The sequence below is a fragment of the Thamnophis sirtalis genome, unplaced genomic scaffold, assembly GCF_051295495.1.
Source record: "Thamnophis sirtalis isolate CommonGarterSnake01/CBP01778 unplaced genomic scaffold, rThaSir2_p1.2 scaffold_6, whole genome shotgun sequence".
NCBI lineage: Eukaryota > Metazoa > Chordata > Lepidosauria > Squamata > Natricidae > Thamnophis > Thamnophis sirtalis.
In genome coordinates, this window is record NW_028261386.1 from 5,442,112 (window position 1) to 5,503,059 (window position 60,948).

A 60,948-nucleotide genomic window follows, 5' to 3' on the forward strand; every position below is an offset into this window, starting at 1 on the left:
GGAGGGGGAGTAGAATGTCTAACTCCTTAGCATCAGAGCGTGTTAATATAATACAGTATAAGAAATACTAATGATCTGATGGTCACTTTGAAAATTCCTTTCTTAGCGAGCACCTAAAAGCCAAGAGGAACATATATGCCAAATTTCAAGTTTGTAGGCTTTACAGTTCTGGAGATTTTGTGATGAGTGAGTGGTATTTGGCTTTTTATATATATAGCTTATCATCATTGTCAATCTAGATCCATAAATCATATTGGCAGCAGCAGTTCTCCCTGTCCCTAGAATTGTATGACCCTGATAATTATACTAATAGCATAATTCCAGTGGTGGGTTTCAAATTTTTTTAGAACCTCTTCTGTAGGTGTGGCCTGCTTTGTGGGAGTGGCTTGCCGGCCATGTGACTGGGTGGGAGTGGTTTGCCAGCCATGTGACCAAGTGGGAGTGGTTTGGCAGTCATGTGACTGCATGGGCGTGGCCAACTTGTAAAATGTGGTGAAACTCACTTAACAACGCTCTTGCTTAGCAACCAAAATATTGGCTCAGAAACTCTGGCATTTGAAGCACGCAAGTCTTAAAGCTGTCATGTTACAAGACCCTTGCACCCCTAACCCTTTAGAAAAAAAACCCAGGGGTGTTCAAATTTGACAGCTTTAAGACTTGTGGACTTCAACTCCCAGAATTCCTCCTCCAGTCATGTTGGCTCAGGAACTCTGGTATTGAAACACGCAAGTCTTAAAGCTGTCAAGTTACAAGACCCTTGCACCCCTAACCCTTTAGAAAAAAAACCCAGGGGTGTTCAAACTTGACAGCTTTAAGACTTGTGGACTTCAACTCCCAGAATTCCTCTGGGAGTTGGTGTGGGGAGGGAGCTGGAACCGGTTCTAAACAGCACTATAGATTTGTGGAATCTCTTCTATAGAAGAGGTTAGAACTGGCAGGAACCCACCCCTGCACGCTTCTCTTCCTCATACATTAGGAAACCTGGTAGTTTTAAAAACATTATGTCAGAGACGGAAGCACTACCAGTAGTTTAACAAGACCTGCAGATTCTGGCATGACGTGGCAGACTGAGAATTCAGCCGGGAAAGCCACAACAAAGAGTTATAGCTGTTTTTGAGATATCAAAACCTATAAAATCCATGCTGCTTATATGATTGAGGAGGCCAATACATAGATTAAATAAACGTGCTTCCAAATGGTTAATTGGTCTACCTTTTTTTTCTGCATAATTTCATATCCTGGGTTAAGCTGTAGCATCTTAAACCACACTAACTAATCCAGTACAGGTAGTCCTCGATTTACAACAGTTCCTTTAGTGACCGTTCAAAGTTACAACAGCATTGAAAAAAAGGGACTTGTGACCATTTTTCAGAGTTACAACCGTTGTAGCATTCCCAGGATCGTGTGATCAAGATTCAGGTGCTTTCTCTGAATCGGAATCACGATTCTGATTCACAAGCCAGGTTCACTTCACAGCCAGGTTACTAACGAATTGACTGCAGTGGTTCGTTTAACAACTGTGGCAAGGAAAGTTGTAAAGTGGGGCAAAACTCACGTAACAAATGTCTCACTTAACAACAATTTTTTTTAGGCTCCATTGTGGTTGTAAGTCGAGGATGACCTGTATTTTGAGTTTACCCAAAAGGCCAAAATAAATGTATCTTACTGCATTGTGTCTATACATCTGTGTTCTGACTCCCCTCGTCCCACACCAAAACATTCCAAGCCAAAGATACTTTACAGAATTTATTCACAGACAGACAGGTCCTTGGCAGCAAACTGGCACAGATAAGCCGGGGCAGCAATCAAGCCTGCCAAGCTCACAATACTGTTCATCAAACATTAGTTAATGCATTGACTTCTGCAAAAAGGGCATATGCACAAGCCGTCCTTTTATAGTCTGGAGAGGAGCCTAATGACCACCAGCTGAGTGCAATTACCTTCTGTAACTGCACAACTGTTCCTGATGCCTATTACCTCTTCGGTGCCGGGCATCCAGGAACAACTCACTGTTGGCGTCCGGATCACTCTCCCTTGTCTCCTCCCCACTGGTCCAAGGCTCAGGCGCCTCCTGGTGGCCAACCAGCCTCTCTGCGCCCTGCTTGGGGTCGGAACCCTGTCCAGGGTCCTCCACGAGTCCACATCCTCCAGAGCTGACTCAGAGCGCCCCTCACTATCGGAGTCTGTTTGCAGCTCCAACGGCTCCTGCTGGTCCACAACACATTTGTATGGAAATACTTTCCCATAGAATTTTTAATTTCCAATTTTCAGAATTTAACATTTAGTTTCTATGTTCCTGAAGAAAGAGTGGCAGGCTACTCTGGGCATGCTGGGTTTCTGAACACAGTTGGAATTGTGGTCTTCTTTTCCTTCCAAATGCTTACTTTGGTTTTTCCTTATTATGTTGAATTGATTTTAATCAATTGACATGAATTATTCCAATCACAGAGCTCTTAACTTTGTCTTTTCATGTTTACGGTTGTGTTATTCTATTATGCATGGCCAATATGAGGAAAAAGCCTTTGCACTTATGTTGTGATGTGACACGCAAGGACGGAAGGAAAGTTTGTTGGTGACATCATGAAGTATACAGTATCTTGTCACTGCTGCAGCATTGGCATTTATTCCTCAATCCTGCAGCCTAGATTTGTACAGGCAGTTCTTGACTTATAACCACAATTGGGACCAGAATTTCTGTGGTTAAGCAAGGCGGTGGTTAAGGGAGTCATGCCCAGTTTTATGATTCTTTTTGCCATGGTTGCTAAGAAAATCACTGCAGTTGTTAAGTTGTTAAGAATCTAGCTCTTGTTAACTGAATCTGGCTTCCCCCCCCAATAGACTTTGGTTGTGAGAAGATGGCTGTGAAGGTCGCAAAGGTCACATCATCCAGGATGCTGCAACTGATCATAAAGACAGGTCCTCAACTTACAACGGTTCATTCAGTGACCATTCAGTGACCTATAAGATCGCACAGATTGGGCCTCCTTAGGGTACCGTCGACCGGACAATGCCGGTTGGCAACTACCTGAGGGAGGTCTTCCTCTGTAGCTGCTCCAGCCCTGTGGAACGATCTTCCTGTACAGATCCGGACCCTTCCCACTCTCTCGGCCTTCCGTAAAGCCATTAAAACCTGGCTGTTCCGGCAGGCCTGGGGCTGTTGACCCCAAAATATGATCCACTTAGAATGGAGTGCATGATGTGTTTTTTTTTAATCTATTTTTTCTTTCCTCTTCTCCTTTTTTGATTTACTGTATTGTATTTACAGGATTGGGCGGCATACAAATGTTATTAAAACTTAAACTTAAAACTTAAACATTCAAAGTTACGATGACACTGAAAAAAGCGACTTCTGACCATTTTTCACACTTATGACCTTTGCAGCATCCCCAGCAGGGGTGGGTTTCAACCAGTTCGCGGCGGTCCCCGTGAACCGGTTGGTCAGCGAACCCGGAAGTAAGTAATTTCCGGGAACGGCGAAGGGCCCGCCCACCCGCCCCCGCACTCCTTAACGGTCTTTGAAGGCTTCTGCGCTTCCATGCAGGCGCATGGCACATACAGCGCCTGTGCGATTCTCCGTGAGCAGCTGGAGCATCGCGCAGGCACTAAGACGCATGCGTGAACTGCGCGCGTGCACAAGGACGACGATGCCCCCGTTCCAACCGAACCGGTTGGAACGGGATTAGCAACCCACCCCTGATCCCCAGGATCACCTGATTTACATTTAGTGCTTGACAACTGGTCCATATTTATGACGGTTGCAGTGTCCCAAAGACACGTGATCCCCTTTTGCGACTTTCTGACAAGCAAAAGTCTTGGGGAAGCCAGATTCTCTTAACAACCGGGTGACTAACTCATCAACTGCAGTGATTCATTTAACAAATGTGGCAAGAAAAATCATACAACGGGGCAAAACCCACTTAACAAACTTCTCACTTAGCAACATAAATCCTGGTCTTAATTGTTCCTGTACATACTGGTTGCCAAGCGCCAAAATTTCGATCAAATGACCATGAAGATACCATGCCAGTTGTGCGAGGACTGGTTGTGAGTCACTTCTTTCAGTGCCACTGTAACTTCAAACGGTCACTAAACGGATGGTCGTAAGTTGAGGCCTACCCTGTTTCCCCGAAAATAAGGCCTCCCTGGGTAATAAGCCCAATCAGGCTTCTGAGCGCATGGGCTCAAATAAGCCCTCCCCGAAAATATTGCAACATAGCAGGAGCCATGAGGTGACCACGCTTACCCCCTCCTGCACCTCAAAAATAATAAGATCTCCCTGAAAATAAGGCCAAGCTCTTATTTCGGGGGTCAAAAGAAAATAAGGTCTTGTCTTATTTTTAGAAAGCACTTGTATTTTGTTCTCTGGCTGTGAAACCACCGCAACGACTTTTACAAACAGAAAAAGACATGGCACGATAAATAAACTAGATTCTGTCCATGGTGGTTGGGAGAGGGATGTAGATGTTATTGTTGTTGTTGTTGTTGTTAGTTGGGATAGATAGATGATAGATAGATAGATAGATAGATAGATAGATAGATAGATGATAGATAGATGATAGATAGATAGATAGATAGATAGATAGATAGATAGATGATAGATAGATAGATAGATAGATAGATAGATAGATAGATAGATAGATAGATAGATAGATAGATAGATAGATAGATAGATGTTGTTAGTTACAAAGCCCTGTCCAGCCCGTCGCAACCCCATGGACAACATTCCTCCAGGCCTTCCTATCCTCTACCATCTTCTGGAGTTCATTTAAGCTCACACCGACTGCTTCGGTGACTCCATCCAGCCACCTCATTCTCTGTCATCCCCTTCTTCTTTTGCCTTCCATTGTTCCCAGCATGAGGCTCTTCTCCAAGGAGTCCTTCCTTCTCATTAGGCGGCCAAAGTCTTTGAGTCTCCTCTTCAGGATCTGGCCTTCTGAAGAGCAGTCAGGGTTGATCTCCTCTAGGACTGACCGGTTGGATGGCCTTGCAGTCCAAGGGACTTGCAGGAGTCTTCTCCAGCACCAGAGTTCAAAGGCCTCCATCCTTTGGAACTCAGCCTTCCTTATGGTCCAACTTTCACAGCCATTCCTTGCAACTGGGAAAACCAGAGCCTTGACTATAGGCACTTTTGTTGGCAGGGGGATGTCTCTGCTTTTTAGTAGGCTGTCTAGCTTTGCCATAGCTTTCCTCCCCAGGAGCAAGTTTCTTTTAATTTCCTGGCTGCACAATTCTTAGATTGTTTAAAAGTTTTACCCTGCAGTTTGCCTGGCCTGCCAACAAAGCCGTGGATAATTTTTGTGGACCAGCGCAGCCTGTTTGTCTGGTATGTGGCAGCTTGGATTGGAAAGCCCCGTCATGGTGCAGCATCTGCTGTTTGCTCCCCGCATGCCACCAACAGTGGCTGCCGAGGAAGGTTTCTGGTTTCCAATGGAATTCTAGCCATCCGCACTAATCTTTTGAGCGGCTTTGATGTTCCTGTGAATCCGAGCCTTTGTCCTCTTCCAGGGGCCTCTTTCTTGCAAGGGATCCTTCTTGGCTTTCAATCTTTTATGGCAAGAGAGTCCTTTCTGTAGAAAGCTCCAAACCGGAGCGCCCCTCCCCATTTGTTACCTTCTCTTCCTCGTTTCTTTTTTTTCTGGCGTGCGGAAGCAGACGCGTGCAGCCGTTGCAAGAGAAAGAAAAGCAGCCTTGGTGGAAAAATGATGATTATTATTATTTGCACCCAACACCCTCCCCGTCGATCCCTGTATCAGGATCCAAATAATTAACCTCCCAAACTATCCAAAACAGTTAATTGGCAAAAAAGGGACAAAGGGCAGACAAAACCAGAAAGAGAGAGAAAGATGAACAAAAGGCAAGGATTTCTATTTAGCAGTTAGACTTATATACCGCTTCATAGGGCTTTCAGCCCTCTCTAAGCGGTTTACAGAGTCAGCATATTGCCCCCAACAACAATCCAGGTCCTCATTTTACCCACCTCGGAAGGATGGAAGGCTGAGTCAACCTTGAGCGGGTGAGATTTGAACAGCCGAACTGCAGTCAGCTGAAGTAGCTTGCAGTGCTGCATTTAACCACTGCTCCTAAATATTTCCTAAATATCTCTATCAAAAGCACACAGAACTTTCCAGTCCTTGGAAAGAATCCTGTGATTGATTAGCCCCAAAAGGAGGGGCCTTTGCTTCTTCCACACTTAACCCTTTTATGTGCATAATGGCAGCTGAACAGAGATGGAAAGTAGGACACCAGGTGATCCTTCCTCTATCCTGGACGAAGGAAACCACTTGTGCCTGGGATGACGTATTCAATATTCCTCTTCTCTTCAGCTTAGTACACCAAATTATGCACTATGATGAATTATGCCACTTGCATCACTGGATGCTCTAAATCCCAATGCCTCCCATGGCCTCAGGAAATAATGCATATTGCACCATTTCCTTCATAGGGCTGTGGGAAGAAACGTCCTTCTGGGTTCAGCTCCAAGTGGGGGAAAAGACACTGGAAACATGGAGGCTGCTTGGAGAGATGGTTTAATGGTGGACAGGATTTGATTGATTTGATTTGATTTGATTATATTTATATGCCGCCCTTTTCCCCCGAAGGGGACTCAGGGCGGCTCACAATTCAAATCAGGGAAGGGGGTACAGACAGAAAATAAAAAAGACGAAACATAACAATACATAATTTAAAAACACACAGCAGTCATACCATTTGAGACGGTGGGCAACAGCTCTTTAGCCCCAGGCCTGTCGGAACAGCCAGGTTTTAAGGGCTTTGCGGAAGGCCTGGAGGGTGGTGAGGGTTCGAATCTCCACGGGGAGCTCGTTCCAGAGGGTCGGAGCAGCCACAGAGAAGGCTCTCCTCCGGGTAGTCGCCAGTCGACACTGGCCGGCGGATGGAATTCGGAGGAGGCCTAGTCTGTGGGATCTAATCGGTCTATTGGAGGTAATTGGCAGGATCACATGGCTTGAGCTCTTGAACAGGAAAGGGGGATCACATGCTTCCAGATGTTGGGTGAAGAAGAAAAGGAGAGTGAGATCCTGAAAGTCCCTGGTTGTATGCCCTCTCTGGCCTTTGATCTTGAATTCTGATTGGTTGTCAGACTCCCATGGGGCCATGCAGAGGCAACTCTCTAGGCTGTGCTTTGAGTCCAAGTTTGGTTGAGCATTGCTTCTTCCCAGGTGCCCTGTGGTGAGATGGGTAAAGGGCTAATACTATCATGTCTTAATCCCATCACCCTGGAGCAGAGGGGGATATCTTTGTTATGTAGAATAGACTGACTCAGGCCTATTGAAAAAGGTGGGGGCTATTAGGAGTGAGTCTGTTTCCTGTCTAAAAACATGTTTCTCCATTTTTTATCCAGGGAAATGTAATAGTCTGCCTTTTCAATATTTCCTAGGATATTTCATTCTTCTAGGAGAGGGCTGGGTGCTGACTTCCTACAAGGTGCTTCCATTTTATTTCCCCTTTTTCTTTCGTGTCTTTTGAACCATGCAGCTCAAAGGCTGCATGCTTCATACCAGGTCTGCCTTTCTTCGGATGTGCAGTTCTGATACTTCCCACAGTATTCCCCAGATAATTTGGTTAGGATGAGTTCTTTTATTACGAAGTCTAGCAGTAGTTTGTACTGCCTAAATTTCCTGCGTGCTGGTTCATCAGCATAGGATTTATACAATCCTTGGTTGTATAAACAGAGGCACAGGATAAAAATTGTGCGAGGTATTAGAACCGCTTTATAAAGCCTTAGCAAGGCCACACCCTGCAATACTGCATCCAGCTTTGGTTACCCCATTGCGAAAAAGATGTTGAGAGTTTGGAAAATAGCAATAGCAATAGCAGTTAGACTTATATACCGCTTCATAGGGCTTTACAGCCCCCTCTAAGCGGTTTACAGAGTCAGCATATCGCCCCCAACAACAATCCGGGTCCTCATTTTACCCACCTCGGAAGGATGGAAGGCTGAGTCAACCCTGAGCCGGTGAGATTTGAACAGCCGAACTGCTGAACTGCAGTCAGCTGAAGTAGCCTGCAGTGCTGCATTTAACCACTGCGCCACCTCGGAGTTCGGAGAAGAGCAACTAAGATGATCAAAGGGCCTGGAGACAAAAATATATGAAGAATGGTTGCAGGATTTGGGTTTGGCTAGTCTAAAGAAAAGAAGGACTAAGGGTGGTAGCAGTACCCCAGTATTTGAGGGGCTGCCACAAAGAAGGAGGAATCAATGCGCTCTACATGGGGCAGCCCTTGAAGAGCATTCTGAGACTTCAACTTGTCCAGAATGCAGCCGCGCGAGTGATTGTGGGTGTACCTCGATACACCCACGTTACACCTATCCTCCGCGAGCTGCACTGGCTTCCAATCGGTCTCCGGATACGCTTCAAGGTGCTAGTTATTACTTATAAAGCCCTTCATGGTATTGGACCTGGGTACTTGAGAGACCGCCTGCTGCCAATTACCTCCCACAGACCCATTAGATCCCACAGGGTCGGCCTCCTCCGGGTTCCATCCACCAGCCAATGCCATCTGGCTACGACCCGGGGGAGGGCCTTCTCTGTTGCAGCGCCAGCCCTTTGGAACGAACTCCCCGCGGAGATTCGGACTCTCATCTCTCTCCAGGCCTTCCAAAAAGCCGTTAAAACCTGGCTGTGTCGGCAGGCCTGGGGGTGATGAGTTCCCTTCCCCTCTTGATTGTGTGTCTGTTGGCTATTTTAAATGCTTGTATTTGTAGTTCTTGTGTTTCCCTTCCACTTTTGGGTTTGTGAGCCGCCCTGAGTCCCGCTGGGAATGGGGCGGCATATAAATAAAATGAAACCTGAAACCTTGAGGAGTTGTAGGTGCTTCATCACTGGGTTTTTAAGAAAAGACTGGACAACCACCTATCTGAAATGGTGTAGGGTCTCCTGCTTGAGCAGGGGGTTGGACTAGAAGACCTCCAAGGTTCCTTCCAGCTCTATTCTGATTGATAGCCTCTGTAGATGACGGGGCTATGATGCTTTGTTTCTTGCTGTACCAGACAATGGGTGCTACACCTCCAAAAAGAAGACGTATCTTGTAGTTTTTCTATCAGATTTATCTCCAGCCCAATCAAAATCTGCATGTCAATTTGGGATGATCTGCTATTGAAAGTTTTGAAGTAAAGTGTAGAGATGTGTTTAAATGTCTGCCTAATCTTTTTATTCCTGTCTGCAAGTAGACCTCAAGTTACAACCACCATTCAGGCCAGAATTTCCTTTGCTAAGAAAGGTTAGTTGTTAAGTGAGTCCTGGCCAATTTCACCACTTTTTTTAGCTGTGGTTGTTAAGCAAATCACTGCGACTGTTAAGTGACTTTGGCTTTCACCCGTTGACTTTGCATGTCAGAAGCCAGCTGAGAAGGGTGCAAATGATGATGACATGATCTTCACACACAACAACTGCAACCATCGTAAATATGTGTAAAATTGCCAAGCACCTGAATTTTGATCATTTGATCGTGGGAACACTGCAATGGCCAAAAGTATGGGATGTAAGCAGTGGTGGGTTTCAAAAATTGTTCAAACCTACTGGGTGTGGCCTCCTTTGTGGGAGTGGCTTGCCGCCCATGTGACCGGATATGAAATTATGAATTAGTACTTAGGTCGGTCCAAGTAGCTATTCAGAAACTCTGGCATTGAAGCATGCAAGTCTTAAAGCTGTCAAGTTACAAGATCCTTACACTCCTAACCCTTTAGAAAAAAAACTAGGGTTCTTCAAACCTGACAGCTTTAAGACTTGTGGACTTCAGCTCCCAGAATTCCTCCTCCAGTCACGTTGGCTCAGGAACTCTGGCATTGAAGCATGCAAGTCTTAAAGCTGTCAAGTTACAAGATCCTTGCACCCCTAACCCTTTAGCAGTGGTGGGTTTCAAAAATTTTTGGAACCTCTGCTGTAGGTGTGGCCTCCTTTCCGGGTCCACTGGTGGAACCTCTTCTAACCGGTCCGGTAGATTTGACGAACCGGTTCGACCAAATAGGTGCGAACTGGTAGGAACCCACCTCTGGATGTAAGTGACCGTTTTTAATGTCATTGTAACTTTGAATGGTTGTTAAACGAATGGTTGTAAGTTGAAGACTACCTGTAGTCCTATTTCACTAGTTACCATATTTTTGGGAGTATAAGATGCACTCCCCCCACTAAAAGTGCGTGAAAATTTTGGTGCGTCTTATACAGCAAATGTTGCGGCCGTGTGGGGGAGGAGGATTGGCGCAGCACCAACCAGCTGTTCTAGAATGGGCTGCAGCAAACGAGTGGCAGAGAATGGGCTGTGGCAAATAGGCCGCAGTAGCCAATGGGCTATGGCAAACAGGCTGCAGTGGCGTCAAATGTGTAGAGCGAACGGGCGGTGGCGGTGGCAAATGGGTGGTGGTGAGCAGGTGGCGGTGAACGGGCCAGATGAATACCGGATGGATGCTGGGAGGCAGAGGCAGATTTTTTTTCTCGTTTTCCTCCCCAAAAAGTTAGGTGCGTCTTATAGTCCAGAGCGTCTTATACTTCGAAAAATACAGGTATGTATTTACTCCCAGATGCAGTGTCTATAGTAGGTTTTCTCACAGCTATTCTCATTGCTTGCTAATTTGGTTTCCTCTTTGGTTCTGGTATCTACCTTCCATCGGTGGAAGCGTAGTGCTCACTTACTGACTGCAATTGGGACCATCAACTCAGTCACTAAATGATGCAGTTTCAAAGTGAAACATCACATAACCATGCCTGACTTATGACATCAGTTCCAGTTGTGGTTATTAAACAAACCTCTGCAGGTTGCTAATCACTGCTAATTGTTACTTCTTGCCAGCTTCCTCGTTGACTTTGTTTGTCGAATGTTGGCTGGCAAGGTCGCAGATGATGATCCCATAAACATGGGGCATTGTTATTGTTGTAAATGTATGCTGATTGCCAAAAGCTTGAATGTCTAGTTTAATGAAAAGAAGGACTAGGGGAGACATGATAGCAGTCTTCCAATATTTGATGGGCTGAAACAAAGAAGAGGGAGTCAAGCTATTCTCCAAAGCACCAGAGGGCAGGGCCAGAAGCACGTCAAGGAGAAATTCAACCTAGAACTAGGGAGAAATTTCCTGATAGTGAGAACAATCAGTGGAAGAACTTGTCCCCAGAAGTTGTGAATGCTCCAACCCTGGAAGTTTTAAAGAGATTGGACAACCGGTTGTCTGAAATGGTATAAAGTTTCCTGCCTGAGCAGGGGGTTGGACTAGAAGACCTCCAAGGTCCCTTCCAATTCTGTTATTCTGTATTCCAATCATGTAACTGTGGGGATGCTATGATGGCTGTAAATTCAGACTGGTAGTAAACCTCCTTTTTTCAGCACTGTAGAAACTTTGAATGATCACTAAATAGGTCGATAAGTGAGGGTTAGCTACACCTGAGTCCTTTGCAGTGGTGGGTTCCAGATCCCGTTGCAACTTGTATGGTTGCAACGGGGCCCGGCATCCTCCACATGAACGTGTGTATCATGTGTGCACATGCATCTTAACATCCAGCGATGCCTCCAGCTGCTCGGCGTAGCATCATGCAGGCGCTGTATGCGCCATGCATGTGTCCATGTGTGTGGAAGCGCCGAGGAGTTTAGTCAGGTAAGGAGCGTGGGCAGGCGGGTGGCCCCTCCGGAGCACCGTACCGGAACGGTACCCAGTGCTCCAAGCAGGCTCCGGTATGCCCGTACAGGGACGTACCACCTGCAACCCACCCCTGGTCCTTTGCCTCACTGAGACCTAGAAACATGTTTAGGTCTGCTGTCTTTTGATTAAGTAAATAAAGTCCACTTTGGTCCTTTTTATTTCAGTTCTAAGAGAGTAGATAAGAAATCCAGAAAGGGTTTTTAATTTAAATTCTTCATTCTTTTGTATTCTGCACATAAATTATCAACACAATATATATCTTCTATTTTTAATTCATGTTTATAAGCATAGTTCAGCATTTCCCTGTTTGTCCATGTTTTTCAATCTTTGGTTTATCAGACGACGCTTTGGCTGCTTGTTTTAGACCATATATGGATTTTTGCAGTTTTGCACATCAGTTCTCCTCTTTCAAATAACCATGCAGAAAAGCTCCCTTAATATTTAAGAGCTTCACATGCAGTGTTCTAAATGTGGCTGCATTTGGTAGCATTCTGATGCTTCCATGCTTAACGATAGCTGCAAAAACCTTGGTATGATATTTGCCATATTTTTGTGTAGTCTCTTGCTTATAAACTTTGGCATTGCATGAACTTTTGGCTTTGTTTTGAAAACCCCACCAAACTCCCACGTTGGCTATCCTGTCCTTTGGTAGCTCTATTAGAATCCGTGGTTCACGTTCAAAGATTCTGTTTCTTTCCATGCAACTTCTATCCGCTTCTGTGTTTCTGTTGATGGCACTTCCTGTACAGGCAGTGGTGGGATTCAGCCGGTTCACACTTATCCGGGAGAACCAGTTGTTAACTTTCTAAGCAGTTCGGAGAACCGGTTGTTGGAAGAAATCTCATTTTGTTTTTCTCCACTTTACAGGGCTAATCCTGTAAGGAAGGCAGGAAGGAAACATTCTGGTGTTGTTCCTAGCCTAATCTTTATTGCCCTGATTACAGAAACTGCCTCTCCAGTTAACCCTTATTACATTGTAACAGCTAAGGCGAAGCGGCCATCGACATGAGTGACAATGAGTTGGCCACCCCCACCCAGACACATGACCACCGAGCCACGCCTACCCAACTGGTCATTAGAGCAGAGAACTGGTTAAATTATTTGAATCCCACCACTGTGTACAGATCCTCAGCTTATAACTTGTCGCTTAGCAGCCATTCAAAGTTATGGTGGACTTTCCGAAGGTACTTATCATCCAGATTCAAAATTCTGATGGTGACCCTCGGAGGTGGGTTCCTTCCTACCTGTGGTGCAGGAGGCCGACTAGGCCACTCCTGTCACAGCCACGCCCACCCAGCAACCGGACAGAGAACCCCTTGCTAAAATTTTTGAAGCCCACCCCTGCCTAGAAGATCCTGTCCAACTCTGTTAATCTAATCTAATCGTGAGTAAAAATAAAGAAAAAAAGAGTATTGTGGCATGGCATTAAAATTTTAAGCTATTGCAAATCAACTTCTTTTTTTAGCCACCTAATTTGGACTCTTCAGGGGGTGTTTAGGGCTGCTGCAGCATTTGGAATTAGTTGTGTACTGGATGGGTCTCATGCAGAGAAGAGCTATGAGCAGTGAGGATGTTGGCTTTGCGGATGAGATCCCTCTGGGTACTGCCCCAGTAATCCAGCAGGGGGTGAAACTTTAGTCTGCTCATGTCAGCCCTTTATGGCAGTTGGTCAAGAAACACTTCCCCAGGACTACTGGAACTCTATCTTATTGTTTATAGAGTATATAACAATTCAGCAATTCTCAAATAGTTTGGGCTCAGGACTCCTTTATGGGTCTTAAAAATGACTGAGGACCTCAAATAGCTTTGGTTTACAGGTGAAACTCAAAAAATTAGAATATCTTGCAAAAGTTCATTTATTTCAGTAATGCAACTTAAAAGGTGAAATTCATATATGAGATAGACTCACGACATGCAAAGCAAGATAGTTCAAGCCATGATTTGTCATAATTGTGAGGATTATGGCTTACAGCTAATGAAAACCCCAAATCCATAGTCTCAGAAAATTAGAATATTGTGAAAAGGTGCAATATTCTAGGCTCAAAGTGTCCCACTCTAATCAGCTAATTAAGCCATAACACTTGCAAAGGGTTCCTGAGCCTTTAAATGGTCTCTCAGGCTGGTTCAGTAGGAATCACAATCATGGGAAAGACTGCTGACCTGACAGTTGTGCAGAGAACCATCATTGATACCCTCCATACAGAGGGAAAGCCTCAAAAGGTAATTGCAAAAGAAGTGGGATGTTCCCAAAGTGCTGTATCAAAGCACATTAATAGAAAGTTATGTGGAAGGGAAAAGTGTGGAAGAAAAAGGTGCACAAGAAGCAGGGATGACTGCAGCCTGGAGAGGATTGTCAGGAAAAGGCCATACAAAAGTGTTGGGGACTTTCACAAGGAGTGGACTGAGGCTGGAGTCAGTGCATCCAGAGCCACCACACACAGATGGATCCTGGACATGGGCTTCAAATGCCGTATTCCTCTTGTCAAGACGCTCCTGAACAACAAACAATGTCAGAAGCATCTTACCTGAGCTAAAAAAAAAACAGACCTGGTCTGTTGCTTAGTGATCCAAAGTCCTCTTTTCTGATGAAAGCAACTTTTGCATCTCATTTGGAAACCAAGGATCCAGAATATGGAGGAAGAATGGAGAGTCGCACACTGCAAGATGCTTGAAGTCCAGTGTGAAGTTTCCATAGTCTGTGTTGATTTGGGGAGCCATGTCATCTGCTGGTGTTGGTTCACTGTGCTTCATTAAGTCCAGGCGTCTACCAGGAGATTTTGGAGCACTTCATGCTTCTTTCCGCAGACGAGCTTTATGGGGATACTGACTTCATTTTCCAGCAGGACTTGGCACCTGCCCACACTGCCAAAAGCACCAAAACCTGGTTCAATGACCATGGGATTACTGTGCGTGATTGGCCAGCAAACTCGCCTGACCTGAATCCCATAGAGAATCTATGGGGCATTGCCAAGAGAAAGATGAGACATGAGACCGAACAATGCAGACAAGCTAAAGGCCTCTATTGAAGCATTCTGGTCTTCCATAACACCTCAGCAGTGCCACAGGCTGATAACTTCCATGCCATGCCGCATTGAGGCAGTAATTGCTGCAAAAGGGGCCCAAACCAAGTACTGAGTACATACGCATGGTTATACTTTTCAGAGGTCCAATATTGTTCTATGTACAATCCTTGTTTTATTGATTGCATGTAATATTCTAATTTTCTGAGATTGTGGATTTGGGGTTTTCATGAGCTGTAAGCCATAATCATCACAATTATGACATAATCACGGCTTGAACTATCTTGCTTTGCATGTAATGAGTCTATCTCATAAATTAGTTTCACCTTTTAAGTTGCATTACTGAAATAAATGAACTTTTGCACGATATTCTAATTTTTTGAGTTTCACCTGTAATCTTTAATCTTTTGAAATTAAAACTAAGTTTTTTAAAATATACACATAACAGACCCATCCATCCACTCTATCTATCTATCTATCTATCTATCTATCTATCTATCTATCTATCTATCTATCTATCTATCTATCTATCTATCATCTACCTACCTACCTACCTACCTACCTACCTACCTACCTACCTACCTACCTACTGGAGAAGACTCCTGCAAGTCCCTTGGACTGCAAGGCGATCAAACCGGTCAGTCCTAGAGGAGATCAACCCTGACTGCTCTTTAGAAGGCCAGATCCTGAAGAGGAAACTCACAAACTTTGGCCACCTACTGAGAAGAAAGGACTCACTGGAGAAGAGCCGAATGCTGGGAAAGATTGATGACAGCAAAAGAAGGGGATGACAGAGAATGAGGTGGCTGGAGGGAGTCACCTAAGCAGAAAGCGTGAGCTTAAATGGACTCTAGAGCAGTGTTTTTCAACCACTGTGCCGTGGCACACTAGTGTGCCGTGACATAGTGTAAGGTGTGCCGTGGGAAAATTACTTTATATATAGTCAATATAGGCACAGAGTTAAATTTTTTTAACATTTTCTAATGGTGGTGTGCGTCATGATTTTTTTCATGAAAAAAGTGTGCCTTTGCACAAAAATGGTTGAAAAACACTGCTCTAGAGAATGGTAAAGGACAGGAAGACCTGGAGGAACGTTGTCCATGGGGTTGCGATAGGCTGGACAGGACTTTGTAACTAACAACATCTATCTATCTATCTATCTATCTATCTATCTATCTATCTATCTATCTATCTATCTATCCCATCCATCTCTCTCTCTCTCTCTCTCTCTCTCTCTCTCTCTCTCTCTCTCTCTCTCTCTCTCTCTCTCTATCTCTCTATCTATCTATCTATCTATCTATCTATCCCATCTATCTATTCCATCCGTCCATCCATCTATCTAGTTTTCCCAAGAAATTGCATTTTCCGGGTGGAAATTTCTCATTTTCCTAGGTCCCCAACTTACTGCTATTTCAAAAGGACTGGAGACTTAGCTCTTGGCCCTAGTCCTTTGGCCAGCATAATTAAAGCTCCATCTCCTTTTCTTTCTTTTTCTTTGTTCCCATTTTGGTTTGTTATCTTGGTCATCTTTATTTTGTTCTAATGTTTTAACAACTTCTAAACTGTCCAGAGTTGCTGGGAGGCAAATAAATAAACTAATTATCTTCTTCAAGGCTATCTCTGTACTCCTCCCTTCTGGCTGAGGGATGCACATTTACTTTCCTAACTACTGTTACGGGTTGCAGGAAATTATTTGGAGAGCACATGTGACCTGCAGGCTGCATGTTTGAAAGCCTTGCGTTAAGCTGGGATAATATTACGGCAATATGGTTTATTTCCTTGGGTGTAGCATTGTTATATAAACATTACTTGTCCTTTGTTAATCCTGGAGTTTAGCAAGTTATTTAAATCTAGACATAGGCTTGCCATGTAAAAAGCTGCAAAATAAAGAGAGAAGCTATACTTTTGAATAAAACCCTACATATGTTTAATATAACTTAATACAGCTACTGTTTACACTACCTTTCTTAGTACGCTGCTGGTAGAATTAAGCCAAACCTAGTTAATAAAACTAGGCCTTAAACAGGTGACTGTCACTAACTGATTTCAGTGGCACTTCTCAGATGTAAATCTCACAAGAAATACCAGTTTTGAAAGATGGGATTAAAACAAAACAGCATTCAACCATCTGAAGCAGGTGGTGGATGAAAATCAAATCACATTTTTCCCCCTTGGGGCATCTCCCAAGGCCAAAGAAAGAAAGAAAAACAGTGATTTTTAGGAAAGAAAAGAAAGCCATAGTCTGTGTTCCTGATTAACCTAAATGGAGCTGTATTTTTTTAAATGTAAATAAAAGCAATTTTTTGCAATAGGGAGCAGGTGGCATCACTACAAAAGAAGTTGCAAAGAAAACATGCTTAAGCCTCAACTTGTCAGAGAGCAAAGTACCACCTCTTCAACTGCAAATGCTCAAAATGTGACTTACGAAACAAGCATATTCTGCTGAGTCATCCTGGTAGGAGACAGAAACGCACACTGGGGAAGTCTTGGGCGCTGAATCATAAATCAGATTAACATCTCACCTTATTTCCGCCTTTTCAACGCAGCCTCACACCTCTGGGTTCACTTATCAATATTTCCTGTCTCGTTCCCTCCGCAAGGACTCCATCGAGGAAAGCACAACATGAGCCAAAGGGGAAAAGCCTGAAATGTATTGTCAGAGCTGAACGGCATTGGTTAAGTTTGGAGTGAAGGAAAGCATCATACAGTAGGGGGTGGGGGGGAGGGCATTTTCTAGGTCATGCAAATCTAATATTCTACCTAGCTGACTTTAACAGAATAAAAGAGTTGAAAGGGACTTTGGAGGTCTAGTTCAACCCCCTCCTCAAGCAGGAGACCCTGTACCATTCCAGACAAGTGTCTGTCTAGATCAGTGATGGTTAACTCTTTTGGTGCCGAATGCCCAAAGCGCATGCGCGCAAATGCATGTGCGCGTGCCCCAATCCCCAAAATGCAATGCGAGCGCCCCTAAGCATGCACCCGCCCCCACGTGCACGTTCCCTGTGCATTTGCCCCACAACCCTGGCCCCCGTTTTGGCTTCCAGATTGGTGCAGGAGGCTTTTCAGGCCCAAAATGGGGTGTGGGAGGGGGGGCTCGTGATCTCCAGTTTCTCCTCCCCTCCAGCGCGTCCTAGCTTCCTCCTGCATTCCTGCCTCCCGTGCCTTCCCCAATCTTTGCCGTTTCTCTCCCCAATGCACTAGGCTTCCTCCTGCATTGCTGCCACAGAGAGGCACCTGCAGAGGGTAAAGCCTGAGGAGATCGGGGAAGACACAGGCAGCAGAAATGCAGGAGGAAGCTAGGGTGCGCTGGGGGGGGGGTGGAACCTCTGAGATCGGAGACGGCCCCACCCCTGCCCCATGCGTGGGAGAGACCTAAAAACCAGCTGGCCAGTAGGAGGCATGCGCATATGCGTTGTGGCCTAGGCTGAGGTGACGGCTGGTGTGCCCGCAGAGAGGGCTCTGCATGCCACTCATGGCACGTGTGCCATAGGTTTGCCATCATGGGTCTAGGCTCTTAAAAGACTCCAGTGATGAAGCATCCAGAATCTCTGAAGGCAAGCCATTCCAGTTGTTAATTGTTCTCACCCTTAGTAAGTTTCTCCTTAATTTCAGGTTGCTTCTCTCCTTGATTAGTTTCCATCCATTGCTTCTTATTCTGCTTTCAGATGCTTTGGAAAATAGGTTCTTTGTGGCAGCCCCTCAAATATTGAAACACTGCTATCATTTCTCAAAGGGCATATATGCAATAGCCGCAAGTTCAACTCCCAATATTTACAGATAGAATTCCAGATTGAGTGTGTGTATAGAGGAGAATATTGAGAGTTCTAGCCAGTATATAGCAGCACCTAATTGTATTAACTTGGATGAATAGCCTGACTTGGCAAAAATATTATTTAAGTTGTATTTATTTCTATTCCCACCCGAGAGATAAAATTTTGATTTTCACTTGACAGTAGTGCTTGCAGAGGTGCAAAACCCCAGCACAAGATCCCCAATTCAGTCTTCAATCTTTCCATACAGTAGTGTTTCCCAACCTGGCATTTTAAAGATGCGTGGACTTCAATTCCCAGAATTCCCCAGGCAGTAAAGTTGAAATCCATGCATCTTAAAAATGCCAAGGTTGAGAAACACAGCCATACAGGATTAGAAAAAAAACCGTCTGACACTCTGAAGAGCTGTATATGTCAGCTGGACAGACTAAATGGACCGGAGGTCACTTATATTTGTAATATTAAAAAGGGGCCCTTATGAATACCCACACTGGGCAGAAATACAAGATCAGATAAAAGCGAAGCTCTTTTTCTGGAAACCTTGTATTGCTAATTGGAGCTTATAAAACGTAGGCTAGACCAGTCTCAGAGTATTGTTCAACTGTATGGAATCCGTACTATATATCTGACATCAGTACAATCGAGTGGGTTCAGAAGTACTTCACGAGAAAAGTCTTGCACTCTTCTATACACAATAGAATTCCTTATGCTACTAGGCTCAAAATTCTCAGTTTCGATAACTTAGAACTGTGTCGCTTGCAATCAGACTTTGGTATTGCATACAAAATTATAGGTAATAATGTTTTACCTGCAAATGACTTTTTCTGTTTTAATCGCAATAACACGTCCGCGAACAACCGCTTTAAACTCAATGTAAATCATTCTAAACTTGACTGTAAAAAATATGATTCCTGTAATAGAGTTGTCAAAGTCTGGAACACCCTCCCTGATTCTGTTGTCTCAGCTACAAATTTTCAGTTTCAGTCGCAAATTGACTTCCCTGAACCTTACTTCATACTTAAGTGGTCAGGAGAAGGAGCGTGCAAAAGTGCACTAACAAGCCTATCGTCCCTGTCATTGTATTTTTATTCTCTTATTCTTGTTGCTGCTTTTGTTTGATAAATTCAAATAAAAAAATAAATAAGTAAATCCAATTTTCATACAGGATATTGGGTCCTCAAGGTTTGCTGGAAAATTACACCTGTGTAAAAGGATGTTTTCCAAAACTACTTCCCTACCCCCAAAACGCTCCAAGCAAGGTGATCAAGATAATAATAGCAGTTCATTGATCTGACTAGTAACCTACTTTTCCTCTAAGATAGCAACAAGCAAACCTTTCTTGGCCTGAGGCCAAGGCTTTTAAGGAAATATTTTTACCTGTTAAGATCAGTTCACTCAAGGAGCTCATCCGGTCAGTTAAAAGCCCAATGGCTCTATTTACACAACAAACTAAGCTTGGTTAACATTTTTGCAGCATAAGTTAATTGAACACAAAGCATATTTACAAGAAATGTTTCATAGTGAAATGTACTGCATAAACTCAGCCTAACTCAACATTCATGGGGAGGGAAGAGGTATTGGGATGATGTTGCCAAATGGGTGGAAATGAATATTTCTAATCCTTTAGAGGGACAAGGAGGTGACATTTTCACAATTAAAATGATTAACAACAATTATAATAAAATCTAAATAGGATGCCAATAAAATTAGACATCTTGCTACCAAATGGTGGTGGTGGGATCTGAATTTGGGGGAGGCAGAGATTATGAGGCAGTTTGGAACCCATAAGAGCCGAGGTGGCGCAGTGGTTAAATGCAGCACTGCAAGCTACTTCAGCTGACTGCAGTTCTGCAGTTCTGCTGTTCAAATCTCACCGGCTCAGGGTTGACTCAGCCTTCCATCCTTCCAAGGTGGGTAAAATGAGGACCCAGATTGTTGTTGGGGGCAATATGCTGACTCTGTAAACCGCTTAGAGAGGGCTGAAAGCCCTATGAAGCGGTATATAAGTCTAACTGCTATTGCTATAAGTTGCTCCAGAGCAGAGCTGTCAAACTCCCAGTCCATGGGCCAGATGTGTCATGCACTGGCCATGCCCACACCTGGTTTGTGAAGAGGGAAAAAAATCCTGATCCGTACATGATGCCGCCATGATGACATGAGTTTGACATCCCTGCTCTAGAGGTTCAGGATGGTGTACATATCTTTAAGATATCTTTTATCCTCAAAGCAACTTACCTGTGAGAAATATAAACTGGTAAAAGTCCTTCAGGGAATATCTTAGTCTTAGGGCTCAGCCCCATTTTTGATTCCAGACAGAACAGCAAAGCTGAAAGATACCAAACCACCAAGGGGGCAGGAATCTTAATAGATGATAGTTTTTATATATTTGTGAACCACAAAGAAACCCAGTTCCCTTTGAAGTCCTGGAATAACTAATCACTCTGCCTGAAAACTCTGGAAAATTTCATCTGTAGAACTTCTGCTTAATGATTTGGGAAACAATGCAGTCATTTGTTGGCATCTTTAGCATGTAGTACTAATCTAGCTACTGCAATTTATTAGCTATAATCTATAGTTTAACCATGTTGAGAATTCCCAGATAATTTACTTAATAAGATATAGCTAAACCTACTATGAAAACCCCACAAAAGGGATTCTTGGTATTAGCTGGGAGGATTAAAGGAGTTTGTACAAAGATAAGAAATACATTAACTAAGTAAAGTTTACTAGTGGAATACTTACAGAATGTTCTCCCTCCCCAGACATTTCTATAACATCTACCATTCTGCACTTCTTGGAGGTTAAAACTGTTTTAACATGGTTTTGGTTCCAGCTGACTGCTATAGTTCCCTGCATTGGGCATATTGGGAAATTATTTTTGACTTTTGTAATAATTTCTTTGGCTTAGATATTGTTCTGATTTACTTTATTATTAGAGTTTGATTTTTGTGCCATTGATGTTGAGAGAAAGGAAGGAAGGAAGGGCTTTCTTTGGCAGGACAATGTGAAAAATGAACAATCAGGATATTCACAAGGGTCAAAAAAGTCAATATGGCAGCCAGTGTTACGTCACTTCAAAACCTATCCTTTTCACATGCCACGGGCCACTATATTTGCTTTTTGGAGTGCCCCATAGGCGGTCCTGACTGCAGCCTTTGAGCCTACATCTGCCTGGTCTAGTTTACATCTCTTTTGCCAGCCTAGCCTAGCCCTAAAGTTCTCATGGGTAATGAAGTCTGATTAATTTAGCAACTTTAAAGTGTCTAGAATACCTCAGAGTACATTGTAAGAGCTTTCTTCTGAAACTAACCTAATGGAAAACTTTTAATAGGGTGATTGATTTTCACTCCCTTGCTTTTACGAGCAGCCTGGAAAAACTGACATTTTGCTGAGTAGGGATGGGAAAAAAAAGCAATTGTAAATTGACAAGTAAGACTTCTAATTCTTGGTAAACCTGTTTTTCTCTGATTCACAAAGACTGTTTACCCTTTTAACCGCAAATGTAAATGTTCTGTACTTTCTGAAATCTAATTTTAAATAGCTTCTCTTAACTTAATACCCATTTTTTCCCAAGCAGGATAGATTTGTCTGCCTTTATATGCAGTAACAATTTCTGTTAATTGAATCATTATCTACAATTTCATTCATTGTAATTTCATTCATTTTAAATAAAAATTAGAAGCCTGCCTCTATATTGTGTCTCTATTTCCGCTGCCAAAACTTTACTTTCTTCATGCCAATTCTACTTTCACACCTATCAGCTTTTTCTCCCCAAGGGAAAACAAACCCAGATTTTTGACAAGATGAAAAAGGATTGAAGAAACCCAAGGAAAGCATAAGATAAAGGCTTGATAAGAAAGTCACAGAGATGCTCTGTTAAAAAACAGTCAGTTGATCAAAGCGCAGTTCTTTCATATTGAGCACTTCTGTGGGAGCACCGAAGTGTTCTTAATATGCTGGAGAATGTGAGAATTTTACTGAGTGTATAATTAAAGCATTCCCCTTTAGAACAAGTTGGCTTGTCTCATAAACGGCCTTTTCTTTCCCACTGCGTATTTCCCACTTCGATTGCATCTCAATTTCTGAATTTCAACCAGGTGGTGTCATGGATTTATTTATTTTTTTTACAACTACTTTGCTTTCTCGCCTGGGTTTTTGGGAGGATTGTTTTTATTTATTAGCTGTAGCATGTGTGGAAAATCTGGGAGGAGATGCAGAATGCCAGCCCCTCTGCTGTGCGCACATATGAGTACACCAAAAAGGTGTATCTGGCTGTGAAATTGTGGAAGCCGGGGGTGGGGTGTGACTTTGAAGCAGAAAACAGACAGCCCAGGGAATCGATAACCCTCCTCATCCCTCCTGTTTGGCATTCTGCAAGCTGCAGTGTGCAACCTTCAATTTCAGCTTATCATCACTGCAGTCAATTCCCTCCCTTCCTCCCTGCTTATTTTTCCAATAGAAAAAGGAGTACATCCCTAGTGGGTTACAGATTGCAGCTTAACAGGGTATCTCTTTATCCAAGCAGCTGTATCAGCATCTTCCGTCCTCTTTCCCTTCTTTTCCAGAGGTAAAGGAGAACACATCTGCGTGGTATGGCAGGTGAGGTGGGGGGTGGTGGAGAGGAGAAAGATATTTTCCAAACAACAAGCTGGACTGCAAGATAGAAAAATGACAGCTTGCAAAACTTTGGCTCTGCAGCTTCACAAACCATGCATTGATTAGCTTTTTAAAAAAAAATACATTTTCCCTCTTACCTTCGCTACACTGTGGCAGTATGAAAAATCCCATTGGGATACATAAATTTGTCTGGTGGAAAATCCTTCAAATAAGGGTTGTTGAAAGTACAGTTATTACAGCAGGGTGTGGAAAACATAGGGTCAGACTTAAGAATTCCTAAAAGATAGGGTGGTTTTGAAAGAATGGTTTCTGTGTTTCCCCTGTATATATTTTTTTATCAATAAAGATATTGGCACATCAAACATGACTCATGATGACTGATCCATGCCATTTCCCCCCCTCCATCCCATCATTTTATAACAAGTTGCCATTTGGAATTCCTTTTTGGTCTCCCATCCAAGTACTAACCTATACTGAGTGGTTAATTAGGCTGAATCTACTGCCCAGCCCTGCTTACTGCCTCGTGTTCACTACCAGTCAGCTTGGTTACAAAATTGGATCAATAGCTAAAAGCACTGAATTGATAATGCAAGTACCAATGGAAATACTACAGTTTAAATGTTCCGTGCTGAGAAGTTTGATCTTGCTCATGTAACCCAGAAAAAGTGGAAACTGTAAATATGACAATATCAAAACATGGGATTTAATTGACAGTGGCATGATTGAAGCTCTATTTGTTTTTGTATGTGCAATGCCATATGTGATGAATATAAAAATATGTGCAGCTTCAATCACAGCATTGTGGCCATCTTGACTTTTCTGAACATACCCCAAAGGCATTCCTGCAGAGAACCCTATAGAACATCCCTGACTAGTAAGTTCTTTTAAAAGCTGTTCTTAAGATGGCATCACCTATAATAGTTCAAATGGTAGAAAAAATAATTTTGGATTATCTTGGTTAATTTAAAAAGCCTTTACCAAAAAAAAGGAAGGAAGGAAAAGGCAAGCACCAGTACACCTATTTGTCAAAAACATGAACTCCCATGCATTTAACAATAAAAACATACAGACTCTTGTTAAATTGGATGGCAAGGTGGGGAGAGGGTTCCACATTGAAGGAGGTGGGATTATGATTGTGTAATTGTAGCCAAGATGTTGACTTTTTTGACACCACCATTGGAGTGGTCCTCACAATTTTATATACAGTGGTATCTCAGTACTCATTGTTAATTGGTTCCAGGAGGTATGATGAGTACCAAACCATTTTTCCCATAAGGGATATAAGCAATAGCACTTAGACTTATATACTGCTTTACAGCCCTCTCTAAGCGGTTTACAGAGTCAGAATATTGCCCCCAACAATTTGGGTCCTCATTTTAATCACCTGGGAAAAATGGAAGACCTTGAGTCACCTTGAGCCTTGTCAGAACTCGAACTGCTGGCAGTCGGCAGTCAGCCGATGTAGCTTGCAGTACTGCACTCTAACCACTGCACCACTATGGCTCATAATGTAGTTAGTTGCTGACATTGACAAGTTCCAGCTTGTGCATTGAGTACCAAACAAGCAGTGAGTAGTGGGACAAAATTTTAACATTGAAATGCATTGTGTACCAAACTCCATGAGTTTCAAAACAGTTGAGTACCAAAGTAACTTTAGTGGTCTACAGTAGAGGTGGTATTTAGCAGGTTCTGACCAGTTCTGGAGAACCGGTAGTGGAAATTTTGAGTAGTTCGGAGAACCGGTAAATACCACCTCAGACTGGCCCTGCCCCCATCTATTCTCTGCCTCCCGAGTCCCAACTGATTGGGAATGGGGAATGGGGATTTTGCAGTAACCTTCCCCTGGAGTGGGGAGGGAGTGGAGATTTTACAGTATCCTTCCCCTGCCATGCCCACCAAGCCACGCCCACAGAACCGGTAGTAAATTTTTTTGAATCCCACTACTGTCTACAGCTGCATTTGAAAAGTTTTACATCAGAGGGACCTCTGTGAAAGAAAATAAATCAGACAATTGAAGAAGTCAGTATCTCCTAAAGATAAATCCCAAGGAATCCAATGGATAAAGCTGTTGGAGTCTGGGAGGTATTTTTAAGTAGCTGATCTGTGTTTAGACTCTGTTACAGAGTCTAAAACTAAATGTAACTAGCTGAACAAATGGTGATATTGTTTTTATTTCCTTATTGCTGGAAATCGTTACAGGGTTTTTCTCTCTCTCTCCGTGGACCAGGTAAATTTTCTTGTCTGCAATGGGGAGAAAAAGGTTAACAGCTGCTGTAAGAGTTCTGCTAATTTACTGCACAATCTGTACAAGGGAATTACGACTGGGATAAGTTGACTATATAATAGAGTTTGGCTAAACAGAACTTCCAGCTTCAAGTGTTGTATTCCTTAGAGCAGTGTTTTTCAACCACTGTGCCACGGCACACTAGTGTGCCGTGACATAGTGTAAGGTGTGCCGTGGGAAAAACACTTTATATATAGTCAATATAGGCACAGAGTTAATTTTTTTTTAACATTTTCTAATGGTGGTGTGCCTCGGGATTTTTTTCATGAAAAAAGTGTGCCTTTGCACAAAAAAGGTTGAAAAACACTGCCTTACAGAAACAGAGAGTCATGGGTTCTATTTGCTTCTTCAAATAATCTGGTTAACTATTCTGGGAAATAAAATGCTTACATGAATTATTTTACGTGTGATTTTGCAGGATTCCCATGTTAAAACTGCTATATTTTTGCTACATTTTTTTGCATAATCCATTCTGTCAGCTGTGGGTAGGAGCAAAATGTTTTAAAACATTATTTTAATTTCATCAGCTTTATTTTTTTTAAATGTGCACATAAATTAATGCTGACATTCTTTACAGTCTATAGAAGAAGCCTTATAGGATTAAGTAGTTTATAACCTTTTTACTTGGGGCTATGTGAGAGGCAGCATAGGTTTTAACAGGAATGCTAAACCTTGACTTTATAAACCTAACCTAACTGTGGGAGTCCAGCCACAGTGTAAACTATAGTTGAAGAAAATTATGGCTTCTCTTAGCCATCATAAACTCAGTCTTGACAGTGCCAGATAAAGCAAATTAAGTGTACATGTCTAGGGATTGAATTTACTGTTTCAAGTCATTAATTTATTTTGGTGATAGTTTTCCTTGGACAGGTAGTGTCATGTCTCAGTCTTTTAGTCCACTGAATGGTAGGGTAAGTGTAGAGTATGTTTGGCCAAGAAACTAGTAAATATTGGACTAGTAATATTTTGCCCAAGCGGCAGTACATAATTGTAAGACTAAATAGTGGGTCCATTCATATTTAGTAATCCACGTTCATTCATTTTGTTTGTAGTTGGCTTTAGTGGAGAAACTACCTACATCCTATTTATGTTATTTATGTATATTATATTTGGATAACTAATCATTTCTTTAAAACTAATGTTTGGACTTTAGGTGGAAGATTTTGGAGCACTTAGTTATTGAAAAGAAGGTATTTTAAAAGATATCTTTTTACATTTTATTGGTAAAATAATTGACCAAATGTAATGAAATGGTAACAGATGACTTGATTTTACTATTAGTTGCTTTATCTACTTCTGTAGACACTGGACATTTCTCTCATAAGTTGTTTAACAATACATTTACCTGTGGTTACTCAACTCAATTTTCTGGGTTCACATAACACACTGGACTAGAAACTAACCACATGCATGCTGGGCTTATGTAACACTACTTTAGGCTAAAATGTGGGTCAACTTTTGGTTCAGTAGATCCTGTAAATAAGAATAGGCCAGTACAGAAAAAAATGATGCATGACAGTACTTTATGGCAGGTCCCATTTGTTTAATATAACTAATTAAAATTAGAGACCTTTCAGGATTACTGATCACATTGGAGACTTCGAATGCGATCAGAAAACATGTGGGAGATAATGTCACAAAATAGAACTTACAATCATGTTTAGTGATCATTCATTTACAATAGCACTGAAAAAAGTGGCTTATGACTGATCCACATACTTGCAAACATCTTAGCACTGTGTCATGTGATCCAAATTTTGGCACTTGGAAACTGGCATGTATTTATGACAATTGCAGAATTCTGAGGTCATGTGATCATTATTTGTGACTTTTCCAGCCAGCTTCTCATAAGCAAAGTCAGTGGGGATTCCCTAGATTCACTCAATGATCATGTGATTCACTTAACTGCAGTACTTTGCTTAATAATCATGGCAAAAAAAGTCATAAAATTGAACGTGACTCACTTAACTGCCTTGCTCAGCAACAGAAATTCTGGTTTGAATTGAAAAGCTGAGGACTATCTGTATTGCATATTACAGAATGATGGCTATTGGGCCCATCTTTCAAAAAACAAATTTATAAGTATCTTCTCTAACTCTCTGCTCTCTAACATGCATACAGGAAGCTGCCTATTCCCTGACTAGAAGACTTCTAAGATCCCTTCCAACCCATTATTTTATGTTTTATATTTGCTGCTTTTCTGGTCAGGTGGGTGTACTTGCAAGAAAATTGCTGGCGTGCAGCCTACCCTGTTTTCTAAGAAAACTTCTGGGGGCCAGGATCATCATAGTGTTGGAGAGTGCTTTGTTTTCCAGCATGCCACTGTTCCAAATTGTTAAATGATGCAGAGGTGGAGGGGGGGGGGGAGGCCTAGATGTGTCAAGGAAAGTATCTAGCAGAGAAGTTTTTTTTTTACTTGTATGGATATTGAATATGTGATCTGCTTTTATCTCTAAAGGGGCAGTTACTCAGATACTAAAATGGATAGAGATATCAACTGTTTAATAAAATTTACTGGGATGACAACCAACTCTACTGTGGCAGGGGAATGTAAGAGATACAATCATTTACTACTGAATCTTAATGGGTTAAAATCCAATTCAAAGAAAAATATATTTAGCATGAAGAAGCAATTCAATAACTCAAATAAGTGGATTTGTATTTTTTCCCCTCTACTTTATTGAAGATACCAAGATGCTGATCTGGCAGCTGAGATCTTCTATTTAAATGTTTCCCAAGTTGTTTAAATAAAACTATATTCTCATCTTTGGATGACACTCCCCCCCCCCTTTAACTGTGTAATATGGGGTAGATAATGCTCACAAAGTGGCTATAGGGATTATATCAATATAAAGTGTTTTGAAGCACTTAAAACCCTCCAAACCTGTTGCATTAAATGCTGTATTTTCTTAGTAATCCTGGTATTAGTTGTTAAATTCCATTTCTTTGCCTTTGCTGTCTATGGACTTATTTGAAGTCTTACATGAAGCGTTCCAGGAGGACAAGAATTATATGTAACCTGCCAAGAGTCTGTGGGATTGAAGGGGCTAGAAATAAATGAAATTCAGGTTAGTGGCAAGGAAGCAGGTGTGCATGGGCCACTTCCAAGAGGAGGGTCAAGTGCTTCTTCTAAGTGCACAGTTCATTTGGACTCTTAATTGTTCAATCCACAAACCACTTGGGTGGGAGGTTACAAATGCAATAGGATTTTAACCCCTTTAGTCGCATTACCAGTGATTTTAGGATTGGATAAGGAATAGGTAATCTGTGTCTTTGAGCTAGGTAATTAAATCAAAGGAGTTAGCCCTATTATACAGTTGAGCAAACACAATGTAAAATTTGTGGGTTCTCAATGTCAAAGAAATTCACTGTTGTCACTGGACTTACCTGTATTTCTGGACTGCTGTATCAGCGCTAGTAAAGTTGAGCTTAATTATGTGGTGAGAAACGACTTCGAGAAAAAGGCCAGCACTATTTTAAAATGAAAAACTGTCAGTTCCCCAATTAAAATGGAAAGAAAAATAATTACTGGATATTAAAGCTAGGTTCACAGATCAAGATATGTTTCAGTCATGGTGTTCAAGGAGCTATAATGGCTGGATTTACACCTCAAATCATAAATTGTGGTTTACAGCCACTATTGTCTAGGTTCATGCAATATGTTAAATTGATAATTGCCATTTTAGTTAAGCAAGCTCTGAATCCATCCTAAATAATGTCCTAAAATTATTAAAGCCACAAAATGTTGTAATTTTTGGTTGGCAATGAGATGGATTGTATGAATTACAATGAATGTGGAAATAAGATTCAATCAAAATTGAACAAGAGAGAGATACCAACAATATTCTTTGATGATTCTTTGAATGAAACAATCCATTCTTCGATTCAGTTGGAAAATAGGTACTGGGCAGTATAATTTTAGCAACTTAATATTTTATTTTGAAACGTGCAACATTGCCAGATGGAAAATTGTTATAACTGAATGCCATCGATCTTGAATAACTTTCTAATATAGTCCTGTCCTAAAAATAGAGCTTAAGAGTCTGCAGTAAGCCTGTTTAATGTTAATTGGAATTACTTCCAGGTTCAATTAGGATTGGACTGTCTTTTGCACGCCAGGGAGGCGGCTTTTAATGGTTATTTCTATTCTCTTCGTGGCTACAGTGCAAAGGATGAAATATATAATTTTTAACTACTAAATGTAACTTGCTTCCCAGTGAAATGGATAAGGTTTTGCTCTGGCCTGCAGGAAAAACTGGAAGGAGAGAAGCATTCAACTTCTTTCCTCCAGCCCTTTTGGGGTCTGCTGTTTGGGATTTGACCTTTCTGCTCTTTCAGGGTCTTACTCCTGAGTAAATGCTCCCAAGGCCATATCCTCTGGGCTGATTTATCACCTCTGTCTGCCTTTGGGGGGTTGATATTATGCTCGCCCGCGGGTCTCCATTATTGCCGTATCGCTAACTGGAAACCACTGAGGAAAAGGCCAAAGTCTGAGGGGAAAATGTGCCCGTTTGAAAACCTCTTGAGGTTTCCTGAGGCAATTTCCTCCCCCCTCCCCATCATGAGGAAAGCTGTGATTTGAGGATGGGCTTCTTCTACTTTGAAACAAATCCGAGTGTCCAAATTTGGCCTGATTTTTTTTTTTAAAAAAAGGTGATTATAATACAGGGGCAGTTAGGGAATTCCCGCTACTCGGGCTCCCTGGAGAGAGAGGCCTTTCTGCCCCCCCCCCCCGCCCAAGAGAGCACGCTCCGTTTCAAAGCGACAGCGAGGGGCGGAGGAGGGGTGGTGGTGGTGGTGGTGAGTTTGAGGGACCAGCCTCGGCCTTCACCCTCTCCTCCATCTTTCCCAGCGCTCAAAAGAGGCTCCAGCGCGGTTCACCCCCCCCCTTTTTTTTTATAATCCCCCTCAGCCGCTTGAGGAGAGCGGGCCGTCCCATTCTCAGCCTCGACGGGGGCGCCCGCCTCGCAATATCCCCCTGCCGCGCGCCCCCCCACGCCTCGCGCCGCCAGGAAGGCAGTGGAGAGGCGGGCGAACGGGGGCCCCCTGCTTCCCCCCCCACCGCGGCTTGTCTTGTCTGGCTCTCTCGCTTCTCTCTCTCTCTCTCCTACCACGACCACCCCCGACGGCGGCGATGGTACGGCCCGAGGGTTAGCGGAAGCGCGGCCGCTGAGGCGCTGCCATGTTGAGTCGCCTCCGCCTCCTTCGCCGCCGCCGCCGCCGCAGCAGCAGCAGAGGCAGCCGCCGCCGCTTGTGCTTTGTTGTCGGCTCCATGTAGCTGGGGGCCCGGGGGAGGGAGGCGGGGAGGGGGGCGGGCGGGGGAGAGCGCGCGGCCCAGGGCGAGCCAGCTAAGCAAGGCAGGAAGAGCGAGCGCGGCGAGGAGCCGCCGCCACCAGGACCAGGCCGCCGGGCCTGAGGAGAAACCATTTATATAGAGAGCGACGAGAAGACATTTATTTTTTAACCCCCCCCTCTTCTCCTCCTCCTCCTCCTACGAACGGCTCCTCCTCCTCCTCTTCTTCCCCCCCTCCCCTTCCTTTCTCCCGGCCGCAAAACCATGGAGGCCAATTGGACCGCGTTCCTTTTTCAGGTGAGGGGGAGAGAACAACGCCCGACCGTTAAAATATTTTTAATTTTGATTTTTTTTTCTCTCCTCGGTTTTCTTTTATCGGCGCCTTCAGAACAACATGAACACCAACCGACCATCCAACCTCTTAACCCCCCCCCCCGAAGGCGGCCAGCGTCCCCCCCCCCCCCGCTTAGGCCTCCTCGCCTGAGGAGGAATCCGGCTGGCTCTGTCAGCAGCGGGCGCCCTCTCTTTTTCTCTGCCGCCCCCTCCCTCCCTCCCTCCCTCCCGCAGCGCAGACGGGGGGGGGGGGAAGAGAAGAGAGAGAAATAGCGGGAGGAGGAAGAGGAGGAGAATCGGGCTGCGCTCGCCAGCGCCGTGGGAGGCCAACGGGAGCGCGGTTTTTTTTCTCCCTCTTTCCCCCCCTCTGTCTCCCCCCCCCATAAATAGCTGCTTTCCTCACTCAGCGCCATCCCCCCCCCCGCGCGCACAACCTTTGCACGCGCGCAAAACTACTGAGAGCGGCCTCTTCCCCACCCCCGTTTATTTCTCCCCTTCTTTTTTTGGGGGGTGGGTGGGAGGGAGAAGAAAAAAGGGGAGAGTTAAGCCGTGTGGTCTGGGACGGGGCTGTGTGTTTGTGTATGTGTGTTTATGGGGTGAGGGTTATTTCCCTCAGGGGGGGGTGCAGAAAAAAAGGGGGGGGGAGAGAGTTAAGCCGTGTGGTCTGGGACGGGACTGTGTGTTTGTGGGGGGTTATTTCCCTCCTCTTGGAGGGGCAGAAAAAAAGAGGGGAGAGTTAAGCTGTTTGGGATGGGGCTGTGTGTTTTGTGTGTGGGTTTTTGTTTTTTTTGTTTTTGGTTATTTGTCTACTTTTTTAAAGCTTTGTTCCCAATAAGCGTTGGCCGTTCCCCGCCAAACTACTTCCCCGGGTTTTTTTTTTCTTTCTTTTTGTTGTTTCGTGTTCACCAAAAAGGATGATAATGCTCTTATTGTGGTTTGGGATTATTGGGGGGGGGAGGGTTGGAGACTTGGACCAGTCTTGTCCTGATTGGGTTTTTTTTATTAAGGAGGGGGAGAAAAAACAGATTGTTTCTTTCTTTCTTCCTTTCTTCCTTTCTTTCTTTCTTTCTTTCTTTCTTTCTTTCTTTCTTTCTTTCTCTCTCTCTTTCTTTCTTTCTTTCTCTCTTCTCTCTCTCTCTCTCTCTCTCTCTCTCTCTCTCTCTCTCTCTCCCTCTCCCCCCTTTTAATTTTGGTTTAAAGGTTGCAACTAATTTTATTTATGGGGCTTATTTACACCCTGCTCTCCAGCCCCTGCCGCTTTGTTTTTTTCCTTGCTGCATTTTTTTAAAAAAACAGATTTTTCTGCCCTTCAGTTTCTTTAGAGCGATTTCATCAAATTCCCACTGTGGGAGATTTTCTTCCTACTCTTTCCTCAGCTCAAAATTTTGCTGCATTCCTTGTTTCTTCTGTCCCTATTCATGGGTGGTGGTGAAGGAATAGATTGCAGTATATTACTCTCCTGCTCCTACATCCACTCTGTTTTCTTCTTCCCTCTCAACGTTTCAGTGAGATACTCAGAATTATTTTCTTATCCCATGTACTGCAAAATGGGATTCTGTGCACACTTCAGCTTGCTGGAGTCTCTCTCCATCTTGTGTTTTCAAGCAGCTTATTTTCTCTCTCCTCCAGTATTTCGGCAGCTTTATCATTGTCTTTCCTTGTTTCTCTGGGATTCTTGACTCCCTCCCTTGCGGCTACACGCTATGAGATTCTCTATACATTTTACTTCAGTCTGCAGTAATGTTTGCTTTGAATTATGTCCTTGTTACCAGATGCTTCTATTACTTCATATTAAAGCATCATTCCCCTCTTAGTTCTTTTACTTACTTTTACTGTTTACTTTGCATGCTTCCTTATTTTTTAATTGCAGTTGTTTCCCATCAAATTGCTATCATTGGCACTCCCATTAGCTTTTAAGGTGCCACATGAGCTTGTAGGGGATGATCTGTACCATATTAGACTTAGTCACCCTGGAATTAATTTCTGCTGCTACATTTTCTGCCTTCTGCACATAATGTTACCCTTGATTGTCACTTTTTAAACAAGTTCTTGGTTGTTTATGGTATTTTCTTTTCATCATCTTTGTTCATGAGAATAATGGTTCTTTTATTTTGAATGCAGTATTCTACTTTTGTCTCCATTGCTACCTCCTGTTGTCTTCCATTTTTGAAGTCCGCTACTTATCTCTACGCATGACAAATTTAGACTCTTCCACTGCTTACAACTTGGTCCTCCAATTTTTTTCTGCTATGTTCTCTGCTTTTGTACTCGCCCCCCAACTCCTCCTAAGATGTCATTGTTACCATTACTTTCTTTTGCTCCTCACAGTGTTGTCTTTCATGCCAGCTTCCTTCTAATTTTGCTGTTTTTTCCCCCCTTGGTGTACTCATCTCTTAAAGAGATGATCTCTTACCACTTTCTGCTTTGCAGTTCTAGGTTTACTGCTTTGTCTTCCTTTCCCCTTTTTATAAACATGTATCAAGATGCTTCATTGTATCTTCTTATCCTTTCTTTTAAAAACAGTCACTTTATCTACTCATTTGTCTTTTGTTCTGCTCTCTTATATTATCCTCTTTAGCCTTTAACCTATTTTTCCTCTGCTAATCTGTCACATTAAAGCATTTGTTTTCCTGTTTCTTTTTGCTGCAACTCTGGGAAATGCTACATACATGTCTATTTTAAATTATTTTATGTGATTGTTTGCTTGATAACTTGATAACATTTTCAACTTAAGAACAGACAATATTCAGAGGCAGTCATTTTAGGAAATATAGCTGAAGTTATTCCTTAGATACAGATTATAGTCTGTTTTGACAATTCAGAGAAATGACGCTGTTTACTGAAACCAAATTAAAATTAATATTGGGACAGAAGTGATTTTATGACGGTGGAGATGATGGATAGGGTAGTTTGAAAGAAAACACATTCAGGTTTTTTTGCTTGAGCTTAAAAAAAATACTTGCTCAAGAGAAAATTCCAGAGATTGTTCTCATCAAATTTGGACTTACTAAGTGATAAAGCCTGTCCAAGTTAAGCTTGATTTCTTTACAAAAAGGACTGCTAAGAACTATTAAGGATTCTAGAAAATAAAATAAAAATGATGGTAGGTAGCTTGCAAGTTGAGTCATTTGGAAGCATCAATTTTCTCTAAGGAATGCTGCATACCAGATTACTTTGTCTTTAAATCTACAAGCCAGATGAGAAGCTAGGTTATAATACATTTTCCTTTTTTAGCTTGAAACTGTATACTAATTACAATACCTCTTCTCTTTCCTGAAGGTAAAATAATACCCTACAAATTATGAGTTTGCGTCATTTGCCCACTTAGTTTTCTGTTCTTTTTAAAATGCAAAGCATGACTCCAGTTTGAAAACATGAATTGGAGGAATAAATCTGAGGTGAATGCACTGCAGTCTTTCTTTTCTAAAAGCAAAAGTCTTCCAAGTACAAGATGAGTCATTTGCTTAGGTGCCCAGTCTCTGGAAACGGGCTTAGAACATGATCTTGAAAACAAAATTTGTTTGATCTTGTAACCCATACAAAGTTTGTGTGTCTTAACTACCTACAGTAGGCATGAAATGTTCTATTATTAACAATTATGAAGTATATGTATAGTGCAGAAGAGTGTAATTATTTGATAAATTCTGAATTTTGTTAATCTCTATAGAGAACATTGCATGAATTAGGAAGTAATGGCTATCCTTTCTGAATCCTTGGTGGAATTTTTTTTTAAAATAACCACTTATTTGACAGAATGTGGGTTGTGGTGGGCTACAATGGTGCTTTTCTGGAAAATATTGACAAACCTTGTTTTGAAAAGCTATAATAGATAGAAATGTTGCATTTTTTTCATTCTCCACTACAGTAAATGGGTAAAAATGTTAGAATCAGTTCTTAAAAGTCATCTTCAGATCATTGGGTTTAAAATTACAAACTCTATTAATCATTATGCCTCCTTATACTTCGTATAGTTTTTGGTAGTTAAAGAAATATATTTCTGGATTATAACAGAATTAACGTGTTTTAAAACAGTATTTAAGTTGCCTAGAAAGTTCAGGCTGCATGTTAATAAGACATGTGTCTAATAGCTCATTCAAGATATGATTCACTAATGCTAATTAGCTACTCTGACATCAAAATACAATGCAGAAAACTTTGCCTCTAGCTACAGAAGTTTGTAGTGCCAAATATTTCTACTCTAGGTCATGAAACAGGATTTTGTTTTATTATAAAATTCTCATTCATAAAATAAAAATCCAAGAAGTATGGAATATATATATAAATACACCAAATAAATCATGCCTTTTAATTTAGATAGGTTTGGTTTTACAAGAGAGGGCAGGACACAAAGGAATATTTATACTTCAAACATATTAAATGCATTTATTTACAGATTAATTCTTAAGATGTCCTTATAGGGCATAACATAAAGGTCAACAAGATTTTTAGAATTGGTTACATGTTAACAATTTTCCGTTTTAGGAAGCAAGAGCTGTCCAAATAATGCCTGCCTGCCATTAGACAAAATAAACTGGCAACTTCAGGCAATAGGGTTGTAGTACATGAATGACAGCAATTTTTATTGTAATGTTTCAGTTTCATGTGCAAAATAATTTATCCAGTTCTTAGTATACTGAATAAATTGGAGTAAAAGGGTGGCATCTTTGACGGTAACTCAAACTAGTCTAAGAGGGATCAATTTGGGATTGGGTCAATGTGCATATAACCTTTATAATGGAAAGTATCAATATGAGTTATGGCATTAGTAAAGATTTGAGGCAAACATACACACACAAGAGCCTACAAATGGCTCTTTGAACCTTGCCCGTGTGTGTGTGTGTGTGTGTGTGTGTGTATAATGCCCCTTTATTTTCTGCTATATATTTTCTAATTATATAAGTATGTATATGTGTGTGTATGCATGTACCCTGTTTCCCTGAAAATAAGACCTCCCTGGATAATAAACCCAATTGGGCTTTTGAGCGCATGTGCTAAAATAAGCCCTCCCTGAAAATATTGCAACACAGCAGCAGCCATGAGGTGACCACGCTCACCGCCTCCTGCACCTCAAAAATAATCAGACCTCCCCGAAAATAAGGCCAAGTGCTTATTTCAGGGCTCAAAAGAAAATAAGACCCTGTCTTATTTTGGGGAAAACACGGGGTGTGTGGGTGTGTGTGGTGTGTGTGTGTATATGCATGTATGTATGTATTTATATTTATATATAAGAAAATAAAGGGGATTACAATCTTAGTTTACTTTTCAGCATTGTGTTTGGCTGTATTGGTTTTATTGCTCATAAAGCTAGTTGCAGGAATCATTTAGGTGAAATCCTCATGGAAAGTAGAACCTTGTGTTGGGGTCATTCTCTGGTCACCATTCACCTTTCATGCTATCAAATACACTTGTTTTTTGAAATGCAGGCTATGCTTGCAGATCTTGTTATTTTTCTAAGGCAACAATGATCTGTGTAGCAAGAATAGGTTTTGAGAGTTCAGTATAGCGCCTATTCTGACAGCTACTTGCACTTAAAAGGATAAAACAGCTTGCAGACATCTCTCCCATCTCTAGTAAGTGTTTAATTTTAACAGTACTGGTGTTGGCGGAATTAAAATTAAGTAGTATATAGCAACAATAGCCAAATTAAAAGCATCTGGACATTTTGATCCCAATACAGGGAAAATATCTTTGCATAGACAAACCTGTTTTCAGCTGTCCTGGGTCCTGGCTAGAAATGCTTTTTCATTTCCACATCTCTGTTCTCATGCACAAATGTTGTAAGACAAAAGACAGAAGACTAGTCAGAAAAGCTGAAGAGCAAAATCACTCAATTGCCATTTCCTGTCTTATAGTGTGGGTAATAGATTGTGGAAGCTTGGCAAATCATGTTATGGATCACCAGCTGGTCTTTTCGTGTCTAAAAAGCATGAGCTATTTGACTTAGTTCAGACTATTCAAGTGGAAAAAATCCTGTTGAAATGCAACTCATGAGAGAGTTGCACGTTGTAGGCTGGGGCTGGGATCCAAAGAACTCTTAAGTAGCTTGGCGGGGGTGGGGCATTCAATCAGTTTTTGTCAGACAAAAGCCTTCTGTGTTTCATGATAAACTGCTTTTGAAATGGAGTGTTTCAAAACTAACTTGTGATGATGCATATAGTGCAAGACTCTGGGAGAGCTTTAGCAAGTCTTCAGCCTGGTTTTCTGCATGAAGCATACAGTACCGTAACCTATTAACTTTAAGGAAACTTATAAGCTACTTGTAAATATTTGTGAAAATCTTTGTTTCTCTAGCTGTGGTTACAACCAGGCTGTTTCATGGATTTGTTATAGAAGCTAAAGCCTATCATTGTGCTATTCTTTCTTATGTATTCACAATCTAATAAAGTAAACTGGGTATTTATAATTCTATTCGTACCTTGTAGTTAACCAAATAGTCTGTCATTAAGATAGAGATCATGTAATATGTTGAATATCGTGAAATACACCCAGTCATTACCTCAAAAATTGCTCCCCTCAGGGAATCAAAAGATGGGTTGCTGTAATGAGCACCTTACCACATCCCTTTGTGATGAGCTCCTGTGTTTAGAAAATAAGTGGCTTATTGGGGAAATCACTGCGGGTAAAATTAGGTAACTAGTATCATCTGGGGTTCTTTGGCTGAGGATTGGTTTTTATTTTAAATAGAAAAAAAGGAGATTCCTCCATGGTTTTGTTTATAAGTGAAAATTGTTATTTTTTTAAGTTGCCAAGAGTATAATTTATAAATGCTCTCACTTAAGAAAGCAGATGTGAGATTTAATAGTTTTCAGACTATCTTTCTGAGAACACTTGAGTTACTAAGAATGTCTATGTCTTTCCCCACAAAGTGCAGATTTGTACCATAACTCATTGTCTCAAACTAAATAGAAAGACAAATAGAATTGGGGTGTCTATACTCGGATTAAGATATAAAATGGGAATAGAATAAAAATAACAAAAGACAGGAATATTCAGTTTTGAGTCTCTGGACTGCTTTCCATGACCTTCAGAATAGCTTTTAAGCCCTTTTTTTTAAAAATTGTAATCTGGCTCCCATCAGGTAACACATACTATAGTGTAATCCTCAAATACCTTTATTATAATATTTTTTAAAAGATACTATTTTTCTGAAATCTACAGAAAAGAGTAAAAATCTAGCTGTGTCTCAATACAGCAAGGATTTCTTCCAGTTTATTATCACTCCATCTGCCATCTTCAACCTTCTGAAGACATTGCCCTCAGATAAAAAACTGCCTACTTAACTACATAAAAACTCTTGAAATTTTGATGAAGCAGAAAAAGTTCTGAATTTTATGGGAGAAGGAATTGAAAAATGTGCAGTACTTCTATTCATAACGATAGATTCGTAAACATGTTTGGTGTTGAAATACAATAATTATAAATGTTATTGATTGAACTTGCTTTAAAGTAATTTAATTATAAATAAATTACAGCTTCTGAACTCTAGCAACAGATTTTGTTTTTGCTTGCTAAGAAGAAGCAAGACAGTCAAAAAAGTTAACATCAAAGACAAAAAAAAACCACCCAGCTGTGGTAAAACAAAGAATTCTGTGTACTCTAAACTTTGTATCCTCAACCATTTAAATATGAGCCAGCAGTGTGCAGCAGCTGCCAAAAAAGCCAACACAGTTCTAGGCTGCATTAACAGAGATAGAATCAAGATCACGTGAAGTGTTAATACCACTTTATAATGCTTTGCTAAGGCCACACTTGGAATACTGCATTCAGTTTTGGTCACCACGATGTAGAAAAGATGAGACTCTAGAAAGAGTGCAGAGAAGAGCAACAAAGATGATTAGGGGACGAGACTAAAACATATGAAGAACGGTTACAGGAACTGGGTATGTCCAGTTTAATGAAAAGAAGGACCAGGGAGACATGATAGCAGTCTTCCAATATCTCAGAGGTTGCCACAAAGAAGAGGGAGTCAAACTATTCTCCAAGGCACCTGAGGGTAGAATAAGAAACAATGGGTGGAAACTAATCAAGGAGAGAAGCAACTTAGAACTGATGAGAAATATCCTGACAAAACAATTAATCAGTGGAACAACTTGCCTCCAGAAATTGTGAATGCCCCAACACTGGAAGTCTTTAAGAAGATGTTGGATAGCCATTTGTCTGGAACGGTATAGGGGTCAACCTAAGCAGGGGGTTGGATTAGAAAACCTCCAAGGTCCCTTCCAACTCTGTTATTGTATTAAGTACAAAAAGCACTGATTTGTCAGAAGATGAAAAAAATTCAGGAGTCAAAATTCAGAATACAGATTTTGTCTAATCGGTCTCATTTTCTGAATCTGAAGTACTATTATTGAAAACAGTTTTTACTTTATTATGGACTCCTGAAAATTAGTTTCTGTATCATTTCATGTGTTAATCTTGGTATAAATATCTCCAAACATAGTTTGCATTTTATCAATTTTCATTTAAAATGAAAACATTCGCACGTGAGTCGTATTTTTCTTTCTTCAATATTTTTTGAGAAGAAAAAAGATCATGGGATCTTTTTCTGGCCTACTACATCGTTGATGGTCAACAATGAGTTCTAAGTGTTTTTGAGTGTAGGAGTTGTGGAACACCAGAATATCTTGACCTTCATAATGTTTAGCAAATGTCATATATTTTTTAAAAGTTCATTTTATATTTCCCTGTAATCTATATTCACTACAGAACATAGCTAGTTCTGTTGACTATGGAGCATTTTGTCTTCATTAAATCAGTGGAAGATGGGCTTCTGAAAAGTTATATTCACATTTTTCCTAAAAATAGAAAAGGTTGGATTCTGCTGGATTTCCCAAGGGAGATAATTTTATGAAAAGGTGTGCACAAACTGTTGGCTGTCTGTACTAAAGGTTGTGTATATTAGAACAAGATTCATTTGTTAAACGGTATTGTTCATAACTGAAATAAATCTGAAAGTACATTAGCTAAGCTTGAAGATGTCGACGTGGGTTTCAGCGGAGGTCATCTAAAGAGTTGCTTGATTTTGCTGAGCACTTTTTATTTACAGGTATTTCATGACTTACAACCACAATTGAGCCCAAAATTTATGTTGTTAAGTGAGATATTTGTTAAGTTAGCTTTGCCCTATTTTATGACCTTGCCACAGTTGTTAAATGAATCACTACAGTTGATAAATGAATCTGGCTTCCCCATTGACTTTGCTTGTCAGGAGGTCGCAAAAGGGGATCACATGATCTTGGGACACAGCAATAGTCATAAGTATGAACCAGTTGCTAAGCATCTGAAATTTGATCATATGATTATGGGGATGCTACATAACTCTGAAAAATGGTCATGTCATTTTTATCCCCATTGTCATAACTTTGAACAGTCACTAAATGAACTGCTGTAAGTTGAGGACTACCTGTATTTTTGATATGTTGGGATCTGGAGGAAGGAAATGTGTCCTGCTAATAGTTTTTGTGGCTTTTGATACAGCCGACGATTGTGTCTTATAGGACTGCCTACACGGTGTAGGGAAAGAATAATTGTCTGGTACTTGTTCCATTCTCTCCTTAGTGGGTGGTTTTAGTATGTGAAAGAAGGGAATGAGAGATCAGCCGAGGGGCCCCTAATTTTTGGGATGCTGCAGGAATAAGTTCTTTACTCCTTGCTTTTTAACAAGAAGCTATTGGATGAAATCATCCAGCAATTCAAGGTATGATAGTATCAGTATCCTTGTGATGCTCAACAGTATAACAGATGCTGTTGTGATGATGCCTGGAAGCTCTAAGATTCAGTTGGAAGAGGAAAGGTTGAAACTGAATTTGGGTATGATAGGGTTATTTATCCATTGGAATTCTCTGTTGCTGCAATTCAGGAGTCCTTCTGGGCTTATGGTTCCTGATTCATCAAGTGGAGGTATTGCCAGATAAGCCTATATCTAGGTCCAGCTGGTGCACCAATTGTAATTGCCCCTGGGTAAGAGGACTTGGCCACAATAACTCACACTGTCATCACTACCCAACTTGACTGTTACAATGCACTTTTCATGGGGCTGCCTTTAAAGAGCGCTTGGAAGCTGCAGCTAGCCCAGAATGCTGGAGTCCTCATGCTTACTGGTGCTCACTTCTATTAACAGTGATTTTCTGGGTCCTGCATAAGCTACGGAATAGTTTTCTAGGTACAATTCAGGGTGCTGATGTTCTATAAGGGCTAGCATCTGATTACCTCAGCTCCAAAGAGAAAGCTGGGAAGAAACATTTTGTAATCCTAGCTTTCCAAGAGATTTGTGGGGTTGAGATGAGTGACACTGCTTTTATGTGGCAGCACTGGAGCTTTGGAACAAGGGGAGGACAGGCAGGCCACCTTTTTTTCCGTTGGCTTTCTGGAAACTTAAAAACAGTTGTTACAGAAGCCTTACCTGATGCCATCTTTTTGTTTTATTTTCTGTTTATTGTTATTTTCTTTCTGATCTTGTTATTGCTATCTTTATTTTGATTGCATTTAACCTCCTCATGGATATTTTAACTTTGTCTTATGTAGCCTGAAGGCTACCGAAAATTTGATTTTGGTGGAGTAGATGATGGATGGCTAGAGTGGAGCGCTAATACAGTACGTGCAAAAGTTTACTTTGATCATTCTTGGTTTCTAGTTAGAAATTTCTTTTTAAAAAATGAAGGTGTAATTTGTATGGTAAACATTTGAATGTAAGAATGTAGAATTTAAGTGCCTTCAGTTTCTTTTTAAGTCAGAGTTATATGTTGAATCTGTGTTTGTAGATTGCTAAGTTGTGTGTTTTTTTCTGCTGATCAACTGCACATTGCATCCCCCACTTCTGAAAGTATGAATGTTTGGTTTCAGGCGCATGAAGCATCGCATCACCAGCAGCAAGCAGCACAAAATAGTTTGCTGCCTCTCCTGAGCTCAGCTGTTGAACCTCCTGACCAGAAGCCCATTTTACCCTTGCCGATAACACAGAAACCTCAACCCCCACCCGAAACACTAAAAGATGCCATTGTTGGGATTAAAAAGGAGAAGCCGAAAACCTCCTTTGTATGTACATACTGCAGCAAGGCCTTCAGGGACAGCTACCATTTGCGGCGCCACGAATCCTGTCATACTGGGATAAAGCTGGTGTCACGGCCAAAGAAAGCCCCTGCCACAATGGTGCCCCTAATCTCCACCATTGCAGGGGACAACAGCCGGACATCGCTGGTTTCCACCATCGCAGGCATCCTCTCAACAGTCACGACGTCTTCCTCCGCTACCAACCCAAGCAGTAGTGCCGGTGCCACAGCCATGCCAGGGACACAGACTGTGAAGAAGCCCAGCAAGCCCGTGAAAAAGAACCATGCCTGTGAGATGTGCGGCAAGGCATTCCGGGATGTCTATCACCTAAACAGACACAAGCTGTCCCACTCGGATGAGAAGCCTTTTGAGTGCCCAATTTGCAATCAGCGCTTCAAAAGGAAGGACCGCATGACCTATCACGTGAGGTCTCATGAGGGTGGCATCACCAAACCGTACACCTGTGGTGTTTGTGGAAAAGGCTTTTCGAGGTACCATGTAGAAAATCCCAGGCGAGCTCAAGTATTGGATTTTCATTCCGCGATCGCGATGGGTGGGAGGGTGGGAGGAATTAGAATAGGAAAGTAAGAAATGGGGATGGGGGGATGGAGTTGGGGAAGAGGACACCAGGAGAAGTATATTTGCATTTAAATCTGCAGTCAGCCTTTGCTAATGGTGGGAAATAACTGCTTGTTTAAAAGTACATTATGTAGCTGGCCTTTGGCTTGTAGTGAAAGTATAAGGACTTTTTTTAGCACTTTTTGTTAAGCATTACTATATATGTAAGGCATTAATTTAGCAGTGTTGTTGAGTCAAACAGCCTCCATTTTGCTTGGACAATCTCCCATTTTAAATGGCTAACAGCCCTTAAGATAATTTTTATCAATTTAGATTTTTCAGGGGAGGTTTACAATAATTACAGGAAACTCCCATGTGTAGCTGAAGCTTTGTGATATTATGAAAATTTTTGCAGAAGAGATAAGATCATAGGTTTGTGTAACTTGGAAATTTCTCTTGGGCAGGATGTTGGATTGAATAATTGATTAATTCTGTTTTTGTGTAACAATTTGCTTTCTTGTGTCTACTTTCCTTCTTTTTCCACAGACCTGATCACTTAAGTTGTCATGTCAAGCATGTTCACTCTACAGAGAGACCTTTCAAATGCCAAGTAAGATTTTTTTTTTATTGATCTGTATTGCTTAGCTTATTAAGACACCCAAATGGACTCTAGTAAACTCTGAAGTTAGACATCATTCAATAAAAGTGAAGGTTCAGAGCCAAGTATTAATATTAGCCCCCATTATGACCCTTGGACAGTACATAGCTAATCTATAAAAGGTAAAGAGTGGGTTGGGCCTTATTAATATGGTCAGACACCAGCAGGAAATACTAGAATCATAGGCAACTCTGGAAAGCCAATAAAAGTCAGGAAAGAAAGACAGGGGTCAAATGCTTCTGCTGATAAGGAAATTGCAGTAAGTGAGCTTGGTTCAGAAGACTATCCATTAAAAAATACATTGGAAGTTAATAAAGGCCCCAGCCTGTGCATTATCCCCATGAACTTGATTAAGTAAGAATCAGAAGGAGTTATTGGGAATAGGTTGAAAAAATTATGAGACCAGAGGAAGTCACACGTGAACTGTGACTGATGCTTACTAAGCCAGCTGAAGCTTTACAAAATAATTGCAAGTTTTACAGTTTAAAAAAACCTCTTCATTAGTAAGTTATTAAAATTGAACACCCCTCCAAAGAAGAATGATGGTAGAAAATATTTATGAATGTGGCAGGTCCATTCTAAAATGGAGTGAAAGATCCTCCAAAGTTTGCAAAATGGGTTACCTCAGGCCAGAGATGGAGTTTGGCTGCATTCTCCTGGAGTTACTAGTACTCCATCCTGGAGATTTTTAAAAAAAGATTGGATATCCATTTGTCTGGGATGGAATAAGTTCTCCTGACTTGAGCAAGGGGTTGAACTTGAAAACCTCCAAGGTCCCTTGATTCTATGCCTCAAGAAAAAGAAATAAGCAGGTAATTGGTTACACCCTATTCTTGGAAATACAAAACCTAGGTGATTATGTCAGGACTATTTTCATCCTATCCAGTGTGCATGTATTTTGGTTATAATAATGAGAGTTGTTTCTATCAGTGCATTTTGAAAGGCACCTGACTGGGGAAAGCTGAAGCACAACAATGATTAGCACACAAATAAAGTAAACTGCAACAATAAAGAATATCTAAAATCTGCTTTACAGTATATGGAGTATTTGTGAATAATGAGCTATAGTAATGACATCTAAAATAACCAAGTAAATAATAATAATAAAGTTTTCATGTAGAAATAGAATTCCGTGGGTACACGGTAAGCCTGTGCCCCATTCAGAAATACAGCCTTCCTTGCAGCCACTACTCTAGACTTCATTCACTGAAGTACCAGGAGAAGGGCCTCAGAGCTTTACACAAAAGAAGATGAACACAGTTTCTCTTCATAGCTTGCATTGAGGAAATCTGGTGGGATATAGGGATGTGTAGGGGATGGCCTTCTATGTTCCTAACTGTTTCAAACCCATGCCTGTTCCAGTGAAAACCTGAAGAGGGTTCTGTTTTTATATCCTTTACCTTTAGAATAGACTGCCCATTCCCAAAGCCTTTGAACAACTAACAATCAGAAACATTGCCTCAGTTTAAAACACCCCCCCCAAAAAATAATATGTAAAACCACATGTAATAAAATTGTAAATAATGACAGTAGTAGAAGTTTCAGAAAAATAGAAAGTCTTTTGATGGAAGTTTCATTTCAGATACCATAGTGTGGCTGCTACCAGATAATTTCAGTAGCTTTTGTATCAAGCCAAACAATTCTGGACTTAATAGTGACAATCTGTTTTAGTTGTAGAGTCTTACTAGGACCTAAAGAAGAGTCCATAACTATTGACTGGAGGCCAGAATTATTTTTAGGTGTACAGTAGGGGTAGGCGATCAGTGGCCCTTGGAAGTTTCCCCTTCAATGCCTGAGGGCTAGTGGACTTCACAGTAATTTTGAAGGTGAAAATGCACAAAAGGAGGGAAGTAACTTAGAACTAAGGAGAAATTTCCTGACAGTTAGAACAATTAATCAGTGGAATGGCTTGCCTCCAGAAGTTGCTAATGCTCCAAAACTGGAAGTTTTCAAGAAGAGGTTGGATAACCATTTGTCTGAAGTGGTGTAGGGTTGGACTAGAAGACCTCCAAGATCCTTTCCAATTCTGTTAGTCTATTCTAGTTTGTATTCTATATTCTGCTCTGCTCTGCTCTAATTCAGGGCTCTGCCTATCTTACTTTGCCACCTGGTCCACTGCGGCTTCTCTTTTAAAAAGTAAAGAGTTCTCTGGTTACCAAAAGAGTGCCTATCTGTTGGTTTGTTATTTTTCCTTTGCCTGGCTTGTCATTTTGCCTCTAATGTCAGACTCTGCACTTGTTTAGGCAGGCTAGCATTTTTTAATGTGGGCTAATAATGTACAAAGTTATTTTTTAAAAAAAAAATTATTCCACTTCTGTTTAGCTTTATAATTGTGTTTCTAAGCTGGTTCCTGATGACTCATTTTGGCCATTAAATGGTTTGATTTAAAAGAAAGGGTGATTCATGACTTTCAATCTGTTTTTGGATTTTTTAAATGTAACTGAATAATGGAAAAGAAAATCTTGTCCAGGGGCATTATCAGGAGATTGTTATGGGAGATTACCTTGATCTGCTAGGATATATAAAAACACCCTGTCAACCTGATTAGTGTACTTGTCTTTGCTTTAAGGAAGGAAGGTTCTCTTTATACCTGAGTAATATTCAGCTCTTACACATAGTTTATTTAATCCCAACATCTAGAAAAATGCTGCTATGTCTTAGTATGGTCAATTTAATTTTATCTGGCTATATGTGCATTGAAGGTGGTCAGAGTAGTTTAAATAGTATTGCTAATGGCTCTTCATCCGTTAGGTAAGGACAGTTGACATCTGGGTTTATTTTGTCTTATCTTTGTTTTTTTGTTTCTTTTACACTTACTTATTTTATGTGTTTTAACAATTTGTAAATTGTTAAATTGAGTTGCTGGGAGTTATGTGATACATCAATTTATTATAATAATTATTTGCGGTGTGAGAATTAAAGCATTTTTGTATTTATTTTAATTAAGTAAGGTTCGTGTAATGTTATAGTCCAGTACTTCCAGATCAAAAACTTTGTTCTGCTAAGATCACTTAATCATGATTCTTCCTGACCCTCTATACATACACAAAATATTTTTCCTGTGTACTACTAGAGTCCAAATTTAGGTTTGCTAGTTTATAGTTTGTAAAAGTTGTATGGAGTGAGAGGCATTATTATTGTGGGAGCAATACACCTACTTGTTTAATTATGTCATATTCATGTACTTATTGGGGTGCATTAAATGCAGAGTTTTTAATGGAATGGCACTACATTCCTCTGCAGAGATTTCTTGTGGGGAATTCAAGGTATTTATCATGCACTTACAGTTAACTATTAAAGGTAGTGTTCAGTAAATGAGAATTCTGCTTTAGAACTTCTGTTTCTTTCTGTGTAGACCTGCACAGCTGCCTTTGCTACCAAAGACAGGCTGCGGACTCACATGGTGCGCCACGAAGGAAAAGTGTCATGTAATATCTGTGGTAAACTTCTGAGTGCAGCATATATTACCAGCCACTTAAAGACTCATGGGCAGAGCCAAAGTATCAATTGTAATACCTGTAAACAAGGCATCAATAAAAGTAAGTGGCTACCTTTTTAACAAAAACTGTTTTTGCCCTCCAATGTAGCACATGCAATTGTTGGGTGGGTGGGTGGGTGGGGGACCCTGATGATTTAGGTCATATAAGATGGGACTGGTATCTTTGGTTCACTTTGGTTCCTTTCTGAAGTCTTCCATTTCCTTCAATCCCTAAACTAGAAGCCCAAATGTGATCATACTACAGATAGTCCTTAATTTACAACCATTTATTTAGCAACAATTTGAAGTCACAGCAGCCTCAGAAAAAAGTGACTTACAACCTGCCCTCAAAGTTATGACTGTTGCACAGTCAGGTGAATACCATTTGAGTGCTTGGCAACTGGCTCACATTTACAATGGTTGCAGTGTCTTATGGTCGTGTGATCACACTTTGCAACCTTCCCATCTGGCTTCTGACAAAAAAAACAACAGAAAAGCTCAATTTGCTTAAGGACTACATGATGTGCTGAATGAACTCCACATGGTTGTAAATTCAGTCCAGTCATGTAATGACTTGCTTAATGACCACATCAATTAGCACCAAAGTTCCCATCCCAACTGTGGTTGTAAGTCGAGGACTATCTGTATAAGCAAACAAAATAGTAAGCGGTGGCAAATACAACAAGAAGATCTATGGATGCATTTACCATGGGTTCTCCTAAAAGTAGATTAGAATTATATTCAAAATTTGCAGAATTCTAGCCTATGTTTGTAAACAGTTAACTAGATTGTGTATTGATTTTGCTTAGTGTTTAGTCAGGCATTCTCTGAAGGTTAGGTTTTTTGTGAATTAGAATGAGTTCTGGCTGCTGAATGCAATAGAATGAGACAGTAAAGAGATGAGGCAGTACAATAGTCTGTGTACCTAAAGGAACATGTTTTTTTTTAGCTGTTCTGCAACTACAATTATGGCAAAGGAATCCACCTACAATAGAATATTTTTTCTTGTATGCTAGCTTTTTTCCAGTTATAGAACATGTCAAAAGACATCTGCCACCTGCTGCCTAAGTCTTTCCTACAAGACGTGTCTGCCAGCTGTGTCATCCTCTTCTTGTGCTTATGCAGATCACGTTTGATGAAAGCATCTGTGTAAATGGATACTTTTTGGCTCATATCTCAGCCCTATTTCCATGGTTGCCCAAACATAGATGAAACAATATAAATTTATGCTTAAGAAAAATGCAACTGTTTACATATTAAGTCAATATTAAGGAATCTATGTAATCAAAAGTTCATGTGAAGGGTTTTGAACTATCCCTTCCCAAAACTGCCATTCCTCTCCTAAGTTTTTCAGATCTTGGTTCCGAATATCTTTTGTTCCTGCAACAATCCAGGGAAGGTAAGTTAGGCTGAATCAATTTCATGAGCTTCATGGCTTGACAGGAATTTCAGGTTCTCCATATCTAAAATATAAGTTGTATCTTATTACTCAGACTTAGTACAATAAATTAAACAGAGCTGTTTCATTCACATTGCAGAATTTGGTTTTTTCAAGCAAGAAAATCTACATCTTCCTGCGTGTGAGTAGTCATGGTTTAAATTTGATATGTTTTAGTATGCTGATTAATACTAAAGTAATTGCAAGATTGATAACATATTTAAAGATTGTTTGCATTCCATTTTCTGTTGAATAATATTAGCTTTTATGGTGGAAACTTCCTATTACCTCCCATTTGTTTGTTGTAGCAACAGCTGTGATCATGATGGAAGAAACAACTACATCCTCCTTTCCTCTGTGTCTTAGGGCTAGGGCAAATCCATATTACAGAAATGTAGTCCCAGTATACATTTACATGAAGGAAAGCAGTTACAGGTAGTCCTTGACTTACAACTGTTTGATTAGTAAAGATTCAAAATTACAATGCCATTGAAAAAATCTTACTTATAACCAGTCCTCATACTTACAACCATTGCATTGGCTCTACAGTTACAGGATTTAAATTCCAGCGCTTGGCAATTGGCATGTATTTACTACAGTTGCAGCATTTCAAGGTCACGTGATCTTCCCAACTGGCTTCCGACATGCAAAGTCAGTGGGGAAAGCTGGATTTGATTAATAACCACATGACTCACTTCACAACTGCAGGGATTCACTTAACAGCTATGGCAAAATAAAAAGATAATAAAATCGGGTGTATCTCACTTAACAACTACTTTGCTTAACAATGGATATTCTGGTCCCAGTTGTGGTCGTAAGTCAAGGACTACCTATGTTTCCCTTCTAATAGAAGTCATCTTAAAACCCTTCATGGGTACAAAAGGGTTAAGCTACGTTTGTCAAGGAACATCAGCAGTAGATTTCATGATAGGGATTCAGTTTTTCTTCTTAAATGTGCTTAAAATGCAGTTGGTCTTCTATGGCTGAAACTAAGATGTGTCTCAGCAGAGGGTAAAATCACTCTGCCTTAAAAATTGTACAATTTAGATAAAATAAAAGATATTAAAACTCCCTCTCCCATCCTCACTCCCTCTTATCAATACTAGAATATTTAAAATACCTGCTGTTTATAGCTTGAGATGAATAAGATAGATTCTAGTATTACATTTCTGTAGCTCCATTTAATTATCAGGTCTTTCAGCCATGGCAGACTCTTAAGTTTTATAGATTTGGTTGAAACTTCAGTAGGGATTATATCTTAATAATTTCCTTCTGATGACAAACAAACATCCAAAAACTTACTGTTCTTGTGCTGAACTAACTTGTTTTGTTGTTTATTAGGGGGAGAATAATATTGTGTTCAAAGTCAGTAAAATGTGGTTTTTAATTTCAAGTTTCTTTCTAACTGAGAAAATTCTAATTTGCACCCATTTGTATTTTTGCATCTTTCTTAAAAAAAATAATGTGGCTGGAACAGCTTGTATGAATGAAGAGAGCAACAATCAGAAGCAGCAGCAGCAGCAGCAATCACAGCAACAACATGTCACAAACTGGCCTGGAAAACAAGTTGAGACTCTGAGACTATGGGAAGAAGCCGTTAAAGCAAGAAAGAAAGGTAAAAATGGATGGCAGCAGGCTGTTGGGAGTTCATCTTGCATATGTATAAATCAGTGTTTCTCAACCTTGGCAACTTGAAGATGTCTGGACTTCAACTCCCAGAATTCCCCAGCCAGCAAATGCTGGCTGGGGAATTCTGGGAGTTGAAGTCCAGACATCTTCAAGTTGCCAAGGTTGAGAAACACTGGTATAAATGACTGGTATATCCTGCAAGAAACATGGAGTCAATTCATACTCTGTAAATATGCATAAGAGCTACTTGATAATCTCTGGTGATTGTGGTGATCTGCCTGCTTGTCATAGATTTTTACTTCCTGATTATGTCAAGCAGTTACTTTATGAAAGCCAGGCCAGGAGATGTTGTGGCTTACCAGGTTGCCCATTGTTAATGTCAAAATTTTGATCTCTTGCCCTATTTTCAAGTTGGGAGCATGATTTCTTAGAGGATCTGGCTTTTCTTGTTACTTAATCAGTTTTGTGCATAACCGATACTTAAAATCCTAGCTGTCAATTTAAGTTGCTCATTGGCACTTCAGTCCGATACAAATAGGGCCATTTTACCACAGAATTTCCATAGAGGAAATTCTCTACAGTTTGAAGGAAGCCTGAACACTTAAACTGGTTTATAATTCTTCATAAGGGGGATAAATTGCAGTTTTCCTAAAACACTTTAATTTGGCTAGAAGACATCCAACCTCCATGATTCTTGAACTTGATGCCAGTCTTATTGCAGTTTTATAATGTTGCTTTAACTATTGTTTGTTCTTACAAATAAAATTTGCTAGGGTTCCCTTATGGTGACTTCTGTTGGTAGCATTTTGTTGCCTTTTTAGGACCCATTTGCTTTTAAGACAAGATGTTCAATAGAGATTAGAATGGGAGAGAACTAGAATTTCATATGGAAATTGTGTGTTTGTGTATGCATGTATGTGTCTTTGTTCTCTTCATATCAAGGGAAGGGGAGAGTTATATGTGTTTTGATGGCTTACATAAAATAAGCAGTTTTTGTTGCTATAGCCATTTTTACAAAAGCATCTAAGTCAGTGTTTAAAATAGCATTTATCTTTATTATATTGTAGTAAATCGATATCACTTTTCATTGCAAAGAATCTCAAAACAAGTATAGTAGCATATATCCAGTGTCTACTATGCAGATTAGAGATCTGTAGCATTCTCCACCCTTTGAATTTGGTGCCTTGTTTTAATTTTTACCTTTTTAACAAGTCGATGGACTTGTTGTTTTACCAGTCTTAAGCTACACTGCTTTAGGAGTTGTATGGAAGGATATTACTGAGCCCAATATGTTTGTGTTAAATGTGACAAGGAAATGTGAATTCAGAAGGAACCGCCTGGCTTTTCTTCTCTGCACCACTCGCCCCTTCCCTTGATTGAAATTTAGAATTTTGAAGAAGCTTATAATAAACTTACATGAATAGATTTGAGTAACTTGCTTAGTCTTCTCTGAATGCTTTATTAAAAAGTTGAGATTGCTTGGTATGCTGAATCCATCAGTGAATGAATCCCTTCCATGTGGCAATCTTTAGAGCATCCACAAACATATAATCTCTTACCTTATGGCTTATTTTTGTTGCACGTTTAAACTGAAAATGTAACTGGACCACAGCCATCTGGTGAGTTCTATGGCCTGGAGTTTTGCAGTTCAAATCCAGTTTGCTTAAGTACACATGATGCACCATACTGAATTATAAGAGTTTCCATTCATTTTTCAAATTAGCTATGAATCTTAATTCTTCTAAATGTGTGTTTTCATTCTATTGCTGATGCATATGATGAGTTTTAGCAGCTTGGTCCCTGTTTTTCTCTGCATGCACAGCAGCAATTTTCAGGAAGCTGGTATTGGAGCAGGAAGTAGAGCTGACCTACAGAATACTCAGCTCCCCGAGGAGCAGAACACATCTTCAACTTTTTTTTAAAAAGTGTGGTCCTTGGTGCTCTCTGAGCTTGGTTGCTTTCTTGCAGACGTTTAATTACCAACTAGTTAACATCATCAGTGTTAGACTCTAACTAAGCTCAGAAAAGCACCAAGGACCCCACAGTTCAGCCCTGACCTTCAAAAATTCTTTTTTAAGGAGAAAAATACTGGTGGTGGAAGAGAGCCTGGGATCCTGCAGATGATTGGCAGTGATCATTCCTCAAGATAGACCAAAACTCTACCGCATATAAGAAATGTTCTTTTATGTGGTTGCAGAATAAGCATTTGCGTAATTTCTGAAAATGAGAGAATTAATCACTGAAGGAATCCTAATGGAGGGTGCATGAAGAGAGCACAGAAGGGTGGTTGGAAAGCAGAAGGGGCATTATTAATTTTGCTAGATTCTGATTCCCTTGCGTGGAAGGCTCAGCAGTCTTACCTGTTGAATTGATATTGCACCTTTTCACCAGAAGATCAGGGCAGCATATATAGCACTCTCCTCCAACTACCAACCTGTGAGATGTATTAGACAGAGAGATAAGAGCTGGTACAAAGACACACAGTGAGCTAACATAGTTGTGGGTGACGTGTAAGTCCTAGTCTAGCAACCTAATGGCTACACCATATAGCTGTATGGTAAAATGCTAAGGCAGAGATCAGTTGCAGCACGAACTGCTCAAAATCCAAGCAGTAAATCTGATTGCTGTCCCTGCTCTGGCTTCCTAGCACACAAGGGAGATGTTTGGCATCTTGAAGCTTATATACGTTACTGCTGTTGCTTTCCCTCTCGCTTTCAGATAAAATTCCTTCAGCACCACCTATTTCCCCTGTAATGTGAAATGAATTTTTGGGTCCTGGTTTTGAGTTACTATATAGAGTACCATTATATATGCTCAGTATTCTAAGGAGCATATTTAAATGCTGCATTGGTCTTCTCATACAGTCGGGCTCATACAAGTATAACCAACTCAGAACTGTGGTACTGAAAAATAGTCTGCTCTGGCATTGTGAGATCAAAAAATAATTTCGATTTGGAACAACCATTGGAGAGGCCCTGCAGGTCAGGCTTGAAAGAACTATGCTGCATTGATCTTCTCATACAATCAGGCTCATGCCATGCATAACCAAATCAGAACTTGGTTGCTAAGCTCAGTTAATGCTTATTTTGAAAAGTTGTGTGTCTGTATGGGTGTGCTGTGAACCCAGGCTGTTTGGCTAGCTGCTCATTTGTTAAGAAAAATATTTAGAAAATGGGTTAATTTGGTAACTTGATTTAGTTGGCTGTGTGAATATAGCCTTTAAAACATACTAGGCATAAACACCTGACACCATGCCAGAATTTTAGAGCTAGATCTTTTAATCGTGCACATGCTCAAATACAATCTGTATGATGTTATGGGAAAGGGAAAACTAGAATTATGTATCATTGAATGGCTTAATTGCAACACCTTTCCTCCACCTCCCAATTTTGATTACAGAAAGTCAACACACTCTGAGGCCAACTTCGGTCAAGCAAGGTAGGGTCAGATACATTTATATAGCTTGTATTATAAGGTTGGACTTTCAGCTCTCCCCCTTGAAAGTATTTTGGGGTACAAGGTTGCAGTTTCCATACTGAACATCATAATTGCTCAGCACAATGAGAAGTACCCCAGTCCTTCCCTTTCATTGCACCACCTGCATTCTCTTGGTCTTCGTAAATACATCCTGCTCTCTTACATGCACTGGAGTCAGTAGCCTAGCCTCTCACGAAAACCATGTTGTTGCCACCTGGTAAATATGATCTAATGTACCCCAAATTGACTTGGATGGCTTTTATTGTATGTTTATTGATTTAAGCTGAGATTCCCAATTGCCACTGGTTTTCCTAATACCAGAAGTTCTCCTCCCCCCCTCCCCAACTCCATGGGAATACGAGTATTTTATTGATAGCCAGCAGGTGGTGCTGATATATAAAAGTAGCTAACTTTACAGCTTCCAGTTGTCCCTAGCTCAAGTAGTGGCAGAGTGCCCTTGGTGTTATACAGTATGAGCCGAATTCTTTCTGTTTCCAGAGGGAATCCATTCTTAATCAAGGCTAAAGCTACCTGATTGGTGGGGTTTGCTGCACTCATCATATTGGCTGGGGTTTTACAATAACTAAAATAACTACACTGATTGAATGATTCCACGAGTTGTGGTTAAATTTATTTTAAAATGAAATAAAGCAGGTAATAGTGAAAATTAGCTTTGTGTATCGGTCCCTAATAATGACTTTTTAAAACCTTCACAGAATGTCAGTACAACTTTGAGAAGGCTATAGAGTACGTACCATTCGGTATGTACACTCTCTCTACTTATAATATTCCTCTTCAGAGGACTTTCTGCTAATACTGTGCTGCTTTAATGAACAAATCCCCCTCTTTTTATTACTAAAAATTGCCAGATGTCTTGAACACAGATGAATTGCATGACTGAAGATATTATAGGTTGTAGAATTAGTGTTTAATAATCACATTTCAGAGTATTCTGCTTGAGAATATTTGTTACTGTATAATGAACAGAAACTTAATATAAACTATTAAAGAACATAATATATTCATTGTTATTTTTTTTAAAAATGTAAAGTTTGCCAGTTTACCAGAATACATGAGACACAGGCTTCTTAACTTGTCTGCAAGCCCTTAATTGCTGATAAGCGTCTTGCATTGTGATTTGTATGTTTTTGCTATTGTGGCATAAGCTGTCAGCAAAATGGGCTAGAGTTGGAAAGGTCTAAAATGTCCAGTGGGAAAGGGGTTTGTAGATAAGAGAAGGCTGACTGGCACTGCAAAAGCTTGCATCAAAATCTATTCTAAGGACTGTCCTTTTGGTGTTTCGGAATCTTCTCTGCTCTGTCCATTTGTAAAGCCACAACTTTGGTGTCATCTCTTCTCTTGTTTTCTAGAAGCTGCCAACTTGTGCCAAACGTCCACTGCGGCCCCTACGCCTGTGACTCTCTCTACTCCCTTCAACATAACCTCCTCGGTGGCATCCGGGACGATCACCAACCCAGTCACCGTGGCTGCTGCAATGAATATGAGAAGCGCTGCCAATGTTTCGAGCGCAGTTAACATCTCCAGCCCAATGAGCTTAGGCCACCCTGTTACCATAACCAGCCCTTTGTCCATGACTTCTCCGTTAACACTCACCACACCTGTCAATTTACCAACTTCAGTTACTGCTCCAGTGAACATCGCACATCCAGTTACTATCACCTCACCAATGAATCTCCCAACACCAATGACATTAGCTGGCCCTTTAAATATAGCCATGAGACCTGTGGAAAGCATGCCTTTCCTTCCCCAGGCATTGCCAACCTCTCCCCCTTGGTAAAAAAAAAAATCTAGAGCAAAAACTTCATGCAGTATTAAAAAGAAGAATAGAAAACAAGTCCTTAAGAGCAATTAACCTTTTTAAAGTTCATAGTAATGAAACCAGGCTAACTCATTTGATGCAGAAAAAAATCATGCTCCAGTTTAAAGGGAAAAAACACCATAATCCAATCCTTGTTCAGTTGGCTGGCTGTTGACTTATTTCTGGGGCTTTTTCTTTCCTTTAAACTGGCAATGATGGTTGAAGAAGATCAGATGAGAACTCAGCCCAGTTCCTAAACTTTTTTTTGAAAAGTTATCATTAATGGTAACTGAGGAAATTGTAAATGAAACAAAAACCTCTTTATCTAAACACTAGAAGACTCCATATATGGAGATTTCAATAACTACGGTATGGAGATGAATCACTTAACTGGCCAGCTCTGTGACTCTCTGATTGAGAAAGTATTGTAGCGTTGTTTTTTTTTAAGTAAATACATTTCATGGTCCTATTTTTTAAAAAAATGCATTTTAAGTAATTATGCATTTTACCTTTTGGGAATATGATGATTTCAGGCCGAATTCCCTATGGGAAAAGTGATACCAACTCTGATATGCAAAGCATATGGTAACTTTTATCATTCTAACTTCTAAATAACAATAGGGATTATGACCTGGTATTTTGGAAATGTAAATAGTAAGTGACATATTACCCTAAGGGAATATAACCTAATAGTCAGCATATTAAAAAAAAGAAGAAGAACTGTTTCATGTTTGGCAAGGAACAGCTGTGGCTGGTAGAATAGGATTTGAAATCTACGTGAATGCAGTCTAGTCGAAATCCAGCTGGGACTCTTATTATGGAGAGCATACAGAGAGCTTTGAAACATGGAAAAATGGCTTTAAGCTTGAAGACTGTGGAAGTGCTGGGTAGAACATGTGTCTATTCTCACTCTCTCAAGCAGAACCTGCTGATGTGACGAGAGCAGGTGTTGTTCGCTGAAATATTTTTTTTTGTCTTATATTATAAAATGGTATACAGTTTTTATTCTAACCACTAACTAGTTAGGATGCCCCTTCAGGACAAGCCAAGAGAGTGCATCTTATTATTTTGTGTTTCATTTTTTTACCTTTTTTGTTCCCCCCTTTAATCAAGTGTTGTGCAGATTTCTTCAACTTTGTAAATATTTGCAGAAGAAGCAACAACCATCATTTGTACTTTTAGTTAATTGTGTTAACAAATAGTTATTGATTTGTGGAGGTTTTTCCCATTAACTGACCTGTCCAGTGAAGGGAAATCCTCTCCTTCCCTGCCAAACAGTCCCATTAAAATACCCAAGAATACATCCTTTATTTTATCTGTACATAAAGTAGGATGGAAAATCTAGGGAAGCAATTTTTTTTAGGCTATCATGTCACAGTCACTTTTTAATCTTTGTTTTTAAAGACGTACCCTATAGCCAAGACAGTATAAGAAATAATTGGAAGGGAAAAACTGAGGGGCTTTTGCTCAGCAAGGATGCCAATCCAATAGCAATCAATATTTTCATTTTTTTAAAAATGGGATGCTGGCAAGCCTGAGAGGGTGGAAGTCTACTGTTTTTGTGTTTATACCCATCGTGTCAGTGTAAAAGCAACATATTTCGTATTTCTGAGGCAAATGTCTGGGGTTAGACTGATGTCCAGATTATGTGAAAATGGTTCTAGGGGCTTGGACTACATAGTAAAAATGGGGGAAAATAATAGAATTTAGTGTAAAATAATTTTATAAATGAACTTTTGTACCTTAGGACATCAAATTGTACAACTTTTGTATATATAAAAGCTTAGGAACTTCCTGTGTAGCAAAAAGAACACATTCCTACACTTTTAATGTATATGTTTGTTATAATGTCATGTAAACATACGCCCCATGTTTGTGCCTTTTAATTAGTTTGTCTCAATAAACAGAAATGTAGAGACTTTGTAGTTGAGTTGAGTGCATTACCCTAGAGTCTTCAAATGGCTACCCTGCTGCTTCCTTGACTCATAAAACTTCCTACATTTGAAATTTGTTCCTGAAGCATCTTAAGGATATGTTTTTTGGGGTGGAGGGCATAATTATTGTGTTAAATATCTATACTTTCTATCCCAATCCATAGAGAAAACGGATGCAAAGGACTTGGAACTACAATTTGTAAGTATGTACACTGACAGTGCTAAGATGAATCTGTTCGAGAAACCTACAGCTTAAGATACTTGAAGGTACTTCTGGTGAGAATACACTTAAATACTCATTTCAGGTCAAGTTTTAAAACCGTTTTATGTGATGACCAAGCCTCGTTTTTGAAAAGCATTTTATATTTTGGGATGCTTTTTTCAACATTTATCCCTGTACATTGATTGTATCTATTTTTGACTACAGCTTATTTCCAAGGAAGATCGATAAATAGTCCAGTAGATTTGGACTATGTCTGCTTCAAAGACAGTTTGAAATGATAAAAATCATTAGCACTAAGCAAATCATGAAATGCCGGAGCTTTATTGCATTTTTAAAATAATAATAATGCAGTGAATGAAAACTCAAGAAGGGAAGGTTTGAAACTCAACAAATTGGATACTATGAGGATACAGATGCAAAATGGAAATGACTGATTAGCTAATTAGCAAAAAGAATTCAGAGTAATTTAAGGGAGGGCGATTGATGATGTGAATGAAACTTTCATTTGAAGTTATAGGTAAATAAGACTGTTCCATATGCAAATGTCAGGGTTTTGCGTAAGAAACTCCTGGAAGATTGTGCCTTTTATTGCTACTATATGGAGCAAATTGCTATCTGGAGTGTATCTCTGTCATCCTTGAATAGTACACTCCAAATGTGCTGGGACTACAGTTTCCATTGCTCTTCAGCTCCGAGTGATTTAAGTTAAGGATGCTGAGGACAGCAGGCACCAACACATCTGCACAAGCATTAAGATTATTAGCTTGGCGTTATTTACAGTACAGATTAATTGTGAATTAATTGTAAATCTAATTGTAAACAATGGATGGAAACTAAGCAAGGAGAAATTTCCTAACAGAACAATTAACCAGTGGAATGACTTGCCTTCAGAAGTTGTGGGTGCGCCAACACTGGAGGCTTTCAAGAACAGACTGGAGAGCCATTTCTCTGAAATCGCAGAATCTCTGCTTGAGCAGGGGGCTGGATTAGAAGACCTCCAAAGTCCTTTCCAACTCTGTTATCCTGTCATCTGTCTAAAGTGAAAAACCTAGTTACTGAATTAATCCATTTGGGGGGCTCACACCTACGAAGGGCTTGTACAATAAGCTAAGCAGCCCTCTTCCTCACAGACCATTTTGACACCGGTCCAGTTTACATGTTCACTGAATGGCATCCACCGCCCAGGTTAAGCAAGTTATGCGGCTTCCAGTTATACGTGGGAGTAAATTGTATTAACAAGTCAGGCATCTATACAACAGACTTTATAATGCACGTTAAGAAACTAGAGAGAACTAAATACTAACTTCTTCGGAACGGCTCAAATGACGGTGTGGCTTTGAGAAGAGCAGTTCTCCATGGTTGGTCTTCCAGTTACAATAAGGATGCTGCAGAGCAGGGGTGTCAAATTGAATTCTTTCGAGGACCGGATCAGCATTGTAGTTCTCCATGAATCAGCTGGAGTGGTGGGGGAGATGGGATGGACGCCTCCTGCAGCACTCTGCCAGCCAAAACTGAAGAGTGGCTGACAGTGCTGCAGGAGGCCGTCCCAGCTGAAAATGGGGCATGGGGTGGGGGCTGTGCATCCTCCCCATGCCCCATTTTGGCTGCCAGAGGCACCGAGGGCCAATCCTTTGCAATTTCCAAGCTGTCCCTGCAGGCCAGATTTAAGCACCCTGCGGGTTGGATCCAGCCCACTGGCCTTGAGTTTGACACCCTTGCTGCAGAGATACCAAAATGGGAATCTTGCTTGTCTGTCATGATGACCTCGAGGAATCAAATGGCAGATCTGAGATGCCAAATGTAGTGAATTGGCTTGATAAAGATGAGCGGGATAAAATACCACCAATACGCGGACGATACACAGCTGTATCTGTCCGCCCCGTGCCAACTCAGTGAAGCGGTTGAAGTGATGTGCCACTGCCTGGAGGCTGTTAGGGTCTGGATGGGAATGAACAAGTTTGCTCTCAATCCCGACAAGACCGAGTGGCTATTGATGCTCCCTCCCAAAGATGGTCCAGCTATTCCATCTCTCAGCCTGGGGGGGTGGGTGAAATCATACGCCCCTCAGAGAGGGTTTGCAATTTGGGAGTCCTGGATCCACAGCTGACTTTAGAACACCATTTGTCGGCTGTGACCAGGGCGACCTTTGCCCAGGTTCGCCTGGTGCACCAATTGTGACCCTATCTGGTCCGGGAGGCCCTTCAGATAGTCACTCACGCCCTCGTGACGTCAAGACTGGACTACTGTAACATGCTCTACATGGGGCTGCCCTTGAAGAGTATTCGGAGACTTCACCTTGTCCAGAATGCAGCCGCGCGAGCGATTGTGGGTGCACCTCGGTACACCCACGTTACTACTATCCTCCACGAGCTGCACTGGCTGCCTATTGGTCTTCGGACTCGCTTCAAGGTGCTAGTCGTTACTTTTAAAGCCCTACATGGTATCGGACCTGGGTACTTGAGAGACCGCCTCCTGCCAATTACCTCCCATAGACCTATTAGATCCCACAGATTAGGCCTCCGAATTCCATCTGCCGGCCAGTGTCGGCTGGCAATTCCCCGGGGGAGGGCCTTCTCTGTGGCTGCTCCGGCCCTCTGGAACGATCTCCCCGTTGAGATCCGGACCCTCACCACCCTTCCGGCTTTCCGCAAAGCCATTAAGACCTGGCTGTTCCGGCAGGCCTGGGGTCTCTGAATCTCTTAGCCCCACTTAAGGGTATGACCGTTGTTGTTTTTTACTATGTGTTTGTCTTTTTATTTTTTATTTTGTATTCCCCTTTCCTTTTTGATTGTTAGCCGCCCTGAGTCTCTCGGGAATAGGGCGGCATGCAAACCGAATAAATCAATCAAAAATCAATCCATCAATCATGGAGTGCCAGGCCCTAACGTCAGGATTAGGATCCTGAGCTTTCTGCAGGCCAAGAACAATATCTCCAGCGGGACAATTATCACTACAGATAGTCCTCGACTTAATGACCAAAGCGGAGCTGGAAATTACAGTCATAAGTCACAGCTAAGTGGGTCCCTGTGTGACTACCAGATTTTATGACCTTTTTTTTTTTGCATTATTCGTTATCAAGCTAATCTTTTTGCTGGAAACCAGAAATAAATTCCAAAATTTGGCAAAAAAAACGCAAGCCCAGCAAAAATTGTGGACACATGACCCCATGGTACACTGCAAAGGGTCAGAAATGTGAGCTTGTTGTCAAGCTCCCAAAATGCAGTCGTGACTGACTGCAAGGGAGGGGCCCCACCTGGAATTTGCTTGTAGTTAGCTCTGTTGGGGTCTGTCATAACTTTGAATGGTCACTAAGCAAGGCTACCTGTAGGTCTAGTACGAGCCGAGGTGGTACAGTGGTTAAATGCAGCACTGCAGGCTACTTCAGCTGACTGCAGTTCTGCAGTTCGGCTGTTCAAATCTCACCGGCTCAGGGTTGACTCAGCCTTCCATCCTTCCGAGGTGGGTAAAATGAGGACCCGGATTGTTGTTGGGGGCAATATGCTGACTCTGTAAACCGCTTAGAGAGGGCTGAAAGCCCTATGAAGCGGTATATAAGTCTAACTGCTATTGCTGCTATTGCTATTAGTACAAAATGCAAAACTGGCCTAAGAATATTGGGATCAATGAAACTTTGGTACAACGTAATGATATATTTATATCCTACTGATTTCCTTAGATTCCGTTTTTTAGAAGCCTGCAGATACCCGTGGCTTTACTCAGC

The 60,948-nt window shown here is 41.0% G+C and overlaps 1 protein-coding gene across 3 annotated transcripts; it reads left to right on the forward strand.

Moving 5' to 3' along the window:
- Nucleotides 1-30,661: 30,661 nt before the first annotated feature.
- Nucleotides 30,662-56,988, forward strand: VEZF1 (vascular endothelial zinc finger 1). 3 transcript variants are annotated; one of them, XM_014065936.2, is made up of 9 exons: nt 30,662-30,928; nt 41,807-42,525; nt 43,118-43,181; nt 46,585-46,768; nt 48,246-48,287; nt 49,623-49,760; nt 53,174-53,212; nt 53,968-54,012; nt 54,622-56,988. In XM_014065936.2, the coding sequence occupies exons 1-9, from the start codon at nt 30,896-30,898 to the stop codon at nt 55,047-55,049; spliced, it is 1,692 nt and encodes a 563-aa protein (XP_013921411.1). In that variant the 5' UTR covers nt 30,662-30,895; the 3' UTR covers nt 55,050-56,988. The 3 variants fall into 3 exon arrangements, with proteins under 3 accessions (XP_013921411.1, XP_087573268.1, XP_087573267.1); XM_087717141.1 differs by having other exon boundaries at nt 30,663-30,928; nt 41,807-42,504; XM_087717142.1 differs by lacking the exon at nt 53,968-54,012.
- Nucleotides 56,989-60,948: the final 3,960 nt, after the last annotated feature.

Bases quoted from the DNA above. Each gene is read 5' to 3' on its own strand.
- VEZF1 (XM_014065936.2), top strand. From the start codon at position 30,896: ATGGAGGCCAATTGGACCGCGTTCCTTTTTCAG. The intron at 30,929-41,806 runs GTGAGGGGGAGA...GTTTGGTTTCAG, and splicing joins GGACCGCGTTCCTTTTTCAG to GCGCATGAAGCATCGCATCA. The intron at 53,213-53,967 runs GTAGGGTCAGAT...AAACCTTCACAG, and splicing joins GCCAACTTCGGTCAAGCAAG to AATGTCAGTACAACTTTGAG.